The following is a 59,672-nucleotide window of genomic DNA, read 5'->3' as shown; positions in this document are numbered from 1 at the left end:
ATTGGGATTCAAGATTGAATCTTCCCCCGTATACTAGTCGTTTAAAACTTATAAATCTTCCCACACTCACTAGTCGCAGAGAAATGCTATGTATAATTTTCCTAGTAAAACTTTTGAATGGTTTAGTTTGTAGTTCATTCCTTTTGTCTGATATTAAGTTTAATGTCCCATTGCGTTCATCCAGGCAGTTTAGACCATTATTTCTAAAATCTTCTAGAACAAATTTTGAGTTAAATGAACCATTCTGCCGAATATGTCATGATTTTAATTCGCATTCCAGCACATTTGATCCATCTGACTCAATATTTAGCATCAAAAAAACTATTTTGTCTTCTCTTAATAAGTAATATTCAGAAATTTTTAACTTTTTGTTTTTATAAATTTTTAATTCTCAGCTGTTGAAATGTTTGTTTCTGTAGCTGAGCAGTTTGAGAACCGGACGCTTAAAAACCTCTTGCCTTTCTAGACTCGGCAAATTCCGCTCGTATGCGGACTGCGCCCCACGCGTCGGTTGGGCGGGAGGAGGGTAATCGTTTGGGTTAATAATAATAATAAAAAGTGGAAACGCAATTCTATTCTTTAGATATCTACAAGTAAAATAAAAAAAACATCACTTTTAAATGAAGCAAAACAAAGAAATTAGGATAGAAACACGCTACATAGGGGAAATCAGCCGCTCATTGCTGCCACCGCCTCCGACCACTTGAAAAGGTCCTTTTTGCAAATACTTACAATGCGAAGATCAAGAAATTTATTCGTTTTTTGTTGTTTTTCGCGAGTGAAACTACTGGATTTTTGTTGCACCCACGCCCCAACGGAAGAGAAGAACGATGTGATCAAATAAGCTTTCTATGAGCGCCTAGAATGCACCTATGAGCGCTGCCCCCGCCACGATGTCAAAATCGTGCTTGGCGATTTTACCGCTAGGGTGTTTGAAGAAGGTGTCTTCGGCGCAACAGTCGGAAAAGTCAGCCTCCATGACGGAACATCGCTAAACGGCCTGAGGCTGATCGACTTCGCTGGGGCCCGAAATATGGTTGTCTGTAGTACCAGATTTCAGCACAAGAAAATTAATCAAGCAGCATGGCTGTCCCCTGATCGAAACACGCGCAATCAAATCGATCACGTTATGATAGACGGAAGACATATCTCCTGTGTTTTAGACGTGCTTGCGCTCCGAGGACCAAATATTGACTCCGACTAGTAGCAGCTAAGATACGCACTCGCCTCTGTGCAGCAAAGAACGCCCGTCAACACACACAAGGAAGATTCGACGTCTAAAAGCTACAATTACAACCCACAGCCGAACGATTTTCTACTCGATTTGCACTACTGCTTTCTGAGAGCACTCATCAGCATCTCGATACAAGGGAACTGTGGAACGGCATCTCAAACAGACTGCCAAACTCGCAACGTTGCGATCGACCACAACACGGTTCGGGGTGGGATAGATATCGAGAGCTGAAGGGGGAAGCGAGACGCATATGCAGACGTAAAAAGAAAGAGGTCGAAATGCGTGAGTATGAAAAGCTTGAAAAGCTGGCCGACATGGGTAACGCTCGAAAATTTTATGAAAAGATGAGGCGATTTACAGAAGGTTTCAAGACGGAGCATGATCATGTAGGGACCGAGGAGGTAATTTGGTAACGAATGTCCAGAGCATACTGGGATTATGGAGGGAACACTTCTCCGACCTGCTGAATGGCAGTGAAAGTACATACAGGAGATGGCGAACCCGATTCCCCAGTCGATGACGATGGAATAGATGTTCCATTACCCGACCTGAAGAAATTCGAATAGCAATTACCCGCTTGGAGAACAACAAAGCGGCGGGGGCCGATGGCTTACCGGCCGAGCAATTTAAATACGGCGGTGAATAACTGATGAAGTGCATGTATCAGCTTCTTTGTAGAATATGGTCAGAAGAAAGCATGCCTGACGATTGGAATCTCAGTATTCTCTGCCCAATCCATAAAAAGGGAGACCCCACAATCTGCGCCAATTATCGTGTTATAAGCCTTTTCAACATTGCATACAAGGTCCTGTCGAACGTATTGTGTGAAAGACTAAGACTGGTGGACAACGAATTGATTGGACCTTATCAGTGTAGCTTTAGACCTTGAAAATCCACTATGGACCAGATATTCACCATGCGCCAAATCTTGAAAAGACCCTAGAGAGAGGAATCGACACTCACCACCTTTTCATCGATTTTAAAGCTGCCTTCGACAGCACGAAAAGGAGCTGCCTCTATGCCGCGATGTCTGAATTTGGTATCCCTTCAAAACTAATACGGCTATGTAACTGACGTTGAGCAACACCAAAAGCTCCGTCAGGATCGTGAACGACCTCTCCGAGCCGTTCGATACCAAAAGAGGTTTCAGACAGGGTGACTCACTATCGTGTGACTTCTTCAATCTATTATTGGAAAAAATAATACGAACTGCAAAGCTAAATAGAGAAGGTACAATCTTCTATAAGAGTGTACAGCTGCTGGCGTATGCCGATGATATTGATCGGAAGCAACAACCGCGCCGTTTGTTCTGCTTTTTCCAGACTTGATAAGGAAGCGAAGCGTATGGGTCTGGTGGTGAATGAGGACAAGGCGAAATATCTCCTGTCATCAAACAAACAGTCAGCGTACTTGCGCTTTGGCTCACACGTCACTGTTGACAGTCATAACTTTGAAGTTGTAGATAACCAGCATTAACAACACCAACAATATCAGCCTTGAAATCCAACTTAGAATCACTCTTGCCAACAGGTGCTACTTTGGACTGAGTAGGCAATTGAAAAGTAAAGTCCTCTCTCGACGAACCAAAATCAATATCTATAAGTCGCTCATTATTCCCGTCCTGATGTATGGCGCTGAAGCGTGGACGATGACAACATCCGATAAGACGACTCTTGGGGTTTTCGAGAGACAGGTTTTGGGCAAGATTTATGGTCATCTAGACATTGAAAACGGCGAATACCGCAGACGATGGAACGATTAGTTGTACGAGTTATACGACGACACTGACATAGTTCAGCGAATAAAAAGACAGCGACTACGCTGGCTAGATCATGTTATACGGATGGATGAAAACACTACAGCTCTGAAAGTGTTCGATGCAGTACCCGCTGGAGGAAGCCGCGGACGAGGACGACCACCACCCCGATGGAAGGATCAAGTGAAAAGTGACCTGGCTTCACTTGGTGTTTCCAGTTGGCGCCAAAAAGCTGGTGGATTCGGCTATAATCGCTTAAAGCGGTTCCTACGCCAAATATATATATATATATATAACTACTGCATTTTCACATTAAAGCATGCGAATGCCGATCAATAAGTTAAAAGGCCAAACTTTGTCTGTTTGCGTCTTGGATGTACGTAAACCATGATTTTCTCACGGTAGACAATGTTTTTCGGTTAACATAGTAAATGTATATAACCCGAACTTGAGTTGAATTTTAAATAAATGTGCTTGACTGTCGCTTTTGGTTATTTGTTAAGTATGGTAATAGTTTTCCATAAGAATTGTTAATAGTTTGCCCTGTTTATATACAAGATTACGGGTCTGCTTTCCAAAATATAACACTGTCCAACAAATGAAGACTTTTTGAATGGAACAGAATAGCGACCCCATAATTTTGAAAGGGTATGTTGAGTAGATCATTTTTGTAGAGCAAACTTATGGTCCAGCACGTCTGAGTTTTTTTTTACAGTGGGTCAAAGTTTTCATTTTTTGGTCGAAGGGAGCATTATACTATATGAAAAACATGTTGTAAGTTAATGTCTGAGAGAATTCTTATGGTCAGAGTTGTATTGTGGAATTGTATGAGGATTATTTTTGTGGAAGATCTTAACCCTCTAATTGGTTTCTTTATGGGTCAATTTGACTCTTTTTTCGAGAAAATCAAAAAATATCCTTTAAAAAAGGACATTTAAGGATTAAAATATTCTACGAAAATGTTTGGCGGAAAATTTCAGTGGGGGTCACCAAAGACACCATTGTTGTAAATAAAGCTCTTTAAGATTAATTGGCAAAATTACACGCCAACATATACAAAGTAGGTGAAAACGTCGTCAAGTTCGGCCGGGCCAAACACTGAGTTCTCGCGTCTAGTCAGCTGTGACTTACAAATCGGGTGTGATAAAATTAAGCATAATTGACTTACTAAGCAGTACATATGGGGTGTGATTTTTACTAAAATTAATATGAAAAAAGAACAATTAAAGCTTAAATAAGCATGGCGGATTCTGTTTGCAAATTAAGAGATTGGTTTTGTTTTATTTGTGGACATTTTACGCACCTTCAAAGCAGAAGAAAGATATTCCCTACAATTGAAGAACCATGTTTTTTTTCTTTGGAATACGATTTTTATGTGAAGCTTGGATACCCAAAACTGTATGTACTACTTGCGAAAGTGGTCTTTTGACCTGGTACAAAGGCGGTACTAAGGCGCTGCCATTTTCTGCGCCTATTATATGGATTGAACCTGAAAATCATAAAATCAGATACATGCTATTTCTGCGTAAATTACAAATTTGGTAGAAGCCAAAGGCACTACGCGATAATGACATACGAAGCTTTCAAACGCATTCAAACATTTCATTTCATTTAATGTAAACTACCTTTTCTAGGAATGCTCGTTGGACCCGATATAAGATTATTACAAGATGAAGAATTTTATGGTCATCTGTCGGATTTGGAAAAGACAGCATTTGACTTTATGGAGCTGGTTATATCAGAATTCCCTGGAAACTCAAAAGTACAAAACTATGCAGAAAATATTGAAAGCATGCTAATCGGTTTTAACAATATTGGCGTCAAGATGTCACTAAAGCTGCATTTTCTGCACTCTCATCTCAATTTTTTAAAGAAAACCTTGGAGCGGTTTCAGATGAACACGGTGAAAGGTTTCATCAAGATATAAAAGTATTGGAAGAAAGATTCAAAGGGAAATCCCAAACTGTAATGCTTGGTGAATACGTATGGGGCTTGTACAGAAACCTTGACACATCGGAACATTCACGTCAAGCTAAATACAGGAAAGCATATTAAGTTTAATCTTTAATCCTTTGTCCTACTACTGCTGAAACAAAAAAATAAATATGTACATACTATAATAAACCACTATTAAAAAAAATTATAACTTTTTTATCAATCGTAAAGAGCTTTATTTACAACAATGGTGTCTTTGGTGACCCCCACTGAAATTTTCCGCCAAACATTTTCGTAGAATATTTTAATACTTAAATGTCCTTTTTTAAATTTTTGATTTTCTCGAAAAAAGAGTCAAATTGACCCATAAAGAAACCAATTAGAGGGTTAAGATCTTCCACAAAAATAATCCTCATACAATTCCATAATACAACTCTGACTCTGAATAAGAATTCTCTCAGACATTAACTTACAACATTTTTTTCATATAGTATAGTGCTCCCTTCGACCAAAAAATGAAAACTTTGACCCACTGTAAAAAAAAAACTCAGACGTGGTGGACCATAAGTTTGTTCTACAAAAATGATCTACTCAACATACCCTTTCAGAATTATAGGGTCGCTATTCTGTTCCAAAAATGCTGTTGGACAGTGTAATTAACCTTTTAACCTAATACGTTTACTGAAGGAATTTGATATATCGATAAAGTTCAAAAAAAAGTATTTAAATTATATATAATTTGATACAGAAAGTGGTTCATGATACCAATATACATATATTTTATAATAAATTCTTTTATTCTTAAAATGCCAACCTTTATTAACACATTTCAAATACAGTGTTAGAATATACATACATACATATATATGTTTAATCTGACGTCACGAATGTGCACAAGTAAAACAGAGTTCAATAATGTTGCTGCAATCCCCATAATCATATATATTTATTTTTTTGAAATTTCTGTTACACTTTAAGCAAAATTGTGGGGGGTACAAAGATTTATTCCTAACCTTTACATCAATTTTGAGTTGAAAAGTTTATATTTGTTTTGAGCCCACTGGCAATTTAAGAAAATGCAATATTTTCGAACGGCAGTTACTGATGCGCTGTTCATTTATTCTTATTGGATAAATATTGACACTCTAATGAGTCCATTCGAAATTCCAAGCAGGTCTTTATATTTTTTTGTTGGGCAAAATTTATTTATTTCTTTGCAAAAGGTTATGGATACATATTGACAAACGACGATTGAGTTTTAGAAAAGTAAGAATAATAATCATTATTGAAAATGAGAAAATGAGACTTTTATATATGCAATGGAATGAATATAATTTAAATTAAATTTAAAAAACATTGTAAGCAAAAAAAATTCAGTTATGTGTAAATATTACTTGTTGCCATCACATAGTAGAATGATGGTGTGCACAATTTACTTGTTTCATTTTAGTTTAATAATGATTTAGCAAAGATGGTTTATAATATGTACGCGCAATGTATGTGTCAAGCTTTCATATTCTTTCACTATTTTATTAATATTTCGCTGTAACAGTTTGATTGGCTGATCTAAGCATTTATAATATAGTAGTGTGATTATATTGTATATCAAGCGCAATTTTGATTCATCTTCTCCTTACATCAGGGCATCATATCTTTACTTCCATTTCATTACCGTGCATAACGGAATCTCTTTTTTTCAGTAATTATATAATCTAAACGCGTTTACTGATCCTCGTCACCAAGTTCGTGTTTAATTTTTGAAAAATCAAAGTCTTCACCAGTACCTCTTTTAAATATATCCAAAACATCCAAACATGTAGTCTCGAAGTGTGTAGTAGCGTCATAAGATTCCGAAATAAAAATCTGAGAATCAATGCCATTGTCAATGGGCTCCAAATAATCAGAAACCGTGATAAACTTTTGTGCAATGGGTTCCAACAAATCCAATCCAGGCTTTATTTCATTTTCTGGTTGGTCAGATTCTACAGTAGTCGACACCATACCTACAAACCAACCTTTAGCTGCGACCTGATGAGTATAGCTTACAACAGATACGTATATGTCCGATTTTCGTCCAACTTGCTTTTGTGGAATGATTATCTGAGTGGATAGTGCGTCCTTGGTGTTCGCAACTGGGTGATCCAAAATACAAATGCAACGAATTACTTTGCCCTTCTTGCGCACCTATAAAAAAAATATATTGTTAGATTATAGTCCGGGAAGCAAAGGTTATTAAATAAGACATATATTTTATTAATCTAATAACTAAATTAAATTATAATGAGCGAAAAGCAAAAAAGCAGTTTTCAAATACCATTTAAAAAATAATTCTTTACTATGAAAATAAATTTAGTTAAGATGTTAAATTCTATTATATTATCTTACCCTATCAGGCACATAGCTGGGATCGCAATAGACCTGCTTGCATTTCGCAACTTCATCTCCGGAGCGCACACCCACCACTTTACCTCCTTCGCCCAGTACGATTTCATCAATTGGTTTATCTAACATATAAGTTCCACCATAAATGGCAGATAAACGTGCAAACCCTTGTGGCAATTCACCAAGCCCATACATAGGGTACAAATATGGCGATTTTCCATACCGTGCCAAAGAGTCTGAATAAAGCTTTATACGACGAATTGTATTCGCTGCTGGCTCATTCAAATATTCGTCATCTCGGAAAAGAGCTAACGCATGACCAGTGAAATCTTGTGTATTCTTATCCAAGCCAAACTTGTCGTAAAGAGCCTGCATATTTGACTTAGATGGGTCGAAGTCTTTCCAGGTTTTTGGATCGTCTTCTTTAAAGTCCTGCACGTAAACCAAGAAATTGCGGAAACGACGTTTTTCAAACATTCCTGAAATAAAAAATTATTAGTTGTAAATTATATGTCAATCATATTACCGGCATTGTTTCACTTTGTATTATAAAATAGTATACTGATGAATTATTTATGTGTATTAATCAAACATAAACAACAACAACATAAGATATACATAATATATATAAACATATATTAGTAAATAATTGATTATAGTTTCCTATTGAAATAGAGGATAAGCAAATGTTATACCTACAATGTTTTGAGAAGTTCATATGCAAATATTTTTTTTTATATGTACATCAAATTCTTTCTTTCTTTTTCAATTGTATAATCTATGGGTTGTTTTACATTTTCAAATTGTCTTTTGTATTGCTTTGTTAGGTCTATATATTTTCATTTATCTTCAATATGTACATACATCGTTTTTGCAAACTTTGGCTTCGCCTACCGATCCTACTATTAATCTTCCCCCTTTCCTCCCAAACAAAACGAAATCGTTCTGTAAATGGTCGACGACGATACGTGTCACGGCGATTTGCCAGCGAGAAGCAGTAACGAATGCAAAAAAAAGCATGATAGAAAGTATACGATGACGGTATCAAAAGAGATTACTGTCAATGATTTGGATTTTCCGTTTATGATTTTAATTTAGGAATTACTATTATAGCATTACTCACCCATTAAATCAGATGCTAAAGCTTCTTTCTGGTCAACAGGGACTTTAGCAATTTTTCCTCCCTTGTATACATAACTTCCTTCAATGGATTTGAACTCAAGATAGCGGGTCACGCCCGTATGGATCAGTAATTTTACCAGTTGCCCATTGGCCATAAGGAACTTGGGTATGAGATCAACATTCCAATCACGACCGCGCCCATATTTTTCACCAGCAGCTTCAACGTTATAACGTTGGAATAGTTCCTCCAAAGGGGTTATTGATGCAGACTCGCCGCCATAATACTTATTCCGGTCGATATGCAAAACTTTTTTGCCAGACACAGAGAGCATTCCACTTAGAATGCACTCCTTTAGACCGGTACCAAGCACAATTGCGTCGTACTCTTCATTCATGTTAAAAATATAATACTTTTTTTTAGTCAAAAAATTAGTATTTTAAATAAATAGATTTTTTCTTTATATATGACGAACGAAAAACCGAAGACCACTTTTCGTCACCAACACGGTCGAATGTTCAATAAAATTTTCTACTCGTCCACGAAAATTTGCAAATTTAGTGCAAGAGGAAAAGAGATGCCGTTATATGCAGACAATGAATGGCTTTCTCTTTATTTCTTCGACCAGAGTTAACAAACTATCTGCGGAACTAAATGTTAAGTATAGCAGAAATACACATTTTCAATATATTTAATAAATAAATTGATTCGGAAAAAATAAAACAATTAAAAATTTAAATACATAACTATTATATATATTACTGATTTCTTTTTTCGAAGTTGGATGATTAAAAAAAAATTGTATATGTATACAACAATATGGAGGTGCTAAAATAAAAATGAATTATATTTTCTCTGCAAACACAGTATTAGTGGTGAATATCTGCCTATATGTGATGAAAAACAGCGAAACATATGATAAATTTGTATGTAGGAGAAGTAAATACTCGTTCTCATCTATTTATCTATCGTTCTTTGAGTGATTGGGAAGTGTATAAGTGTGATTTTTGTATTAAAAGAAGAATAAACGACAATTAAATTATCTTTAAAAAAGAGTGTATAGGTGTAAAATTATCAAAAATTAATGGTAGAATGTAAAGTGAAAGGCTTACTAAAAGTATTAAAAATCGTGAATATTTTTTCAGAACTTGTGTGCTTTCGATTTAGTAAATGTGTAACTCGTTCCTTTTTATCTACATATGTATGTAAAAGATTGTGTCGTATACACATATTAATTTTTGTGTTATTGAAAAAATGCAGAGGAATGCAATTTAGGACACGCCAACTTAGCTTATTTATTTAAAAAGCTGCGAGCGATCGTAAGCTAAAAAAGTTGAATTTGATTTTAAATCTATTATGAATAGCGAGTGTCTAAAGTAATTAACCAACAACAAACCACTACTAATTAGAAAAGTGTAAAGAGAATCTAAAGTTAAACAAAAAAATATTAATTTGTTAAAATATTAAAGTGTGTTCTATGTGCAGTTTGTTTCAAAGGAATAATTGAGAGGTAAATTGGATTATTGAAATCCCTCTTTATAAACATTGACAACTTAGTGATTTTTGCAGCCTGATTAATTGCAAAATTTCGATTTTGCTTGCGTCGACAACACGAATCTGAAAGAACCGCAGCTGCTTTGTGTACGTAAGCATAACATAAAAATAATTTCTGTTTTTCTGATGCTCTTGAAGAGTTACTGTTTAAACTATTCTATATTATATGCCTACCAATACTAAAATTAATAGAATTATAATAATTTCATGTTAAGTTAGAAATTATGTTATTACAAATTAACTGCTCAGTTTGTAACTTTAGTATTCGAAAATCGTATACTGTGAAATCCCCCAATAGAATTAGAATAATTTTACTATAAGTTAAAAATTATGTTATTACAAAGTAATTGCTCAGTTTTTAACGTTAACGATAGTATTCGAAAATAGTATACTGTGAAATCCCCCAATACGGTCAGTCCCGTAACCGGACCCGTCCTATATACGGACGAATTGTATTTGCAAACATTTTGTTTAAAATATCTTAGATAAACAAGTATTTATAAAACGTGCAAAAAATAGTGTAAATATTTCAGTTCCCGTTATATTTTAATTCTTAAGAACATATTGTATATGGGCATTTCCGATATGTCGAACGTGACAATCGCACACATTTCAACTAAAAAAATTATGAACTAACATGTTTTTTTAATTTTGACAGTAGGATTTTTTAATAGCTCTATATTAGCTCTACATTTAGTGTTAGTGTTGATTTTGGAACGATTTTCAAGATAATTGCAAAAAAACAAGACATTCGCAAGGGAAAAAAATGGAAGTCGATTTTGGGGACAACGATTTAAACGCCGATTTCAGCGAATTGTGAGGCAATATTATATATATTTGATTATAGATCGTTGTGCATTCTCCCAATAATTATTTATGGTTTTTTTTTATTGAATGTTTATGGCATTCGCGCGGGACATTTTATTTTCATCGTAATTATTTAACAACGAGTCCAGTAAAATCGTTTAAAAAAGTAGCAAATGTATTTATTTTTAAACAACATCTAACGAAAAACACAACAAAAAATAGTGTTATGAATATAAAGCACCTTTTACTTCTTGACCATCGCAACAAAATAAATGCAACTGAGATATGATACGGAATGATTTTCAAACTGATCAGTTGACATTAATTTTAACCTCAGTTGTACTATTTTGTGCGCATTAATAAAATGAAAATGCATCGGGTATACACATTTTTTGGATTTCGTTATATGCCAGACTTTCCTTTTGATAACTGCTCCGACTCCATCGACGGCTCCTCGCAAAAAATGTCCATTTTAATGAAGAGTATTTTAATTATTTTATAAAATCAACCAGGCTTGATAATATAAATTTATTTTTAAACTGAGAGAACTAAAGGATTTCTTAATTTTAGTTAAGAGATTTTTATTTCCGAAGGTTTTACAAAGAGCAAAAGTTAATGCATACTATTTCCTATCGAAATAAGAAAAGTAGTCGTTATTTAAAATAGGAGTTGTTACGACTCTAAATTATGCAAGGAGAGACTTACAGTATTTCGTACAAATATAGTCGGAGAAAAGGAATTTATTTTGGTCATAGGAAGAGTATCGTAAAATATTTAAACATATTTTATTTCCCACGAATTCGCGGTTAAAGTTGGTATGGTCGGATAGAGGAGATTTTCCCTGTTCAGACTAAATATATATGTACGTAAAAATATACTTGTAGCGGTAAGCGTTTTCGAAAGTTTTTTTCACATTTTTATACATACGTATGTAAAAACTTTTTTGTATGCAATAATGTTCAAATTGACTCTAAATTTTATTTAGAAAACGTTTGTATTTAATTAGCTCAGTCCGTAAATCTAATGTTAAAGCCAATTGGAATAATTTTGAAGCCACAACCATCAAAAACTGCTGTCATAAAGCTGGTATATTAGAAACCTTACAAATTGTTGAAGATTGTGATGCCACTGGCCTTCTATCGAAATTTACAACAAAATATTCCCTCTATTAAATAACTTTTTTAAATTGATTTTTTGCTGAGACATGTATTGTTATACATGTTGAAAAGAGTTTGCATAGATAAGTTAAGCTATTAAAGAAATTGCTCATCCAATATCCTGTAGTCAGGGATGAAGCAGAACCGCTTCTCAGGTGTTGCAAGAGGTCATTCCTACAGTACGTCGACTACATCGAACAATACGCCGATTGGTCTCCCGTTAGATATCATCGATGACAACTAAACTTGCGAATTAAATAGTATTGGGAATAAAATACAAATTTTGTCTTTGAGAATAGTCACTTTTAGCTGTTTTGTTGATCAGAGCAATAATAATAATAAGTGAATTACATTATTGTATTTCTAATATTAAGGTCAAGGTATGGTGTAACCGAACATTTTATACTCTCCCAATTTATTGATGTAATTTTACTAAGATAACACAATTTGATCCATATATACAGTTGATCTCCTTTTTACACGGTTTTTTTTTTGCACGGTTTTTTTTTACACGGTGTTTTTGAACACTTCCCAGTTACCATTTTTACACGGTTTTATTTTTTTTACACGGATTTTTTATTTTAATTGTATACTTTTTTGCATTAGGTTTAAACTAAAAAATACAAATTATAGATTCGAAAGCTAGTGAAAAGTTTGCAACAATTTCAATACGTAAACAAATAAATGAAGCTATATGAAGAAGTAAGAAAAAAGAATCGCTGTGTCTTCTTAATGACGGAACTTTGAAAATTATTATTTTTTTACCAATCCCAGAATAGTTGTTGTTTGTTCCTAACAGTAATATGTACAAATATATAATACCAGAAAAGTCTATAACAACAACAACAACAGTGTAAATTCTCTGTACGAATAGGTAGATTTTCATGTAAAATTAGATCTTTTTTACACGTTTTCTATTTTTTGCACGATTTTTTTCTTAAATTGGTCCCAATAGTGAGTTTTATATAAAAATTTGATTTTTTTTGCACGGTTTTTTTACACGAGTAATTTACTGTCCCAGTTAACCGTGCAAAAAGGAGATCAACTGTATTACACATAAAGTCTAATAGAATTACGAAACCCATCACATATAGTATATGAGGGCTGAGGTAATTATTAAAGCGATTTCACAAATTTTCACCACCAAAGTACACTTTATCTAAGATTACATGCTCATTCAATTTTGCTAATATATCCCACATATTAAGCGATATATGCGTTATAAAGATCACCGTATTTTTGAAAAATCTATAATTAGGTAATAAGAACGAAAATTTCCCGCTTATTTATCGGTACGATATAAATGACTAAAAATATAATAATATATCTTCTACTAAATGACTGCTAATCCTTCTTGCTGTTAATACATCAAATAATATTCTCTCCACTAGTAATTTATTTTGTTCCTTTTTTATCTTTTATGTTATTTCTGATATTGTAGTACACCATCCCCTTATACTATAAGAATAACATTCACTATTGAAAGAATTATTTAAGTTATTAATTTAATTTCCAAGACTAGAACAACATTTGTTTGAAAGTGACAAAGCAATGAAGAAAGTTTCAACTTTTTTTTTGGACAAAAGTGCTATTTTAGCAAATATTTCAGCCTTACCGCATTGGTTCTAATTAGGCAGTAAGAAGTTCTATAGCTACGGAGAGTCGCAGAAGAATCATGCGACAAGCGCAGGGATGACCGGTATCTAACATTATGTTTAGAAATCCTTTTGAGTATTTTCACGAAATACAGGTACAAGTGCGGTATGCAATCCCCTAATGAAGCCGTTATCATCGTCTTGAGGCATTTTATTATTGTCTTGCATTTGAATGCAAGTGATCTAAAAGCTTGAAATTAGGGTCGTTTTCGGTTTCAAACTACCTCGCTCTAGGTGTGGAGACTCTGAATTTTTTGACAAATCAAATATAATCAGTGATATTAATCACTTCACTAATAATTTCTTCTATGCCCAAATCTGCAACGGGTGTATGGGCGGTACAAAACTTACGAGGAATTGATTTGTCAAAAAATTCAGAGTCTCCACACCTAGGGCCATCCGAGCATTCACCTTACCTTATTTAAAGTTGCGCGAATGTACTTTCGCTGAAGTCAGACAACGTCAATCTAATAGATGGTTTGCAGATATCTCAGGGCTATGAGAAATTCATCCTAGTAATATCGGGTTCGTAAATTGCTGGCTTTCAAAGGCAGCGCCGCAAACAAAATTGAATATTTTGTCTCATACATCAACTGTGGCTGCATATACCTAATTTCAATGTCTAAATTTGAAATGTTAAAGCGTTCTTCATTGTTCAGGAACGAATGTGCCAACAAAAGTCATATTATTCATAGATTTTAAAAATATCTGTTATCAATAACTCCATAAGCCATTTAAATACGGCTTAAAGCTACCCAATTTGTACAGTAAAATATTTTCCTAATAGTGTTATATTATTAAATAATTTGTAATCTATTTAGTTTCAATGTTAGTTTTAATAAAATTTAATTATTTTATTTTCTATTTCAGAAATCTTTGATAAAGGATTTTAATTCTCTATATTATGTAATGGGTTTAAAAGAATAATTAAAAATTGTAAATGCTTAGTTGGATTACTGTTGCCAACGAGTAGCTGTAGTTTCTGATCACAGTTTCGCACATACCCATGGTGTCTTGTAACAATGCCTTCAGGGAATACCGAAGAGTTGCGGCGAAAGTTTACTGTTGTACAGCAACAGCGCTCAACCCCGCCAACATTGCCGGTGCCAAATATCGCTTTAACGCCCCACAGAATTACATCATACGATCCTCTAGATGCTACCATCACAACATCAATGATGATCCATGGAACGCAAACAATTCCGTTGCAAGAACCCGAACGTACTTATGTCTTTCCCGGAACTGTAAATATTGGCGGTGGGCTTGGGGGAGGCGTTATCGGTAGTATGGCGACAGGAATACCTGGCGTGGCTGTGGTATCTGCACCCTCCCATAGTCTCAGCGTTGGTACGGCTAGTCGCGGCCATATACGATCAGTGAGCCATGGTGGTGGTACCATTTTAGGACCGAGTGGTAGGCCAATAAAATCAGCTATGAAAGGTCATCAACGAGCTTTTTCGCAAGGTCAAATTACTGATTCACCGGGTACGACTGGTGCCTCACGTGGTCATAGTCGCGTAGGTTCGAAAACTGATTTTATTCTGCCACCTGGTCACAAGGAGGAAACAGAAAATCGGGAATTTGGACCATCTGTTACATCGTCAGCAGGTGGACGTGGCCATTCACGACAAGCATCACGCTCCGAATCAATATACACACTTCGGCGTTCCGAAACGCCGCCATGGTGGAAACGTATCTTAGTATGTCATAGTGAGAAATTTGATGAGCGAAGTTATCGAATAGTTATACCAAATCATACAGTTCCACCAAAAACCCCAAAACGCGATCATCCTAATGGCGATTTCGTCGGAAATAAGATCCGCACCACAAAGTACACCCTGCTTTCGTTCATACCGAAAAATCTACTCGAGCAATTCCATCGTGTGGCGAATTTATATTTTATTTTTATCGTACTACTAAATTGGTTTCCAGCTATAAATGCCTTCGGTAAAGAAGTTGCCATGATTCCAGTTTTGTTTGTGCTTGGTGTTACAGCGGTTAAAGATTTGTTTGAAGATAGACGTCGTCGTTCTTCCGACAAACGAATAAACAATACGACATGTCGAGTTTATGACGGGTAAGTTAATATTATGACATTATTTTAAGGGAAAAGTTATTTTTACACAATGTTTAATATTAAATTAAACTAATTGAAGTTTGATAAATTTTACTGTATTTCGTCATTGGTTTTTAATTATTATTTTATTTTTATTTGTGGGATTTAATACTTTCGGTTATTTCAAATGCAGATGTTTTGGAAATGTAATAGTTAACTAAGACCTTTTTTTGTTACTTCTTGTAATGTAGATGTTTTGGAAATGTAATAGTTAACAGTTAATAGTAAAAAAGGTCTTAGAATATCCACAAATCTATATTTATTATCAATATTGTCAATATTGTCAATTTATTTATAAACAGCTTTTATTATTTTGTTAAAATTCTTTTAGGTTTTCTAGTATCTACCTAAGTTAGTCGGAATTCATAATAAAATAATTTGAATGAAGTATCAAGTAAATATCGAAAGTAGTTTGTGACATCGCTTCTGGGTCGTGGGCTGTTTGATTGTTTCACTTTCTTATTATTTGCTTGAGTTCGCCAGTTAGTTTTAATATCTGTTAGCACTCGTTTAGTAGTTTGCAATCACATATTCTCATCTAACCGGTTTTGAGTGATACAATGTGTATAACTGAGCTCTTGAATATGTACATATGTGCATACCAATCTACATACTTATATATTCCTAATAGTGCCTTCAAAAATCAACGCGTTTTTCACCAATGCCATGTTTTCATTACAAATTTCAATTACTCAAGTTCGTTTCTTTCAAGTTCACATGTTTCAGCTCTAACGTTTTCTGTCTATATATTGAATGCAGCAAAACTTTGCGTTTAATATTTTATTTTTACTCTGTGAACAACTTTGTTATTTGTAAGATGTTAACCATTAAATATAGATCACATATACAGAGACGTCGGGGCCGGCACTTTATTTGAAGTGTTTTGTACAATTCAATTTGCTATATGCAAATTGAAATTTGCTGTGGAAGAAACAAAAGACAATTGCTATTCGAATGCGTCTTGATACTTATCCACAAAAAGGAGGAGATCAGACCAAATGAAATGCTTTGCGCGCGATTTATGCCGCAATTTTTTACTGTATTCACTCACAATGCTAAGAAATTGTAAAATATAAAGAATAAAAAAAAAATTGCTCGAAAAATAGTTCACTTTGTTATTACTATAGATTGAGATTATATCAAGTAATAAAGCCATATTTTCGTAAAAAATTGTTTTTCGTTGTTAGGCCAAAGCCTTTTCTTCAGCCCTTGTAGTACGTATCAGATCACATACAGTTCTACAAAATTGAGTTAAACTTTTGTTATAAAAGGATATTGTTATGTGCTTGGTCACACAAAAGTTGTTGCAAAATCTTGCAATTTGTCGGTCCGAATTAAAAATGGGAGGAGCTAACATTTTTTTAGGACAGATAAATATTAGTCTTAACTCAAATATGAAGTGATAAAAATTTCAAAGTCCTTTGTATCTTGGTTCATTAGTTACAGGATGTTGCTTATAGGCTCAAATTAAATTATTATAAATAAACTAAACACTTTTCTCATGAATTTTTTTAAAATAACTCTCTTATCTTTTCTTATTTATATAGTTCACTTTGTTTTAAAATAAAACGATTATTTTTAACTTTTTTCGCGAAACCTATTTTGACAATTCCACTCAGCGGAGAACGACTACTGAATGAATACGTGCACAGCTTATAACAAATAAATATAGTTTAAAAACACGCTTTTAAACCACATCAAACTAAAAAATTAAAAATAATTCTTAATATATGCTGACAAAAATAATTAAGGAAACATATTTGTATTTTAGGTTAAAAATCGTGAGTTGCCTATATGAGAAAAATATAATACAAAGCACCCACACTTTTTAACCAAAAATGGTAAATATTTGAAATGGATTCATTTTAAGTTATAGTGTTCGTTTCCATTGCCTGATCAACGCGTCATATATGATGAAGATTCAAATTCAATTTGGAGCTGGAAAAATTTGCATCAACTGGTATCTTTTTAGTGGTACTTGTTGCAGGGATCTAGTCTTGCATATTTTCTATTGCAGTTAAAAATATAAATACGTGAACAAACATATTGTATTTCAATCAAAACATAAAATAGAAGTTATGAATTATTTTTCATGAGTCTGGAGGAAAGTTTGAATGTCGCATTAATTCGACGGCTAATTAGAGATTGTTCTAATCCTTTGGATTTTCCACTTGTGAAGTACGCTAAGAATTAAAATGTTGTTATTTGTTATTTTTACTATATTTTGTATATTTTCAAATAGATTTGAAAGATCTTTCGGTATATAAAAAAAAAGCATTTTCATACTAGTTGGCCGCATTTTAATTTCCAATCAACTGCTGTCCCTCCAATTATAAAGATTTGCGCAGCGCTACTATTATTTGCTGAAAGTAGCTATCAGAAATGCCAGGGGAATAAATTCTGAATTTCACAACCTAAATATGTACAATTTCAGTGATTTTTACAGAAGTGGCCGCATTGATGAAACAGAAAATATGCCCAAAACATATAAAATTTAACATAAGTGTATAAGAGCAAAATACTACTAAAATTATAAATAATAAGCAATCAAACAGAATTTCCTGGTGTAATCCGATTTAAGAATGGAACACATGTGCACATTTCAGCACCTGTAACATCTGGATAATAATATCTATAGCTACAGAAGTAAATCAAATCTTACAAATAGTATTAATAAAATATTAGCTTCTGCCATTCTTTTCCAGTACTTCCAGTACTCTGTGGTGACCTGAATCTATTTATTTCGGCTTCAAAGCCATTCCACTGTACCTCCTGATGGAAGGCTTCGCATTTATTTTAAATTATTTTAAATAGTATAAAGTAAGGTAGTTAATCAGAGGGGCGACATAATTGTATTGAGTGCATTCATTATACGATTGAATTCCAGGAAAATTGTAAAAGTTATAAAAATCACATACACATATGTATGTACATACAGTTATGTGAAAAATAATAAGGACAGTGCCCTAGTCTAGATGAAGTCAATGTCCATCTAAAAATGTGATGGAATCAAAGACAATTAATGAGGCAAATTGATTGGCAACATATTCTAATAAAATGTTTCTTTTGTTTTACGAAGATTTAGCAAAGTTTTGTATTTATTTTAATTTTTTTATAATTAGCCGTTTTTGACATGTAAAAAATTATATGGACACCTCTAGTTTTACTAAAAAAAATTACAATATTAAATAAAAAAATGAAACTGGGCTTCCTTCAATTGCGTCAATATTAGTTTTAAATTAGTTTAATATGTCTTTTGAATATCTATGGTTGTTTAAACTGGATCCATATCGATAGGTTTTGGCAGATTAAAACCGGAAATGCGTTCCAGAATTCTGAAAAATTGCCAAAGCTCATCATATTCATTGAGAACTTTTTTCTCATTGTATTTCACTGTATTCCATAAAATTTTCTGTGGAATTTTAAACTTAATTTTTCGGCTTTCTTATGCGTAGAATACCTCGGTCAGAACTAAATAACCTTACAATTGTTTTGTCAGATTAGGAAATGTCTAAGCAAACATTAGTGTTTGTTACACGTTCTTTTTTGGCAACATAGGCAAATATCTTGTGCTTAGGGGCTTGAGATCTTAATTTGTAAACACCCTGCGAACAGATGATGGGTCAACATCACTATTATAATTATATTGATTAATTGTTTTGAAGAAATAAATTAATTATTATTATCACAGATAAATATATTTTTTTGACAGACAATGATATTTTGGGCTTTCTATCGCGTGTTTCAATCTTTGGGAATGGCTTATTAACTATTGTTTTGAAATCGTAAATTAAATTTGATACTTTTCTGTACAAATTTCAATGTTTGACAATTTTTTTAAAATGTTCTCGAGTTTTCGGATAACCCGTCTGACCCTTTCCCATATTTATTCAATAAAGAAAAGAATCAGGTTCTAATTGATTGATATTGAAATTTCAAGTATTATTCTTACATTATCTTTGAAAATAAACACGTTTTAATAAAAATACTTTCGTTATTATATTGAAACGACAGACTGTCCTTATTAAAACGCACACCCGTACTTCAAATACGAAGTAATGAGTATTCCATTATTAAGGGGTTATATACATATGTTGAGGTGCGAGAAAATGAGAAAATTTTGATTTTCTGTAGAGGTATATAGCCATATTTTTATTGAATACTTTAATACGTATTGCGTAGTACAATGTCTAATCTGTAAACTAATTATCAAAGTTATGACATTTTAAGCAAAATGAAGTTTTTTTTCAAAGAGGCTTGCCGTGACTACGATTCCAGCCCATCAGCTCAACTGAAAGCATAAAACCAAAAAAATTTCGTTAGTATGAGGACTTGTGGTGCCCTTGAACGATTTATTGAAATGGGGAAAAAAAAATTCCTGTAAACGGGGACGATTTTCTTTTGCTTACCGCTTTTCTATAATATTCTGACCTTATAAGGAATATGCAATAATTATTGGATCCGGGATGGTCAAAATGAATATGGATAAAGTTTTTATTTGCCATTTTACACATCGAATAGAATTTAAAATTTTGGTTTGCTTACATTTTTATCTGACAAAATCGCAATTGCCAACTACTTTTTTTTTGGAAAAAACATAATTATTGTGAATTAAAAAAAGCGATGAATTGGCAAAGTCTCAAGCTATGATATCTTATGACAAGCCAACAGAATTATGTTGGTCTTCTATACAATATAAGCAAATAGCTTAATTTGCTGGTTAAATGCCTATTATTTCATGATTTACACAAAATGCCAAAAAATGTTTACATGTTTGCTAAGACCGCTTTCTATTGCATCTATTTTAGTTTTGTGTAGACCAAGTTTGAAGTATTCTCTGGGTCGTTGTCCAGTTAGGAGATTACCATCGAGGGTAAATTATATTTAACCAACTGTTTTAATAGGTGGTGCTTTTACGAGTCGAGATCTACGCAAATCAGCAGCAACCAAGCAATGAGTGGCACTTTGCATAGTGGAAAATTCCTACCTTTCATACGATCGCACCATTCCCAGGTTTTTGCATTCTTTTATTTTGGTCAGCAACCACAATGTATAACTGTGGAAAATTAAGCGATCGAAGTTGGATCTTAGAATTTCAAAAAATACTGGCAAATTTTAAAATCGTAGCTAAGCATTGCTGCAGACTGAGTAGTCGTCTTAAATTTGAACTTAACGGTCTCCTGGTAAGCCTTTCATTACGTGTTTCCGTTGAATTCAATAATTATATTTTTTCAATTCAAAATAAATTTGAACGAAATATCTCAAATCAGTCAGCCTTGAACCTCTTTGACTTTTAAAACCAATAACTTCGAAGGCAATTATTTCGATTCGAAAATCGAAGTACACACATTTTTTACTTATCAATCCAATCTCCAAGAGAAACTAAGTTTGATCCAATACCTAGCCGAGTATGGTTATGATAGTGATTCATAATTCAGTCCCTTAACTTCTTTCTTATAATTACCAAAGTACAAGTTTCAAAAAAATGCAACATTACAAATAAAAAAAAGAAATGACAACAATGCTCTTACTGTCGCAATATATAAAAAGCATATCAAAGAATAAATGGTTATCATAAGCGAAACCCCGAAGCTTACATTGTAATTGCAATTATTTTGTCCGATATTCTAAGTACCGTCACGTATGGTCATTTCTCTTAATTTGTGAATCAATATAAACTATTGCCCCGAATTTGGAATTTCTACTGATTTCACCTTGCGTGCGATGTGTTAATTGTGTAGCAAATCATAAATGTAAGCAGTTGCGCGCCACAACGCTTTTATACTCCCATATGACGCGTGTAGGATAAATGAAGGAATTTAAGTTAGGAAAATATAGCAACATGTGTAATCGATCAACGTGCATTTTGTCCTCTTGGGAGGCAATATAGTTTCCATTGTAACCGTGAAGTTAGTAACACACGTACATATGTATGCGCGCATATAGTAAAGTTCTTGAATATGTACAGGTATACTATTATATATAATTACATATCCTTAAACATAACCAAAATGTTTATAGATTTATGTGTATATTATGAGTGAGAATGTTGCCTACAAATTCCATTATTTTATATATTCAAAGAAAGATTTCGTTGCACAAAGGTGTTGGAAGTCAAATCAAATAGCAATAAATGTGAAAAAAGGGCACCTTGTAATCTAGCCACAAATTGATTTTATGTACTAATATATATGTACATATGCATGCATTTGAATGTATACACGTCTATTGATATGTTTTTAAACAGGTGCAATTTAATCATCAGCTGCCAATTGACAAGGAGTCGCTGGTTTGCTTTGGTCAAAGTCAACAATATATATTTTGAATTAATCGTTTCAATGGACACTGAAAATTATTAATGGCGTCAGTGTTTACTTGGCAATTGTTACGACCTTGTGATTTTAGTAAATAGAGTATACCATGATTGATTAGGGAATAAATGATTTGTATTGGAACTCTGAGGCGTTTAATAGGTTTTCCTACTCTTTCAGGTTAAGGTCATCGATTATAAGATGGCTATAGGAAAAAAAAGAAGAATGCTAACATTTGTCATAGCAATAGTATGTGTGATTTCTATAATGTCACATTATACTCAGAATAGCTTGTAAAACATTTGCAGTCACATTAAAAAATTATATAAAATAACATAAAATTAAGAATAAGAATCCATAATTCTACTTAGTGAAGTCTTCTTGTGTAAAATTGGCGCGGCGTTCAAATTGGCTCGGCAGAAACTTTAAATGCACTTTTCTATCGAAATTGTCTTTTTCAAAACGATAATCAGGAAATAGCAAGTTCTACGGGACCGATTTACATGAAATTTTTGGAGAGTCTTCTATAAAAATTAGTAAAAAAAAAGTTTTTTTTTTAAGAAGATGTCATTTTGAACAATTTATATTTAAACTTTTCCGTAGTTACTCGAGAATAATAAGCTGTTGTTTTTCTTCCAAGATTGCTAAGATTGTTGTTAGACCACCTACTTTATGAGTTGGTCATTTTTTTAAATTAATATTACAAGAGTTAATAAATAAGTTGTAAAATAAATTGATAATAAAACAAGTTAGGAAGGTCTAAGTTAGGGTGTAACCGAATATTTTATATTCTCGCAATTTATTTATGTAGTTTAATTATATGAACATACAATTGGGGCGTATATTCGCCATAAAGTCCACTAGAATAACAAAAATCATTATACATCATCATATACACATATGCACATTATATTCAAGACTATACGCTCATTTAGTTTTGATAAGATATATCACATACTAAGCGTTAAATATGGTATAAAGTTCTCCGGACGTTTGAAAATCCGTATATGAGGTATTTGGGGAAAGTATTGATTTCAGCACGGAGGCATACTATTATAAGATTCACGGAATCTTATCAGCAAGCATTGGCAGTGTCATGTCCTCTTACTCTCACTAAGTGAAGAATTAGGCCCCAATGGTGGTCCCCCGAGCTTAAGAAATCTCAGAAGGAGTGTAGGAAGCAATTCAATGTAGCAAAACTATCCCAATCAGAGCAGGAATGGGACCGCTACTACAGCCTTCTGAGGTCATACAAAAAGGATATCAGGAAATCTAAACGAAATTCGTGGAAATCCTTCTGTGAAGAGATCGAGACAACGGCAGAAGCATCTCGGTTAAGAAAAGTAATAGTAAAATCTGCACATAACATTGGGTACCTTCAGAAGCCGGACCAGAACTGGACGGCTAAATTGCTGATGGATACTCACCCTATACAAACCCTAAAATTGCTGATGGATACTCACTTCCCGGGCAGCTCAGAGAGTTTCACCGCGGAGTATACACTAGATACTGAAATTCAGCCAGATCCTAATATTGCCGACTTAATATCAGAAGACAAGATAAGATGGGCAGTTAATAGTTTCAAGCCTTTTAAATCACCGGCACCTGACGGCATATTCCCGGCTCAACTACAAAAATCGCTAAGCTAAAGCGGGCAAAAGCTCTCACAGCAGTCCAAAGGACTTTAGACCAATCAGTATTTCCTCATTTCTACTGAAAACGTTGGAAAGACTAATTGAAATTAACATAAGAAGCAGACTACCTCCAGAAAGCAGTTTCGCAACACGCGTACTCCAAAGGAAAATCCACGGAAACAGCTTTAAACTCTGTGGTAACAGAGATTGAAAGGGCTCTGGAAGTAAAGGAATGCGCTCTCATAACTTTCTTGGATATAGAAGGAGCTTTTAACAACATCCAGCCTAATGCCATTATCAGCGCGCTTAAAGATCTGCATATGTCGGAATCACGCACGAAGCTTATAGAACAGATGCTCCTATGCAGGTTCATAACTTCAACGCTGGGGGTTTCAACGATGTGCACCTCAAGGAGGCGTGCTATCCCCCCTTCTATGGATCTTAACAATGAACAGTATGTTGTTACATCTAGAGAAAGGGGGAGTACATGTTGTGGCCTACGCTGATGATGTGGAGGTTTCAATTAGAGGAAAATTCCCAAGTATCCTGTGGATTAAGCCTAAACGCGAGTAAAACTGAGACAGTGCTGTTTACTAGGAAACATAAGATTCCAGAGTTCACACCACCTTCAATAAATGACACATCACTAACAATAAGTGGGAAAGCAAGCTATCTGGGACTAATTTTAGTCAGGAAGCTATCATGGAAACCAAACTTAGAAGCCAGGACAAGAAGAGCGGCTTTGGCATTATACACCTGTAAAAGGATGGTCGGACCAAAATGGGGACTAACACCCCGCGTATCGCATTGGCTCTACACAGCTGTGGTAAGGCCAATTATGCCATACGGTATATTGGTCTGGTGGCCAATAATCGACAAGAAGTACGCAGTAAAGAGCATGAGAAGTCTACAAAGAGCGACATGTATATGTATCAGTGGAGCTCTCAGAACAACGCCGAGCCAGGCATTAGATGTTATTCTGTACTTACTGCCTATAAACATATTCTGTAAGCAGCAGGCTGCGAAATCGGCATTTAGACTGAGAGAATCTTCACTGCTGCAAAACTGCAATAGGGGACATTCTAGTATACTCGGCAAGTTCCCATTTCTACCAAATAGGACGGATTTTCGCAATCCTATAGAAATGATTCTAAAATCTGAACTACATATATCATTCCCCTCTAGAGAGGAGTGGGATATGGGAAAAGTGGACAAAGATTCAGTGATAAGTATCTACACGGACGGGTCAAAACTAGACAAACGAGTTGGAGGTGGGGTATTCTCAGAAAAACTAGATACCAGAATCGCCTTCCGGCTACCGGATCATTGCAGTGTGTTCCAAGCAGAAATCACTGCAATTAAAGAAAGCCTTCTCGTTCTGTCAAAAAGAATGTTAGCCACCAGACAAATATTCATATTCTCGGATAGTCAAGCGGCTTTAAAATCATTAAAGTCTCATAGAATATTTTCTAAGATAGTGAAAGAATGCTTGGATTTATTATTGACAATGACGTCATATTTCACGATACACCTGCAATGGGTCCCAGGACATAGTGACATCCCTGGGAACAGTGTGGCAGATGAGCTAGCCAGATTGGGCACCACACTGCAGTTGGCAATATACATATATACCTCAGGCAACCTACAAACGTGGCCAGAGTGGAATAAGAGCCGTACTTGTCGCTTATTGAAATTTAATAGGAATGAAACAAGAACCCTTGTAGGGATGTTAACGGGACACTGTCTGATTGGGAGACACGCCAGCAGACTGGGGCTACCTTTCAATGATTACTGCAGGAGCTGCCAAGAAGAAGAAGAAGAAGAAACGATAATACTCCTTCTCTGTGGAAGCAAGGCTCTGGATGGAAATGGATCGAGGATGTGGGCGAAGTTGCTCATATCAAATTGGGTGATCTTTTTCACTTTATCAGGACCACAGGGTGGTTCAATGTGGACTCGATAGTGTGAGGGATCTCAGTCCCAGTGGTATCACAATGGCCCTCCCAAAGGCCTAGGTGCGTCGTTTGACAGCCACTTAACCTAACCTAATGCCGACAGAAAGTTTGGTTGACATAGCTTTAGTAGTTTATGAGACACATACAAAAAACCTATTCGAGAGAATATAAATATTGAATGCTTTTTACATGAAATTCATGCATCTACACCAGAATACGCTTTAAGTTAAATTGGTTAGGTTTACCTACCTTTTCATTATGTCTATCCTATTTTCAAGACACTTTTAAGAGTTTCAAGTAATATATTAAATTTCTCCTTATTTGACATTTAAAGTCAATCTGTGGTAATAACCAATGAACTACCGACGGAGTTGGCTAAATGTTTTTGCTTTGCCTTAGGTAATGACAAAGTTAGAATTGAAATTTCTAATATAAATATTAGGGCTGGTCTGTTAATTCGTTAGTCGGAAGTTTTTACGTTTATTTTGTTTTTGTAAAATTATCAAAGTAACGCTCTACCGAGTAACGAAATACCAGCCTGACCAGCTTGATAATTCGTTACTTGATAAAATTTAATTTTCTATTTGTTTTACGTTGTTTCCTAAAAAAATCATTTCATATATATTTCAAAATTTACTCCACTACTGAGATAGAGCAAAGGGATATGTTCACAGTTAAGTGCTTTAACGAAATATCAACTAACGAATTTCCAATCCCCCATATATAAGGAATCGATTAGTTTGAAATAGTTAAAATATAAACAATATAACCTTATGTTGAGAGTGGTTTGAATTAAAAAATTTATATATTTATATATTTTATGTTTATTACGTTACAATGTTTACACTTCGATTTCCAAAACTAGTTTGTTACTACACAAAATTTACTGAAATTCGGGAACTAATCATTTATTATGCTCTCGCAACAAAAGTTGCTAAGAGAGTATTATAATTTTGTTCACATAAGGGCTGTTTGTAAGTCATGAAACTAAACGAGTTAGATATAGGGTTATATATATCAAAATGATCAGGATGACGAGACGAGTCAAAGTCCGAATGTCTGTCTGTCCGTCCGTTCGTCCGTGCAACGGATAACTTGAGTAAAAATTTAGATATCTTAATGAAACTTGGAACACATGTTCCCTGGGACCGTGAGAGGGTTGCTTTCGAAAATGGCCACTGCAACGCCCACAAAATGGCGAAAACCGAAAACACATATTTGGAACAAAGGATCGGACTAGGAAGGGGCATATTTGGATGTAATTTTTTTGGGGAAGTTATTTGTATATATCTCGCAAACCAATAAAGCTATATAAATAAATCTGTTCACAACCACGACAACTTCCCATGTAACTCAATTTTGAACTCCATCTTATTCCTTCACTTTATAATACATACATAAGGAACCAATGAAGATAGCGAAATAAAACTTTACACAAATACTGTATATGATCTGTGGCAACACTTGTGAAAAAATTGTCGAAATCTGACTATAACTTTTCAAAGCCCCGAATATCGAATATGAAGAATTCAGTGCCCCATAGTAATTTTTCACCGAAAATTTCGGTAAATCTCTTAGGTATCTTAATTTAATTCAGAGGAAATATTTTTCTTCTAATAGTGTCATAACTTCCCCTAGCTCTCATATACCTAATTATAGGATTTTCAAATTGGGTCAAATTGTATGTTATCTTAATAAAAATATATCAATAAATTGCGAGAGTATAAAATGTTCGGTTGCACCCGAACTTAGCCTTTTCTTTTTTGTTTTTTTATGTTTTGTTTCCAATAAAAGGTTATACAACTAAAACCATTAATGCAAGACAATTCTGTTTGCATTATTTCATTTATTATAATTACGCTTTAATAGGGCACAAATCAACAGCTGAAAATGTCATATATTTTCACATACAAATAATATAAAAGAAAAAATCAAACCGAAAACATTATTTATTTATTGTGTATTCATTCACAACAGGTACAAAGTTGAATAAAAAAGCAAGTGCTGGATTTTTTCTCAATTTTACTTAGACAAGAGGAAAGTTTAATAAAAATATGAAACGAGTATTTGTTTAAGTTTTCTAGTCAATATTCCGCTTACACAGATGCACATAATTATTAATATTTAATAAGGTAGTAGAGACTATTTAAAATACTTTTACCATCATAGTACATTATTTTTGATATGCACCTGAGCGAAATATTCCAAATAATCAGAATGAAACACTAACTCTATATGAAAATGTATTACAGTGAAAAAAATTATATTCTTAGAATTTAATATCCATATAAAACATAAAATATGTACAATTTGTCAAGAAATAGTTTACACATTGAAAATAAATACACTTTTGCACTTTGCGCAGCAAAATATATTACTTATTACTTCAGTTTAACATTTTTTTTTAATCAGGGATGGTTACATACAGTATTTAAAGATAATTGATGCACAAGTAATGCAAAAACAAACCAAGAACAACAAAAAACAAGTAACATTAATTTTTGTTAGTGTCAAGAAAATCTTTACACACTTCATTTTTTTATTTTTTAGCACATCATGCATATTCATTTCGTAGCATGATTTGGCACACAATTTCAATGAAAATTTGAATATTGCACTCTTCCCTGAACTTCAAAAATGCCCAAACCAAAAATTTTGTTATTTTTGTAAAATTTTCGAGTCATTAAGCGCTGTACATGTCCAGTAATTTATGATTTAGGGCTTCTTCCTCACCATGTTCCCAGTATTTTCTCATTTTCCACTAGATTTTACACATTATACACTCTTTAGAGGGTTACAGTAAACATTTGCAAGCGCTTTTGTCTAATTGGTCATTATAGGGCATTAGTTAGACTACTTCAAACTATAACCTTTTGCCCTGCATTTAAAAATGCAATATTGGGTATTTTTGATATGAAGTTCATTATAAATGTCATTACGAGAATGGGTAGAGGGGTTAGAGAAATGAAATTGTCATCATTTTGTTGGATCGGGTGATCGGCGTGTACAGTGTAAAAATTCACATATGGTTCTTAAAGGTATATATTGATTGAATAAAATAAATAAATAAAGGAGGAAATTAAAACATGTGTTATTTTTTAAATATTTATTAGTTATATATATGTATAATACATGTTTTAATAAATATGTATATACAGTATATATATTTTTTTAAATAATGATGTTTTATAATTATTGTTGTATTATAACAACTTTAACAACGTAAAAATTTACATCAACTAAAATTGTAAATATCCCATTACATTATCTAAATTTATTATATTATTTTATTTTAGTGAAACGGAACGGTATAAGAAGATAAAATGGCAAGATGTTCGCGTTGGGGACCTGGTTCACTTATCAAATAACGAAACGGTACCAGCAGACATATTACTTTTAAGAACTAGCGATTTACATGGCGCCTGTTATATTGACACTTGCGATTTAGATGGTGAAACAAATCTTAAACGCAGAGAAGTAAATATTTTTGATTAAGTTAATCTTTTTGCACGATAAACTGCATGTTAATACATTTATTAGGTAGTGCGCGGTTTCACTGATAAACAGAATATGTTCACTCCCAGTAAATTCGTGAGCCGCATTGAAGCTGATGCGCCGACCACAAAGCTTTACAGATTCCATGGAGCCTTAATACACCCGACAGGAGAGCGTATACCGATTGCAACCGAAAATTTGCTGCTAAGGGAGAGTCGCTTGAAAGTGAGTTTTATATTTTCTTTTTTACAAATATTATTATTGAATTCATTTAAATTGTTACTTTTCAGAACACTGACTTCATTGAGGGAATCGTGGTATATGCAGGCCACGAAACTAAATCAATGCTTAACAACAGTGGACCGCGCTATAAGCGTTCACAAGTCGAGCAACAGATGAATATTGATGTGATATGGTAAGTTTAGCTTTAATGATGTTCGAAGACTCTAAAGATGAAGGCTTTTTATTTCTAGATTGAGCAATATAGTTAAAAATGAAAATGTTAAGTTTTGAGAATAATAGAAAGATTATACAATTTTACCGATAGAAACGTAATTTTATGTATCGTATATTTAAACTGAATCTTTTGGGGATCTCTTTATTTTATTGCTTTTAGTTTCTAATTTAAAAAGGGTTATACAATTCTCCGTTTTTCCGTACTTTTTCTGATTGAGTTGAGTATTGTAAATATACAACAAAACATCTTTATCTCTGTCAAAATCTCAAAGAAAGTCTTTATCTTAACATACATAGAATAAAAGTAAATTTAATACTGTTCAGTACACATTTTCTGGTCCTCATATATATAATGAATGGTATTGATGATATTCTGGTGGTACAAATAGGTCCATTCGGTTAGTTAGTTTCGGTAATTTTTTTGCAATAATTTTTTTCTAATTCCTATCATAGGATTTGGTTAAAATTTCGTATTGCTCAAGTTTCAAACTGTAATACAAATGCACATTATTATTAAAACAGAATTCAATTATATTATTATATATTATGCTTTAAATTGAAATTTGTCTATTTCTATTAGGTGTGTGATAATTTTACTGATATTATGTATTGTGGGCGCATGTGGCTGCAAAATGTGGTTAAGCTCTTTTGAGCAATTTCCTGTACCATATCTACCTTTTGATGTACATCCGAGCTACGAAGGTCTTTTGACTTTTTGGACATACATTATAATATTACAGGTGATGATTCCATTGTCTTTGTATGTTACAATTGAATTATGCAAAATTCTGCAAGTATACCACATTCACAACAACATCGACTTGTACGACGAGGATACAAATAAGAAAACAGAATGCCGTGCGATGAATATTACCGAAGAGTTGGGGCAAATACAGCATATATTTTCAGATAAAACCGGTACACTGACCGAAAATAAAATGCTATTTCGACGATGTGTTGTCAACGGCGTAGACTATAATCATCCGCCTTCTGAGTTGGAACGATTACACTCAAAGCCTGGAACACCAGCACCACCACTTATAACTAATTCCACATTATTAAATGATATGCTAGAAGTAATTAATTCTGGTCAGTATTTATCATCAAATGCTCAAAGGCTGCAGGAGTTTCTTTTGGTGTTGGCGATATGCAATACGGTGATAGTAAGTGCCACACCACATCACGATTTGATGAATGCCAGCGGCATAATTGAGGTGCAAGGAGCAGCCAGCAGTGATTCAGTAGTTCTAAAAAGTATGTGCTCTAAATCATGTTTTGTTTCTTCAAGAATTTTTATAAAATTTAATAATTTCAGATGTAAAAGACAATCATATCCCTTTACAAAATATCACACAAACAGATTCATCTTTAACTATAGCGAATAATAACTTAGCATCTGCTATACCAGCAGATCGCTATACTCGCTTAGCTGAATCACGTTCCGTAACACCGTCGCCACCACCAAACCTTGCGTATGTTTTACCTACGCAGACGCATATTCCATCGTTATCGCCAATAAGCAGCTCTGAAGAGACTACGCCTACGTCTGATTCACCTCCCATGAAATTGAAGTCATTTTCCAATAGCATATCACCGACAGGACGAGCGAAAGCAGTGATAAATTCCAAAATAACGAGCATTACCTCGTTCCTAAACGTAAAGGTTCAAGCAAAGAAATTTTCAAATAAGTTAAAGTAAGTTTTAAAATAGCTAATATTGAATTTATTTAAACACATAATAACCATATTTCTCTCATTTACTTGCCAGTCAAACAAAAATTCAACAATCATTTAAAACGGCCAATGGTAGACCATTGTATGAAGCCGAGAGTCCGGATGAGCTTGCGCTTGTAAATGCTGCCTACAGTTATGACTGCTGTTTAGTCAACAGGAGTCCAAATCATATACTAGTTAGCATTCCTAATTCTGGTATGGTGGAGTATGAGGTTCTAAAGATTTTGCCATTCGATTCGAGCCGCAAGTGCATGTCAATTGTTGTGCGCCGTACCGGAACTCAGGAAATAATGCTTTACACAAAGGGGGCTGACAGCTCTATTATGCCTGTATTAGTACCATGCGCCCCCAATACGCCTGAAGGTATTTGATTTACAATGATATGAAAAAAACGAAATTTAAGTTTTCAACTAAATATTTTGTGGCAGGTTTAATGCGAGAAAAAACTCAACAACAGTTGGACCGTTATGCTCGAGATGGTCTGCGTATATTAGTTATGGCAAAACGAATATTGAATCCCGCTGAATATACGGAATGGTGGGCACATCATCAAGAAATTGAAATGTCATTGGAGAATAGAGAACGACGTATACGAGATTCATTTGCCAAGCTGGAGTGTAATTTAACATTACTAGGTGCTACAGGAATTGAGGATAGACTTCAAGATGGCGTACCGGAGGCGTTAGCAGCACTGATTTCGGCTGGTATATCAGTGTGGGTGTTGACTGGCGATAAGCCAGAAACAGCAATAAATGTTGCATATTCTGCTAAACTTTTTACTCAACAAATGGAGTTGTTGCGGTATGTTCATATCTCTTATTAATATATGCATATACAAAAACCAGCTGAATACTTTGTACTTCCTGCATTTTATTGTTCGTAGCGCTCGTTTTTTTCTCTTCTCTTACTTTAAGTATAATCTATTTAAGTATAATATATTTATTACTATCATTTACAGCCTAACGGCCCGTTCGCGCGATGCGGCGGAAAGTGCAATCAATTTCTACTTGGCTGATTTGGATAACAGTAAATCATATGATACTCATACTCGTCTGAAAACACGAGCTTTGGTTGTCGACGGCAAAACATTGACTTTTATTCTGGATTTGCGGTAATTATTTTCCAATATCATCATTACTATAGTTATTATCGGTATGGAGGGTATATTGTTTAATACGAATTTATATTTCCGTTGGAAAGTCGTGTTATCTAAAAATAAAGCATGCTAAGTATGTTCATTTATTAGTAAATGGCTGTGTCGTTAACACAAAAACCACAATTTTCTGTAAATACATACTTTCGCAAAGAGGGTATAATAGTTTTGTTCACATAAGGGTTGTTTGTAACACCTCCAACTAATCGAGTTAAGTGATTAGTGACGAGTAGATTTGAAATCCGGATGACTGTCTGTTCGTCCGTGTGTGCTAGCGATAACTTGAGTAAAAATTGAGATATATTGATGAAACTGGGAACACATGTTCCTTGAAACCTTGGGAGGACTGCTAATGGGCCACGCCCACAAAATGGCATTAATCGAAAACGTATAAATTGCTACAACTAAACCATAAATAAAGTTATAAGAGTAAAATTTAATACATAGGATCGTACTAGGAAGAGGCATATTTGGATGTAATTTTTTTGGAAAAGTGAGTGTGGCCCCTACTAAGTTTTTTGTACATATCTCGTTGAAAACTACTGAAAATGTTTTCATTCAGTTAGAAAAAATACCATAAACCGTAAATTTCTTTATAAATCTTTCTTTCTTTCTTTAGAATGGCTGGACTGAAATTGGTATACAAAATTTAAAATGGGCGTGGTTCCGCCCAAGCACAATTATGGATCAGAAAACATAGCTCGGAAACTACTCGGCCGATTGCAATGAAATTTAGTACATATTTGTTTCTTGACACCTTGATGTTACTGATGTAAAATGTGCAAAACCTCACAACCACGCCTACTTTCTATATACCACAATTTCGTAGTCCAACTGATTCGTTAACTTTATACATATAAGTCAAGCACCAGTGAAGTTATCGGAACAAAACTTTGCACAAATACTTTATTTCTAGTGTGGCATAGCCCGTATTAAAATTACAGATCTCGGACTATAACTTTTGAAGGCCCCCGATATCGAAAATAAGGACCCGGGTGTTTGTGGATAATATTAAAAATATCGGTAAATTTCTCAGATATTCTAAAGAAATTCAAAGGAGATGGATTCAATATAACAGTGTGCGTCTGTGCCAAAAATGGGGAAATCACGCCAATATTTCCTCTAGCCCCTATATACCTCATATTCGATTTTTAAAACTTCTACGATAAGAGGTTTCAATTGCACAGAGGAAACGGCCAAAGAAAAACTTTGGACTTTTTTCATGAAACCTCTATATTATGATTTTTGTCCCTTTTATTTATCTTCAGGCGTAAGGGCAAGTCACTTAATACATATTTTAGTAATTTTTCGACGACCAGGGTAAATACATCGGCCAGGGGAGAGACGTAAAGTTTATGGTAGATAATTATTTTACCAAAAGCAAAAAATTAATTTAAAATAGTATTAAAAATTAAAGGTACTCTCTTTCCTAGATGAATAAACCCTAAAATTAAAATAATAAATCAATAAATTCACTTTTTATCATAAATAAACGAAACAAATATTAAATATAAAATCTTAAGATCTTTCAAAAACATTTCTGACTTTTTAAAGACGTAATATATCCTCTGCCCTTTAAAAAGAATATTTGGCATGGGGAGAGTCTGGCCAACTTGATCTTATTTATAATACATACATATATGTATACAGTTGATCTCCTTTTTGCACGGTTAACTGGGACAGTAAATTCTCGTGTAAAAAAAAACCGTGCAAAAAAAAACAAATTTTTATATAAAACTCACTATTGGGACCAATTTAAGAAAAAAATCGTGCAAAAAATAGAAAACGTGTAAAAAATATCTAATTTTACATGAAATTCTATCTATTCGTACAGTGAGAATTTTCACTGTTGTTGTTGTTATAGACTTTTCTGGTATTATTTGTATGTAGATATTATTGTTAGAAGGAACAAACAACAACTATTCTGGGAATGGTAAAAAAATAATACATTTCAAAGTTCCGTCATTAATCGCTGTGTCTTCCTTTTTCTTACTTCTTCATACAGCGTCATTTATTTGTTTACGTATTGAAATTGTTGCAACCTTTTCACTGGCTTTCGAATCTAAGATTTGTATTTTTTAGTTTAAACCTAATTTAGAATTTATTAAATTCTATTAACAGCAATGGATTTGTGACGTATTGACGGATGGAATTTTGATTTTATTGCAAAAAAGTAAACAATTAAAATAAAAAATCCGTGTAAAAAAAGTAAAACCGTGTAAAAATGGTAACTGGGAAGTGTTCAAAAACACCGTGTAAAAAAAAACCGTGTAAAAAGGAGATCAACTGTATATATTTGGCGTATGCACCGCTTATGCGATTATAGGCGAATCTATTTGAACGCGCTAGTCATCTCTCTTTTTTGCTGTTTGGCGCGAATTGGTAATACCAATAGAAACCAGGTCACAGGATCCGGGTACTACATCGAACACTTTCCAAGCTGAAGCGCTTTCGTCATTCGAACAACATGGCGTAGCCTCTGTCTTTTTATTCGCTGAACTACATATGTCAGTGTCGTCGTATAGCTCATCGTTCCATCACCTGCGGTATTCGCCGTTGTCAATGTTCAAAGGACCATAAATCTTCCACAAAACCTTTTTCTCGAAAACTCCTAGTGCCATCTCATCGGATTTTGACATCGTCCATGCTTCTGCACCATAAAGCAGAACGTGGATGATAAGGGACTTGTAGAGTTTGGTTTTGGTTCATCGAGAGAGGACTTTAACATTTAAATGTCCACTCAGTCCAAACTAGCATCTGTTGGTAACAGCGATTCTGCGTTGGATTGCGAGGCTAATATTTTTGATTTTGTTGATGCTGGTGACGGCTGGTGGTGGGGAAGGGGTCATGTTCAGCAGTTCACGCAAGAAAGTATCAAGACTTAAGCAGCTCATGGCTAGAGGTGGGAAAGGGGTCATGTTCAGCAGTTCACGCAAGAAAGTATCAAGACTTAAGCAGCTCACGACTTCCGGTCCGGGTGTCATGATGAATAGTATCTCCCCTGGTCTCTAACTTTCTCCCGGCAGGGGAGAGACGTTTTCATGAAAAATTTAATTGTTTTAATCTACTGAATTATTTTTTGGGTTAATTATTTATTTCACTTTAATTATCACAGTATTTGTAACTTAGGACAATAAAGATAAATAAATTAAATAAATATTATACGTTATATGAATTGCCAGGGGAGAGACAAAATCGGTTTTCGAATCCAGTACTATCGGGGCGCAATAACTAAAAAACTACATAAACTAGTAATATTCGGCTTGCACTATTCGGATTCAGTCATCGACTCTTCGATTAACCGCTCATTCCCGACTATCCGGTTAACGGTTCGTTGTCGACTATTCGAATAGTGTAAGTTCATTAATTTTCTCTTTTTATTTGAAAAAGTGAAACACAGGAAAAATGCGCACAATTGACATTTTCACAAGTAAAAACAAACAAAAATCAAAGGCTGTTTGGATTTCAAACAATTTTCATTTATTCGAATAGTGACAGTATAACTATTCGAATAACCGCAGTAGAACGACTATTCGAATAGTCGTAACATTGCGACTAATCGAATAGTACGAACCGGTTAATATTCGTACGAACGGTTACAATTATGTTATATGAAATAAACAAAATAATTTTGTTTTTTATTTAACAATACTTAATTTTAATTATTTTACTTCCGATTGAACTTAGTTTTGGTTTAGCATCTCATACAAAAAATATATGTATTGTCCGAAAGTTAAATAAAAAGTAGCAACGGGACAAGCCAGGCAGAGACTTTTTTAGACTTTGTAAGGGATTCAGGAAAAAAAAATGTTTTAATTATGCAGTAAATTGTAATATTACTTAATACACTACATTAATATGATGAGATTCATTTAAAAAAATAGCAACATAAAGGACAAAAACAATACTTTAAGCTGATTGCCGCATAAGTTACCTCTTATCGTAGAATCATCCATATATGGATGAGATATCTTAGCAAAATTAAATGAACGTCTAATATTGGATATAAAGTAGCTTGGTGGCAAGAATAGTTGAAATTATACCGAGTATGTGGGTAGAATTGTGGGTTATCTTAAAAAAATAAAATAATTAAATTGCGAGTCTAAAATGTTCGGTTAGACCGGAACTAAGCTTTTCCTTATTTGTTACACCTACATTTTTACAACGGAATTATTGTATATATTATAGACCACGGGAAAATTTTAGATAATTTGATAATTTCCATTAAAAAAACACACACACATTTTAAATTTTTTTTTAGAATGATACGATAGTTTACCAATTGTTCAAATAAATTCGAAATTGAACATAGCGCAAGGGATTTCATCTAATAAACATTTTCGGATCCATGAGCTTTTATTTATTTTGAATGTTCATAAAAAGAATAATATTTTAGACCTATATATATGCGGAAATTGCTATGTGCCTTTCAACTTGTTTCTTTTTTTAGCAAACCATTTTTGCAAATTAATAATACTATATTCAACATTGTAAAATTGTTTTCCAGTTCAAAACTCATTAGACCATTTCTGAAATTGGCAAAGAGCTGTGCATCTGTATTGTGTTGTCGTTCGACACCGCTCCAGAAAGCATATTTGGTTAAGGTGGTAAAGGAAGAATTGCGTCTCTGTACGTTGGCGATTGGTGACGGTGCGAATGACGTTTCAATGATACAGGTATATAAAGCGGACTTTATTTTTCCATACGACACCTTTTAATGCACATATGTTTTTTAAAGATGGCAGATGTTGGTGTCGGTATTTCCGGTCAAGAGGGTATGCAGGCTGTTATGGCTGCTGATTTTACGTTATCTCGCTTTCGCTACTTGGAACCTTTATTGTTAGCTCATGGATACTGGTGTTACGATCGTTTATCGCGCATGATACTATATTTCTTTTACAAAAATGCCGTAAATATTTTATTTTTGTTTAATTTTCTCATATTAACTCTGAGTTCTCATTTCATTTTCGAAGGCCTTCGTGTTCTTAATATTTTGGTACCAACTATACTGCGGCTTTTCGGGCTCTGTTATGATGGATCAAATGTATTTGATGTTGTACAATTTAATATTTACGTCCCTGCCGCCGCTTGCCATTGGTGTCTACGATAAACGCGTCCCTGAGGATTTTTTACTACGAAATTGTTATTTATATAAACATGTTAGTTCACAAGTAAAAAATTGTATACCATCATATTCTATTGTACTATCTTTCTTTAGGGTCGTTTGGGTCTTGCCTACAAACCACATGATTTTTGGATAGTGCTATTGGATTCATTATATCAAAGTTTAGTTGTGTTTTTCATGGCCTTGTGCGCTTATGCGGAAAGTGATGTGGGCATATGGGAGTTCGGGGCAACCATAACAGCATCCTGTTTGTATACGAATTTAGTTCATGGTGCACTCGAAATTCGATCATGGGTATTTTATTTTGAAACATTTTTAAAATATAATCGGTTTATTTAAACATGTTATTAATTTTTACAGACTATATTACATGTGCTCTCTATTGCCTTGAGTCTTGGTTCCTTCTATGCATTTTCTATTATTTATAACGCAACGTGCGTAAACTGTTTCGGACTACCTTCTACATATTGGGTTATATTTCGCTGTTTAGGCTCTCTAGTGCATTGGCTAGTGATACTAATATCGACATTGGTGGCTGTCTTGCCTAGGTAAGCTATTCAAATTGGAATATCGCAATTAAGCAATAATCAATTGATATTTTTTGTTAATAATTTTAATTGCAGACTGGTATTCACAACAATTAAAAATTCACTGTTTCCTGATGATAGCGCAACTGTTTTGCTACAAAGAAAAAAAGACCGCAGTAGAGGTGAGGGTTTGTTAGTTGCTTGGTCAAGGTCAACGTCAGCTTCATCAATTTATAGGTAAAGAACACACAACACATAATGTAACCGACAATTACCTGCTGTGCTTTTAATATGCGTGCGTTATAACCTCTTTCATGTCGCCAGCAGTAGCTAACTTGCGTGTTTTATATATTATTTATTTGTTACATGCTAGCTGCGCATGACATTCATATTACTTGCATTGCTACAAGTCCTTAGGTTTCTTTCTTAAAAGAAATTATTTATGAATTGTTTAGTAAAAAATCCTTTTAGTTTCGTATTAATTAATTTTGTTTCTATTTTGATATAAATTCGTAAATTCAAACGCTTTTGACCCAACTTCTCTACCATTTTTGGTGTGCTACTTAATGTTGTCCAAAAATTAGAAGATCTTACAACCTTTAAGTGATCTTCGAGTGCACGATTTAGAGACATAAAAGTGTGCATAATTTTAGATTTTATCTCCAAATAATTGGAATGATCGCACTCTGAATGCATGCGTTGGAACTGAATACGGATAGAGTTATTGTTATAAACATTTAAGAGATCATAGTTTTATTTGAATCGAAATTATTCTACATGCAACAAGCTAAATCATCTTTCAATATATTTTTTTATTTCCTTTGGAGCATGGTCCATGGATCAATTTGATAGTACAAAACTAGAAGGGTATCAAAACAGAAAGCTATTGAATTTAAATTAATATGTATTTTTGTTGCAGAATAGTAATATTGGTTGCAAATGTTGTGTGTTTTTTATTTACAACATTTATTTCATTCATAATTCGTTTCATTTCACAACATTAACATAATTTTTATTTATCTATTTAGTAATTTTTACTTTATGATTGACTTTTGTAGAACATTTAAAAATGCATCATAAACGGTGTCTTGGTTGCTTTTCATCTATTGTAATCCGTATTGCAAAATAAAACGATTAGGATATCAAAATGAAACTATATTAATAAATCATATCCCGCACATTTATAACTATTTTCGAATTCCAGTTACAAACCATCTAAATATTTTTTAATGCGAGCCTAGTACGTTTGACTGCATGTATTATATTTTCCAACAGCGATATCTATATGTTAATTAAAGTGTTAATTTAATGTTGTTCTTTTTACAGAATCGCCGATTATGGGTCTAAGAATCAAATTATAACGACTATTGCTTGATAAACGATGCCGGAAAGGATATTTTAGCATATTTAGTGTTAGTCAATTCTTGGGCAACAATCAGCTGTATAAATAGAAATTCATAAATATATATATGAATATATATATATAATGGTATGTAAGTGTAGTATTGAAGCGAGAGTGTGTGCTTATATACTGTGTGACTGTGAATTCTTTAAGGCATAAGTTCAATAGTATGTTTTAAGTTCGTTTCTGTTAAAGCCCTATTATGATAATAGCCTAAGGCTATGTTAAAATTAGTACATCCGTACTTAAAGCTCTTCTTAATATACATGTAATTATTTTTATTTGTTTTCTAGAAAAGTGTGTAATACATATATATTTTAGTATTAAACTCATTTGTAAAATAACTGTAATTAACTGGTGTAAAATTAACTAGAGTAATTTATTTATTTTAAGGTGAATACTTTAAAGGGCGTTTCTTAAACCACTGTTATAATATTTAATAATGTATAAATTTAATTCAATTATTTTTATCGTATTCTATTAGTAATTTATTTTAAGTTGCAATATTTTCACGACTCTGTAAACTATGAAACGCTGAGTCGTCATATGAAGACAATCCATTATATTATTATCAATTTCCCCAAAGAAAAATGTTGTCATTAGTTTATTGCTTTTGTTATCAACATATTGACATTCCGAAAAGTACGCAGCCTAGGCCCTTGCAAATATCCACAAAATTTGTTGACGTAGAAATTATTTGTTTATTAACTTAAAAATTGATATATATTTCTAAATTTTATGTAATCTAATTTCAAGTTTTTTGCTTAACATTGCCAAATTCGAATATGTTTGCTGTTAATTTTTTTAAATTTAACTTTCAATAAAAATATCGGCCTTTATTGAAATCAAGCTGTATTCTATTGTTCCGATTTTTTTTACTTTGCCAAAAGCTCGAAAAGGTTTAACAGAAAATTTAACTCTCAGTTATATCAGTTTTCATAGTTTCGATTTAATATATTTTTATATTCGATTTAAATAGTTAAATTTTTTATTCTTATATGTTTTTCTCCTAACAGACTTTTGTAACACTAATCGATATAGATATAATATTATATACATACATACATATACATACGTACAAAATATTTTTCGGTGTTTTACCTGTTTGTGGAAGCGTTGACTTTTGAATACATTGAGATATCTGAATGAATTCAGGACACATTTGCTTCATCTTCTGGCGTTAATTGAAAAGCATAAAGTGCTATAACTCTGTTACCAATTAAGCTACATAACAAAGCTGGAATTCGGTATAGAGCAATAACGTGTCGCATTTCATCATATGGCGTGAATGTCAGATATCCGATAATATTCACAAATGCTTAATGAAATTGGGTGGGAATGTTTACTGATGATTTCCATTCTCTGGTTGACTTAACAATTTCTAACGAAATATTAATATGTATGTACGATGTATGTCAAAATATACAGCATTTGTCCTAAACACAGTATTTCATGCTTAAAATATATTTTATCATTAAATATCAAGAACTTTTGATGGATGGGTTGTATAAAATTGTGTCCAACACCAGCTTCTTGTTTTTTTCTGCATTTACAGGAATATGTTATAAGCATATCCATGATATTTTAGAAAATGATATGTTTTCTCAATAAATTTTCAAATAGAACAAAAGAAAAAAAAACAAGGAGAACGCGTTAAACAAAGCTAGCGACGATTTACATATGTACATCGTTCATAGGATTCAAATATATCGTTCATAGGACTTTAATAACACTCTAATTAATTATCAACTAAAGTATGAACGCAAACTATTTTTTGCGAGAAAAAGTGTAATGTAAAAAAAACTTTGTAGTTAAGGCTGTGATGTGTGCACTCATAAAAGAATTACAATTCTAGAAATCCACGCAAAAAGTGATTAGGAAATCGGTTTTAAATTATAACATGCTCGTCGACGAATTTATCGGAACTTATTTGATAGTTTGATTGCAATAAAAATCAACATGCGTGAAAATATTTCCTAAAATTGAAAATATTGTAAGGCCTTAGTCATACTTCTTTTGATAACTGTGCTCCTAGTACTTGACAGTAATTAATTAAATAAATAAAAATACACATATGTATGTACATATGTTTAGGAAAGAGCTGAATCACCCATGACAATATGTACACATTAAAGAGTTTAAAGAGAAGTTATTCATAAATATATTAATTCGAGGTTTTCTACTGGAAATATTTGAATTTGTAGTTTATTGCGTAACGAGTTGGCTGATATATGATATGTATGTATCATGTGTCTGTGTATAGAACAAATTGAAAGTATTTTAATATGAAATAAAAATAGGATCATATTATGTACATACATACATATATAATTTAGTGCATATGGCATGATGAATAGTAAAATAGTTTTTCAATATTACTAAGCACAATAGCACGTGTGTATTATATCGAAAAGAAATTCTAAAATAGTAAGTAGTTTAATTATATTAGAACTAAATCGAAATTATTCATTGGAAGATGCAATCTAATTAATTAGTGATAGATTATTAGTCATTGATACTGTTGAATAAATAAAACTAATGTATTTTTAATATAAACAAAAGGTTTGCGTTTTTATTACTGTAATTATTTCAAATCGATTTTATAATACGGTCTGGAATAACTTAACAGAGTAAAAAACTCTAATTATATTACAGTTTTCTATTTATAATTATTTACGCGAGATGCATATGTAGATATTAAAGTTACACGGTGTTATTGGGGAACCCAAGACAGATTTACTTGTATGTAATTGGCGTTGAACCGTTTAGCCGGTTATAGCCGAATCGATGATAGCGCGCCACTCCTCTCTCTCCCTCGCAGTTCGGCGCCAGTTGGAGATCCCAAGTGTAACCAGATCGCTCACCACTTGGTACCTCCAACGGAGTGGGTGTCTTCCCCTTCCTCGGCTTCCTCCGGCGGGTACTGCATCGAACACTTTCAGAGCTGGAGTGTTTTCGTCCATTCGGACAACATGTCCTAGCCAGCGTAGCCGCTGTCTTTTTATTCGCTGAACTATGTCAATGTCGTCGTATAACTCGTACAGCTCATCGTTTCATCGTCTGCGGTATTCGCCGTCGCCAATGTTCTGAGGACCATAAATCTTGCGCAAAATTTTCCTCTCGAAAACTCCTAGTGTCGTCTCATCGGATGTTGACATCGTCCAAGCTTCTGCATCATAAAGCAGGACGGGCTCCCAGGTATACGAAATTATCTACGACTTCGAAGTTATGACTGTCAACAGTAACGTGGAAGCCAAGACGCGAATGCGCTGACTGTTTGTTTGACGACAGGAGATATTTCGTCTTGTCCTCGTTCACCACCAGACCCATACGCTTCGCTTCCTTATCCAGTCTGGAAAAAGCAGAACTAACGGCGCGGGTGTTGTTTCCAATGATACGCCGATGATGTACGCCAGTAGCTGAACACTCTTATAGAAGATTGTACCTTCTCTATTTAGCTCTGCAGCTCGTATTATTTTCTCCAGCATCAGGTTAAAGAAATCGCACGAGAGTGAGTCACCTTGTCTGAAACCTCGTCTAGTATCGAACGGCCCGGAGAGGTCCTTCCCGATCCTGACGGAGCTTTTGGTGTTGCTCAACGTCAGCTTACACAGCCGTATTAGTTTTGCGGGGATACCAAATTCAGACATCGCGGCATAAAGGCAGCTCCTTTTCGTGCTGTCGAAAGCAGCTTTAAAGTCGACAAAGAGATGGTGTGTGTCGATCCTTTTTTCACGGGTCTTCTCCAAAATTTGGCGCATGGTGAATATCTGGTCAGTTGTGGATTTTCCAGGTCTAAAGCCACACTGATAAGGTCTAATCAGTTTTTTGACGGTGGGCTTTAGTCTTTCACACAGTACGCTCGATAGAACCTTATAGGCGATATTTAGGAGGCTTATCCCACCGCCTGACTATTCGAATTTCTTAATGGTCGGGTAATGGAACATCTGGTCCATCGTCATCGATTGGGGGATCGGGTTCGCCATCTCCTGGTGTTGTACTTTCACTGCCATTCAGCAGGTCGGAGAAATGTTCCCTCCATAATCCCAGGACATCGGTTACCAGATTACCACCTTGGTCTCTACATGAGGATGCTCCGGTATTGAAACCTTCGTAAAGTCGCTTAATTTTTATACTCTCGCAACAAAAGTTGCTAAGAGAGTATTATAGTTTTGTTCACATAACGGTTGTTTGTAAGTCATAAAATTAAACGAGTTAGATATAGGGTTATATATATCAAAATGATCAGGGTGACGAGACGAGTTGAAATCCGAATGTCTGTCTGCCCGTGCAACGGATAACTTGAGTAAAAATTTAGATATCTTAACGAAACTTGGAACATATGTTCCTTGGGACCGTGAGAGGGTTGCTTTCGAAAATGGGCAAAATCGGACTACTGCCACGCCCACAAAATGGCGAAAACCGAAAACACATAAAGTGTCATAACTAAGCCATCAATGAAGTTATAAAAGTAAAATTTGGAACAAAGGATCACACTAGGAAGGGGCATATTTGGATGTAACTTCTTTGGGGAAATGGGCGTGGCCCGCCCCCTAATCGGTTATTTGTATATATCTCGCAAACCAATAAAGCTATATAAACCAAACTTTCTGCAGTCGGTTCTCTTACGTACCCCACTACACACCATGAAAATAGTTGAAATCGGATAATAACCACGCCCACCTGTCATACACAGGTTAGGTTAAAAATTACTAAACGTGGGTTAACTCATTAACAAAAAACGTCAGAAACACTAAATTTCACAGAAATAATAGCAGAACAAAGCTGCACTCAGATTTTTTTACAAAATAAAAAATGGGAGTGGCATCGCCTACTTATGGGTCAAAAACCATATCTCAGGACTACTTGACAGATTTCAATGAAATTCGGTATATAATATTTTCGGCGAAATCGGTTCACAACCACGACTACTTTCCTTATAACTCAATTTTGAATTCCATCTGATTCCTTCACTTTATAATATATAAATAAGGAACCAATGAAGATAGCGGAATAAAACTTTACAAAAATAGTGCATATCATCTCTGGCTTCACTTGTGAAAAAATTGTCGAAAACGAACTATAACTTTTCAAGGCCCCTGTTATCGAACATGTTGAACTCAGCGCCTAAGGGTAAATTTTAACCGAAAATACGGGTAAATGTCTCAGATAATTTAATGTAATTCAGAGGAAAGTGTTTTCTTCTAATAGTGTGTCTCTGTTTGTTAAAATCGGGTAATAACTTCCCCTAGCTCCCATATATCTAATTATAGGTTTTTCAAAAATACTGTGGGCTTTATTCCGCATATATGTATTGGTTAATATGTGAGATATCTTAGCAAAATTAAGTGAGTGTATAGTCTTGGATATAGTGTACCCTGCTGGTGAAAATGAAAGAATTACCTCAGCCCTCATATACTAAATGTACGATTTTCGTTATTCTATAAAACTTTATGCCGAATTTAATAAAATTTCTTCAATAAATTGCGAGAGTATAAAATGTTCGGCTGCACCCGAACTTAGCCTTTCCTTACTTGTTTGTTTTATTATCGTTATTGAAAAATTTTGCGGGTTTATATTATGAAAAGCCATATAATTTGTAAAATTATTGTTTGTTATGTTTGTTCTAAATTTCAACGCAGAAAAAAAAACTTTTTATAAGAAATTCAAATATTGACTCCTAATCACTATTATTATTTTGAACACAGCTGTAGACAAAATAGAACGACTAATTTGATAGTCTATTAAAGTTGCTGAAAAGCTTGAAATTTTACCCTGATTAATTGAAATTAATTGCAGCACAAATAACATCTAAATGTAAATTCAGTTGATATATTTTTATGTAACAATTTATTAAAAACACTTAACATTAAACTTAACTGTAGGCTTCGTCAGTACATATATTTATACACAAACAGTTCCTAGCTTTTAATATATGGGTCTTGGAATCTCCAACTGGCGCCGAACTGCGAAGGAGAGAGAGAAGTGGCGTCGATTCGGCTATAACCGGCTAAACGGTTGCAACGCCAATCACATACATTTTAAAAGATTTCAAATACTCTACAAATTAAATTTTAGATTCTTCTTTGTATATACAAATAACGATAATCTTATTTACATTTCAAATAAATTCGTTGCTATTTGAGCAACTATTGTATTTATAAGCTCCGAAATACTTGTTTGTTAAGAAGTCAAACTCAGCGTGCCGCACCAAAACTTTACCAATATCCTGTGTTGAAACATTCAGACTGTCGGCGGCTGATTTGTCTGGTTTTAAGGCTACTGCGCGTCTTATTATCTTTTCAATAAATGCGTTTAAACACTGGGATAACACTGCTTGTGCTAAAGGAAATTTTACATCACGTTCAACTTGTTCCGGTTGCAGTTGTATATTCAAATCTCGACAAATATCGCTTACAAGTTGAGAAGACTCCTCTAGATGATCGGGAATCGGTAAATAAAGTTGTCGTTCTTGTACACAACTATTTTGTTGACTTGACCCCAGATGTTCTTTATTAAATCTGGCACGTTTTGACATCGGTATACTAACGATATCAATTGGTTCCTCGGAGGATTCTACACCAGTTTCATTGTTAATCAGTTTTTTACGCCCATAATCAAGCCAAGTTGTAATGCGATGTTTTGGAGTTATTGATTCATATTGTATATACTTCTGTTCGGATTTAACTTCGCTTTTAACAAATTGTGAAAAATTATGTCCCTGTGATGGATACTCTGTTTTCAATTGATCTGGTCGAATAAGTGTTCCGGACAAATTTTCTAATGCGGATTGAGCCGAATAGGTCATTACGTTGAATGGCTTCATCTTTGGCGTGAAAGCATGATAACGCGCATAAACAAGTACTTCACGTGTACTCCAAAATCGTTCTTTGTTATTAGAATTAAGCTCCTTTAAAAATTTGTGGTTGCGAACGAAGCGCGTAATGTATTTGGCGCGTAACCATTCGCAAGCGCGTTGTTTCAAAACGGGCATTGAATCGAATTCTTTGTCACTACTGCTTACGAAAGAGAAAGCAGCTGCTAAAGTATCTTTTGGTGCAATTAGAGGCAAGTGACGTAATATATAGTCTATAGCGGAACGCATTGTATTAATGTTGTGATTCATAAAGTCTTGTTCAAATTGAATTCTACGCTGCTGCAGAAGCTCAAACGCATTAGTTGCTTTGGCACGCGTTTGCCTGATACCCAAATGGAGTTCTGGTACCTGTGATTTAATAGCGCCCGATATAATTTCTGAATTGTTTAAATTGATATTGCCTTTACTTATATTAACCACTGAATGTGTATAATCATGATCGGAGATCATAGATTGTAGAGCTTTAGTTTGTACTTTATGATTTTGCATCTGCTGTTGCTGCTGTCTTTGTAAATTGGTCTGCGGTTTTAACAACGAAACCTGTTTCTTCCGCTCCTGCTTCAACTTCATTTGTAAGGGATCAATAATGAATAATTTGCCTTCCTTTTGAAAAACCATTTGTTTTGGAGAGCTTGCAGCATTGACATTACTTTTAGAATTGTATATGTTGTTTGTTGAATTAAGTTTGCTATTATTATTAGTGACCAACAAATTTGAGGGATTAACGTCCTTTGAAAGGGTAACTAACTTCGGGGTATGATTTTCTATCGTCATTGTAGAGGACTGGATGAATGGTGTTTTCTTTGTTGATACTGATAGTGCGCTGACCGAATTTTTAGGCGAGTCAACAGTTTCTGCAAATAAAAAATAGTACAATAAATATATATAATTTCGCTGATATTTGTGAAATACTTTCGTTAATTATTTTTTCTATTTATTTGTGAAAATGAAACACCTGGCTCATTTACTTACCATTTCTTGACGGTCCGATTTTCGTGTCAGCTGCTGGTTTTTGCGTGGTGGCCACAAGAACTTGCATGAATTTTATTTTGCCCTCAGCATCCACCAACTGCACAAGTTTCTTTTGTAATACAGCTTTTCCAGCTGCATTCTTCCCAGGCATATTTGCTAAAGCAGTATTATTATTAGGGGAGGCCATTTTGTTCATATTTGTAATTTTTAGTGGCATGAATTTTCCAACTTTACTCAATGCAATAATATTATTATTGTTTTTGTTAATATTTGAAACTTGATGAGTATTAGCCGTATTTGTAGTGGGAAGTCTCATAATCATGGGAGTTGTGAGCTGCATTGTTTTAGCACTTTTTATAGGAGTTGCCACATCTTTACTTATTTCAGAATTTGTATTTGCAATTTTTACATTAACTTGTGCATGGTTAAGATTTGATATATTACTTAGAGTATTAGCAATATTCGAAGTTGAAGGTTGACTAACGATAATACTTTTTGTTGAAACTTCTTCATCAGGAATCGTTTTATGATTTTGGGCCGAAATCATTTCGTTATTTGATAAAACTTCGCACTTTTGGGGACTCTTGCAAATAATTTTAATAGGACTATTATTTGAAATATTCGTAAGTGGCTCGTTTACGACCACTGATGGCTCTATCTTTGAAATGTCTGCAGAAACTACATCGGCTTTGTTTAAAAACCCAAATAAGCTGTCGTCTAATTCTTCTTTGTTATGTGTAAAGGATATTGTACGATGTTTCATTGTGATTTTTCCATTATTCTTTTCCTCAGCTTTAAGATTATGTTCAATTGTTGATGGTTTCGTATTCTCATAGGAGTTAATAGTACCAACAAACGGTGCCTCATATTTTGCTTTCGTACATGTAGTATCAGATCGAAGCCAAATTTCCATTAAAGTCTCAGAACCAAGTGTGTGCATACCACTTAACGTACGATCAAGCACTACGTTATGTATAAGTTGTACTGGCTTTTGTTGTAGATGTTCATGAAAAAAAAGTTGAATTCTCATTGGAAATTCCCCCCAACCTCTTCTTACTATTTGGAAAGGAGCCATTCTAACATCTACTATATCGTTGGGTCTATATGAGGTATGTAGATGGAAACGAACTTTTTTTAAAAATGATTCTAAATTTGTTTTAGGATCTTTAGATTGCACATAAACTAGCCATTTGTGGGTTAGGACATTTTCGCCAGATATTTTTTGTTCCGTTCCAGTGTCCATATCTCCTCCAATATACGTTGAGGTATTGCCTATAACAATAAGGTGTTTTGTTTTGTTATTAAGACGAGTTGAATTCAACGATTTCGCGGAGTTCTTTCCCGTTACTGATGATTGTTGATCCGAGAATTGGCAATCTTGATATTTTGTTTGATCGAAAGTACTAACAGCTTCCACCTTTTGCAGTTCTTTTTCTTTTGAATGATCTATAACTAAACCCTGTTCCTTTATTAATTGTTGTAATCGTCTTTCTTGTCGTTTTTGTGCTTGAGATCGACCTCGAATTGTGTTCATTGCATTTTGAGCCGCAGCTCGCTCAGGTAGCGGTCGTTGTGTAACATCATAAAATTTATTAAGCCGCTTTCCAATTATATTCCTAAAAGAGGGATGTAGCGCCATTTGAGGACCTTCCACCTCATTTTCGAAAATACCGTCCTTTCCACGAACCGCAATGGCATCACCTGCTGATATTGACAATTCTTGTTTCTGGTAATAATCCGAAACAATAACAAACCGCAAACGATCTAGCAAAGTGCGCGATTGATCCAAACGTTTCTCAATCTCAGTTAATTGTTCTTCTTTTAGAGATATTTCTTTTTGAAACTCATGTGAAATTATATCAGAAATATTTTTCAAACTAGAATTTGTAGATGTTTCAAATTCACTTTTTTGAATTATAATAGAATCACTTTCACGCAACTTTTTATATGGACTTGAATGCAAACGTACATAATCCGGATCATGGTATTCGCTCGGATGCTTACGTTTATGAGGTGAAACAGTATTCGAAAACATCTTGAATGAACTCGGCGGTATGTATCAAAAATATAAGTGTTTTTAAACTAGTTGCGTTTATTAAGATGTATCAAAATGCTTTCATTTCCTCAACATTTGTACTTTCGAGAAAACAACAAACCCGCGTCCTTTAACAAATTAGTATGTAAAAACCAAAATAGTAGATGTGTCAGAATAACTTGACATTAACACAGTGTTCCTCAAACTGCGTATATTGAAGGATTGCCAATTCTACTTAATTAATTTAAGGGAAAACTTTAGTATAGCATCCCACGATTTCGCGGATAAAATATGCATGGTTGGATAGAGGAGATCCGCCAGGTTAAGAATATATATAATTATTGCCGCAGGAGACTTATAGTTTTCTAGATATTCGCGTTTAATGTTTAAAAATTGTCAAATTTTAACACGTAATTTCTCGCTATATAGTTAAATTTTCATTTATATTTTGCACTTATTATACACTTACACTTCACTACTTTCTTTCTATATATTTATTTTTTATTAATTATTTAGAAATTTGCTTTAAAAAAGCATTTTAATTTTTATTAAATTTTATCAATTCACACAATAACAAAAGGGTTGCATGCTGACTTAAAAGAAGCATTGCCATATCTAAAAAAATTGAAATGAATCATAATAAATAAAAAGGAGGGATTTTACCCCAAATTATATCTCGAGGTGTCCTAAGTTCCATTCGCGTAGTATTACTTTCCGCATTAGCGGACTTCGGCCGCGCTTCAAAAAAATAACCCTGGTCGAGCGAGCACCGGGGATTATCACAGAGATGGAAATTACAACTTCTTTTGCGTAGAACTACCTTCTGCATTGGCGGCCTTCGGCCGCGCTTCAAAAAAATAACCCTGGCCGATCCAACACCGGGGTTTATCAAAGTAACAGAAATACTGAACTATTTTTCCAATCATAGTATAGTGGTTCTAGTATATGGGATAAAATCCCTCCTTTCTATATATTTTGATTCATTTTAAAATTTTTTAGATATGGCAATGCTTCTTTTTCGTCAGCATGCAACCCTTTTGTTATTGTGTGAATTGATAAAATTGAATAAAAATTAAAATGTTTATTTAAAGCAAATTTCTAAATAATAATTAATCGTGGGATGCTATACTAAATCCCAGCCAATTTTAAATTATCAAGAAGTGAAAACATAGGTATATTATTGTAACGGATTTCCAAAATCGGTCGTTTACTCTAAAACTCTACCCTGAGTTCGATCACTGGATTGTCAAATAAAAGTCAAACTTTAATGGCTACACACTAATCTTTATTTATAATTCCTTATAACTTAACACTTTATTACTCATAACTCTACTTTACAACTCTAAGTTATAACTTGTTTACACTTTGCTCGACAACTCTCTCCATAGAATTGTCCTCACTCGACAACTCTCTCATTAGAACTGTGTGTTGCTGACAGTCCGGCAGCCCTTATATAGTCGTTTGTAAGCCATACATTGTCACTCGAACATTCTGGCAACTACGAATATCGATGTCTAGATACATCTGGCAAGTTATCGATTTCGATTGTCAATTCCTGTTTGTTCTGGTGTCATTTTCGTTACATTTTTGTTTATTAGATAAGTGAAAGCGAATGAGAATGAAAAATGTATATACTATCCCACAATTTCTAGGTTAAAATGTTTATTAGGAATAATAATTAAAAAAAAAAACATTCTATACTAAAGAGCGAAAAATACAAAAAAATAAAAAAAAATAAACGAAATGTTGTCGTGATGAATAATATAAAAAATTTCGGTATTCCGTTTTCCTTGATAAACACCGATGATGGTTTGACCACGTTTAAAGTAATTTTACGCTGGAAACTCTCTTTCTCTATCCGACATCTAAATGGACAAATTGTGGGATAGTAAACTAAAGCCGACTTTATGTAAAGAAAATCTCTACATTTTTACATTTCAAAGATTTTAGTTGATATACTTTTTTATCAATGAGAGAATATGCTATTATTTGTTTATTAACATATTAAAATGTTGTCAGTTATAGTTTCTGAGCAGCGTAATAGATAGTAGAGAAGTAATTTTAGTTACTGCTTTAGTTAGTCGGTGATTTCACTATAAGCAGAGAACTAATTAACGTTCACCTTATTTTGTCGGTGATTTCACTATAAGCATTATCCGAATTACAAGAGTCTTGGCAATTCGTAGTTTTGTGTTACTTATAAAAACTTTAACATACATCTCTGATAGTGCTTCAGGGGATTGACGTATGTCAGCTGTTACAGATTAGTTTTGCCATTCCTTTTCGCATTTTTTAAATTTGTTTATGTGTTTTTTACAATTTTTACAATGGAAATGGTGGCAACTCTCACGGAGGAAACACGAAAAATTTTAACGGATTAATTTAATTTGTGAATTAAACTTAATTTGTGTATTAATCAGTGAATTTTTCATCTAAAAGATTAAAATACCTTCCGATAACCGGATCACAGATATCAAGTCATCAGTGCCTACAAAACCAAATAAACACAGATAGCCATGGAAAGTAACACCAATCCTAAAGGCCCATTTATGGTATATATAGACAGAACGACAAATAATGGTGAAAGACAACCAATTAATGCTATCAGTTTAAATAAATATATTCTAAGTAACAAAATTGCTAATATATTAGACATTAAAAAATTTGATTTGGACGATGGAGACTATTATTTAAAAACGGCAACTCAGCCAATAATTTTTGTTCAACTGTACACGGGGAATATGAAGGGAAAATCTTCGCCCATTTCAATTTCAAAATAGGTATCATCTTTGATATCCCAACTGAATTAACAGAAGAAGAATTAAAAAATTGCATTAATTCGCAAAAAAAAAAAATAAAACAAATAATTCGTATAACGAGAAAAGTTAATGAACAATTCATTCCAACTCGTACAATAAAGGTAATCTTCGAGAATTTGGAAATCCCAACGGAGGTAACTTATTCCTATACAAAAATACAAGTTAAACCATTTATCGCTTTTGGGCAATGCTACAATTGCTTTAGATATAATCATTTCTCAAAGCACTGCAAACAACTTAAGAAAATATGCCCACAATGTGGTCAATGTCACGAACTCAACGACAAATGTATTACGATCTCTTGTGACAACTGTGAAGGTAATCACAGCGCAACATACAAAAATTGTCCAGCCAGAATCAAGGCATATACTATCAAAAAGATTATGACATTCGAAAACATCACTCAAATGATTAATACAAATAGAAATCGGGAAGAAATTAATGCCAATAAAACTATTGCGGATTGGAAAAAACTTACACAAGAAAATATACATACAAATAAACATGCACAATTAGCCTTTCCCACAGAGGCACAACAACACATACAAAAACAAGACTTAGTGACAAAAATCAACCATTCTATATCCAACTTTTTGACAAAAAACCCAAGCAACAAAAATACCAAAGACTATCAAGATATGCTCATAGAAATTCGAAATGAAATTAGACAGATGAATGTCTACACAGACCTGTGGAAAATAAACAACGAAATACCGAATGATAATATTACAATACAACATCCAAAGTTAAAAAAAAAACACAACAACAAAGAAGTTTTAGAATTAACTTTAATAAACAAAAATATAGACATAGCCATTCTCAGCGAAACGTGGCTAAGTGACAACACCTCAACATCGCTGGCCAACTACAATTTTGTAGGTAAATTTCGAAAGGATAGCCATCCGGAGGAGTAGGCATGTATATCCGGGAGAGCATTAAATTTTCATTAATAAAAATCGCTACAAAAACCAATATAAATATATTTACCATATACTGCCCACCAAATATGTCCAGTACAGATTTCAATGAAGAATTATTCAAAATATTCTCATTGGCGAAAATTTAAATTTTAAATCAATAATAGAATGAGACTTTAAATGTAAGGCGACACTTTGGGGAAGTGATAGCAATGACAACAAAGATACCATACTAGAAAAATAGCATCAGATTGTGGATTCGATTGCTTAAGTGAGGGTACTCCAATATACCGAACTTCTCACCTTCTGCTACAAATTTCCAATTAATGTAGAATGGAAAGTTCTAAACACAAAGATCTCTAAAAGTAACCATTACCCTATCATAATCAAACTTAACCAAACCAGAGAATGTATAATATAGAGAAGGTCCAATTGCGGACAAGCGTGTGAATTGTCAAAACCTATCAAGATTCTATAAGCGTGTTTCACCACTGCCAGCTCGGAAGGGGAAATATTAACAGTGCCTCGTAACAGAGCTGAGTATTAATTGAAAAATATGCTCAGAAGTTTACATTTCTATTATAGACGCATGTTAGGCTTTTTGTTTATATGTTGATGCATTTACATATACATATGCTTGCTATGAAATTCGTTTCCAGATATTTATAAATGCATCCACAATTGAAAAAAATTCAAATGATTTATGCGATTCAGAGGCATATTTGTAGAAAAAATATATGTTTTATAATAATATATGTACATACATATATATATACCTATGGTTGTAAATACATACTTTCATGAAAAATATGTTTATAATAATACATTTCGTATAATACTAAAATAAACAACATATTTCATAACTTAAACTTGCATATGCATATGTACATATATCTATATACATAAGCATTTACGTGTGTACATATGTAGATACATATGTATGTCCTCAAAAATTCGAATAGTATCTGTTTAGCGGCGCAAACAAATACTCCTCTGCATTACTATCAAATACTCCGAAAAGTAATAGAGATGTAATGCAGAGGAGATAAACCGCCACAAACTTCACTAATAACTTTTGCAACAAAACAATACCCGATGAGTTACAAAAACACTTCAACAAATTCGTATTCGTACATAAAATCCCGCGCAAATCGCAAGTGAAATCAGCATGTGGAAACAAAGTAATTAACAAAAAGGAAAAATTAAACATCAACTCAACCCTAAACGTGAAAACGGAGACAACATAAATTCGACATTAATTTGCGCATATCAAAAGGAGAATATCCCCAACAACCACACATTAATCAACATTAAACAACACAAGGAATTATTCATACACAACACAGGTTATTATAATAAATTTATACTAACATTGGATATTAATTAAATATACATAAAACAATTAACAAATATTGTAAAATCACGCCCTCACATATATTTGATGTATACATAAATCGAAATCAAATCGAATATATACTGAAATTTTGTAAATTTAAAAATCGAAAAGACAGTAACTTTTCTTTAACGCAACATCGGCCCCAACGTCGATTCAACTCGACAGTATCATTATCACTTATCAGTGAAGGTCATGTCACATGTGCACGCACTGCTCTGTATACATATATCTACATACATACATACATCTGTTTGCATGTCACTGAACAAACACACAAACTTACATTTGCATATGCGTGCACGTAAGTTTGTTAACCACCACAAAAAATCAAAAGCATTGTTCTACAAAAACAACAAGCGCCTCAAACGCATAAGCAGCATCACAAGTCAATATGGCAGCCAATCGACGTAGCCAAATATTGTAGTAAACACAACAAAAACATTTTCATTCATGAACGCAGGCGCACATTCACTTGGCAAAGTTGCTTCATTCATAAAAGCAGCGCCATACACATCTCCCCGCGCATGCCTTGCCAACAAACGCCTTTTCGCGACGATGACAAAAATCATAAATTGAAGATTTTTGTAATGTTCCTTCGAGAAGGAAAAGTTGCAACGCCGCAAAAACCTAGGGAGAAAACTGGCAACATAGCCCTTGAGTCGATTTAAAATATTTTTCAGCAAAAATTCTGTGACTGGCAAAAATTTATGTCGATATGTTTGCATGCTCATATATATTCATACATATTTACGGCATGCCGATGTTCTACCAACAACGCAATGTAGCGTCGCACAGGCGGCCATCAATTTTTCGACACATCGAGCTTTACAGGGCCGTTTCAAGTGATCCCGCCGTAATAATATTTGCGCTTAATATGTATTGACAAATATTGAAGTATTAATTGGTTATCTATAAATTTAAATGCATTTTAATATCTAACAACACATTAAGTCATGTTTAGATAATTACCATTGATCTTTGTAAGAAACAAGGTATAAAACTTAAAGACATTACATGTTGGGCATCTGGGCCTTTTTGCCTGCGTACGCTCCACAATCATTACAACGTTTTGAATTGAAAACAAAAAATCATAGGCTTCGGCTATTGGTTGACCGTGGCAACAAAGATTTTACATGAAGCCATGAGTGCACATTTTTACATACATATATTGAATGTTGACAAATTGACATATGTACACAATTAGAATGATTCTTTGATATTTGTTTACATGCACACATAATTACAAATGCGCGGACGTTTATGATTTTGAGATATTATAGAAATTATTCATGACCAAAGTAATTAAATATATACATACATAGATATTATATATATTATTTTACATATGTATATAACATTTTTAGTTTAATTTATATTTCAAAGGTTTTTATGGGATAAATAATGAGGTAGACATTTATTACATATGTGCGCATGTCCTTTAATATCAAATATAAACAAAATATCTATAAATTACATACATATATACGTGTATACAAGTCGTTTGCGCATTGTATATAAGCGAATCTGTAAACGTACATTTATTAACATTGAAATTAACACAATTTTTCTCATTTAAACTTGAAAACGCTCAAATCTGTTATTTTTGAGCCCTCTAATGTTAAACTGTGGTGAAACACGCTTATAGCTACATGTGGTGAAACACGCTTATAGAAACGAGTACCCCTTCGAAAAGCGGACCAGTGTGACAATCGGCACACCATGAACCTTCTCTATATTTAACGTTCTCTGACCAAACCTTTGACAAAAAGCAACAAAACACACACAAAATTCTACACAACAAACTAATCGCAGACATTACAAAATTAAAAATTGGACATACATTGCAAGAAGTAAATAATTCTTTCAAATCACTAATTCAAAAAAACACAATTTGTATTCACGATAACAACAAATATCAGAGAACGTTAAATATAGAGAAGGTTCATGGTGTGCCGATTGTCACACTGGTCCGCTTTTCGAAGGGGTACTCGTTTCTATAAGCGTGTTTCACCACATGTAGCTATAAGCGTGTTTCACCACAGTTTAACATTAGAGGGCTCAAAAATAACAGATTTGAGCGTTTTCAAGTTTAAATGAGAAAAATTGTGTTAATTTCAATGTTAATAAATGTACGTTTACAGATTCGCTTATATACAATGCGCAAACGACTTGTATACACGTATATATGTATGTAATTTATAGATATTTTGTTTATATTTGATATTAAAGGACATGCGCACATATGTAATAAATGTCTACCTCATTATTTATCCCATAAAAACCTTTGAAATATAAATTAAACTAAAAATGTTATATACATATGTAAAATAATATATATAATATCTATGTATGTATATATTTAATTACTTTGGTCATGAATAATTTCTATAATATCTCAAAATCATAAACGTCCGCGCATTTGTAATTATGTGTGCATGTAAACAAATATCAAAGAATCATTCTAATTGTGTACATATGTCAATTTGTCAACATTCAATATATGTATGTAAAAATGTGCACTCATGGCTTCATGTAAAATCTTTGTTGCCACGGTCAACCAATAGCCGAAGCCTATGATTTTTTGTTTTCAATTCAAAACGTTGTAATGATTGTGGAGCGTACGCAGGCAAAAAGGCCCAGATGCCCAACATGTAATGTCTTTAAGTTTTATACCTTGTTTCTTACAAAGATCAATGGTAATTATCTAAACATGACTTAATGTGTTGTTAGATATTAAAATGCATTTAAATTTATAGATAACCAATTAATACTTCAATATTTGTCAATACATATTAAGCGCAAATATTATTACGGCGGGATCACTTGAAACGGCCCTGTAAAGCTCGATGTGTCGAAAAATTGATGGCCGCCTGTGCGACGCTACATTGCGTTGTTGGTAGAACATCGGCATGCCGTAAATATGTATGAATATATATGAGCATGCAAACATATCGACATAAATTTTTGCCAGTCACAGAATTTTTGCTGAAAAATATTTTAAATCGACTCAAGGGCTATGTTGCCACTTTTCTCCCTAGGTTTTTGCGGCGTTGCAACTTTTCCTTCTCGAAGGAACATTACAAAAATCTTCAATTTATGATTTTTGTCATCGTCGCGAAAAGGCGTTTGTTGGCAAGGCATGCGCGGGGAGATGTGTATGGCGCTGCTTTTATGAATGAAGCAACTTTGCCAAGTGAATGTGCGCCTGCGTTCATGAATGAAAATGTTTTTGTTGTGTTTACTACAATATTTGGCTACGTCGATTGGCTGCCATATTGACTTGTGATGCTGCTTATGCGTTTGAGGCGCTTGTTGTTTTTGTAGAACAATGCTTTTGATTTTTTGTGGTGGTTGACAAACTTACGTGCACGCATATGCAAATGTAAGTTTGTGTGTTTGTTCAGTGACATGCAAACAGATGTACGTATGTATGTATATATATGTATACAGAGCAGTGCGTGCACATGTGACATGACCACTGACCACACTGATAAGTGATAATGATACTGTCGAGTTGAATCGACGTTGGGGCCGATGTTGCGTTAAAGAAAAGTTACTGTCTTTTCGATTTTTAAATTTACAAAATTTCAGTATATATTCGATTTGATTTCGATTTATGTATACATCAAATATATGTGAGGGTGTGATTTTACAATATTTGTTAATTGTTTTATGTATATTTAATTAATATCCAATGTTAGTATCAATTTATTATAATAACCTGTGTTGTGTATGAATAATTCCTTGTGTTGTTTAATGTTGATTAATGTGTGGTTGTTGGGGATATTCTCCTTTTGATATTCGCAAATTAATGTCGAATTTATGTTGTCTCCGTTTTCACGTTTAGGGTTGAGTTGATGTTTAATTTTTCCTTTTTGTTAATTACTTTGTTTCCACATGCTGATTTCACTTGCGATTTGCGCGGGATTTTATGTACGAATACGAATTTGTTGAAGTGTTTTTGTAACTCATCGGGTATTGTTTTGTTGCAAAAGTTATTAGTGAAGTTTGTGGCGGTTTATCTCCTCTGCATTACATCTCTATTACTTTTCGGAGTATTTGATAGTAATGCAGAGGAGTATTTGTTTGCGCTAAACAGATACTATTCGAATTTTTGAGGACATACATATGTATCTACATATTTACACACGTAAATGCTTATGTATATAGATATATGTACATATGCATATGCAAGTTTAAGTTATGAAATATGTTGTTTATTTTAGTATTATACGAAATGTATTATTATAAACATATTTTTCATGAAAGTATGTATTTACAACCATAGGTATATATATATGTATGTACATATATTATTATAAAACATATATTTTTTCTACAAATATGCCTCTGAATCGCATAAATCATTTGAATTTTTTTCAATTGTGGATGCATTTATAAATATCTGGAAACGAATTTCATAGCAAGCATATGTATATGTAAATGCATCAACATATAAACAAAAAGCCTAACATGCGTCTATAATAGAAATGTAAACTTCTGAGCATATTTTTCAATTAATACTCAGCTCTGTTACGAGGCACTGTTAATATTTCCCCTTCCGAGCTGGCAGTGGTGAAACACGCTTATAGAATCTTGATAGGTTTTGACAATTCACACGCTTGTCCGCAATTGGACCTTCTCTATATTATACATTCTCTGTAAACACAGTACTAAAACAAAGTTAAAGGAATGCACCGAGAAGGTCCAGAGTATGTATAATATAGAGAAGGTCCAATTGCGGACAAGCGTGTGAATTGTCAAAACCTATCAAGATTCTATAAGCGTGTTTCACCACGGCCGGCTGGGAAGGAGAAATATTAACGTGCCTCGTAACAGAGATGAGTATTAATTGCAAAATATGCTCAGAAGTTAACATTTCTATTATACGCATGTTAGGCTTTGTGTTTATATGTTGATGCATTTATATGCCTTCTATATACAATTGATGTGAAATTCGTTTTGCGGATATTTATGAATGCATCCACAAATGAAAACATTTCAAATGAATTATACGATTTCAGAAACATATGTATATGTAGAAAAAGTATATGTTTTATAATAATATACATACATATGTATGTACATTAGGGTGGCCCTTATTTTCCAAAGTATTCCGATTCTCGATCGCGCCCCCTAGAAATATGCG

At 33.6% G+C, this 59,672-nt stretch overlaps 3 protein-coding genes across 7 annotated transcripts; 1 reads left to right on the top strand and 2 right to left on the bottom strand.

The window, feature by feature from the left end:
* Positions 1-5,838: 5,838 nt before the first annotated feature.
* LOC105219388 (rab GDP dissociation inhibitor alpha) lies at positions 5,839-8,956 on the bottom strand. The gene is made up of 3 exons (XM_011195491.3): positions 8,431-8,956; positions 7,311-7,786; positions 5,839-7,109 (listed from the first exon to the last, which is right to left on the bottom strand). The coding sequence occupies exons 1-3, from the start codon at positions 8,822-8,824 to the stop codon at positions 6,648-6,650; spliced, it is 1,332 nt and encodes a 443-aa protein (XP_011193793.1). The 5' UTR covers positions 8,825-8,956; the 3' UTR covers positions 5,839-6,647.
* A 425-nt stretch (positions 8,957-9,381) lies between these two features.
* Atp10a_0 (phospholipid-transporting ATPase VD) lies at positions 9,382-41,212 on the top strand. 5 transcript variants are annotated; one of them, XR_008470350.1, is made up of 19 exons: positions 9,382-9,937; positions 9,997-10,068; positions 14,471-15,677; positions 28,913-29,093; positions 29,157-29,336; positions 29,402-29,526; positions 30,148-30,821; positions 30,883-31,261; positions 31,335-31,663; positions 31,729-32,101; positions 32,259-32,411; positions 36,961-37,129; positions 37,192-37,362; positions 37,427-37,612; positions 37,672-37,872; positions 37,939-38,126; positions 38,202-38,287; positions 39,164-39,345; positions 39,432-39,552. XR_008470350.1 is itself a non-coding variant. In XM_054227147.1 (19 exons), the coding sequence occupies exons 4-19, from the start codon at positions 14,623-14,625 to the stop codon at positions 39,478-39,480; spliced, it is 4,554 nt and encodes a 1,517-aa protein (XP_054083122.1). In that variant the 5' UTR covers positions 9,382-9,628; positions 9,792-9,937; positions 9,997-10,068; positions 14,471-14,622; the 3' UTR covers positions 39,481-41,212. The 5 variants fall into 5 exon arrangements, 4 of the variants coding, with proteins under 4 accessions (XP_054083122.1, XP_028900865.2, XP_054083121.1 ...); XM_054227147.1 differs by lacking the exon at positions 39,164-39,345 and having other exon boundaries at positions 9,382-9,628; positions 9,792-9,937; positions 38,202-38,342; positions 39,432-41,212; XM_054227148.1 differs by lacking the exon at positions 39,164-39,345 and having other exon boundaries at positions 9,385-9,521; positions 9,688-9,937; positions 38,202-38,342; positions 39,432-41,212.
* LOC105219387 (uncharacterized) lies at positions 39,995-49,831 on the bottom strand. Its single transcript, XM_011195490.3, has 2 exons — positions 47,357-49,831; positions 39,995-47,238 (listed from the first exon to the last, which is right to left on the bottom strand). Exons 1-2 carry the CDS (start codon positions 49,389-49,391, stop codon positions 45,629-45,631), a joined length of 3,645 nt encoding a protein of 1,214 aa, XP_011193792.2. The 5' UTR covers positions 49,392-49,831; the 3' UTR covers positions 39,995-45,628.
* Between the last annotated feature and the right edge of the window lie 9,841 nt (positions 49,832-59,672).

Source organism: Zeugodacus cucurbitae, chromosome 3 (genome assembly GCF_028554725.1).
Source record: "Zeugodacus cucurbitae isolate PBARC_wt_2022May chromosome 3, idZeuCucr1.2, whole genome shotgun sequence".
Taxonomy (NCBI): domain Eukaryota; kingdom Metazoa; phylum Arthropoda; class Insecta; order Diptera; family Tephritidae; genus Zeugodacus; species Zeugodacus cucurbitae.
This window is presented reverse-complemented; position numbering and strand designations above follow the sequence as displayed.

What these genes read in the sequence shown, in the direction of transcription:
- LOC105219388 (XM_011195491.3), bottom strand. Translation starts at nt 8,824, where the DNA reads ATGAATGAAGAGTACGACGCAATTGTGCTTGGTACCGGTCTAAAGGAG. An exon ending in TTTAGCATCTGATTTAATGG is followed by an intron (nt 7,787 to 8,430) that starts GTGAGTAATGCT and finishes TTTTTATTTCAG; the next exon opens with GAATGTTTGAAAAACGTCGT. An exon ending in CCAGCTATGTGCCTGATAGG is followed by an intron (nt 7,110 to 7,310) that starts GTAAGATAATAT and finishes TTTTTTTTATAG; the next exon opens with GTGCGCAAGAAGGGCAAAGT.
- Atp10a_0 (XM_054227147.1), top strand. Translation starts at nt 14,623, where the DNA reads ATGCCTTCAGGGAATACCGAAGAGTTGCGGCGAAAGTTTACTGTTGTA. An exon ending in TAAGGGAGAGTCGCTTGAAA is followed by an intron (nt 29,337 to 29,401) that starts GTGAGTTTTATA and finishes GTTACTTTTCAG; the next exon opens with AACACTGACTTCATTGAGGG. An exon ending in CACTCGAAATTCGATCATGG is followed by an intron (nt 37,873 to 37,938) that starts GTATTTTATTTT and finishes TAATTTTTACAG; the next exon opens with ACTATATTACATGTGCTCTC.
- LOC105219387 (XM_011195490.3), bottom strand. Translation starts at nt 49,391, where the DNA reads ATGTTTTCGAATACTGTTTCACCTCATAAACGTAAGCATCCGAGCGAA. An exon ending in AATCGGACCGTCAAGAAATG is followed by an intron (nt 47,239 to 47,356) that starts GTAAGTAAATGA and finishes TTTTATTTGCAG; the next exon opens with AAACTGTTGACTCGCCTAAA.